A 71,162-nucleotide genomic window follows, 5' to 3' on the forward strand; every position below is an offset into this window, starting at 1 on the left:
TAGTGACATCTAATTTCTTCACATAACTTAAAAAGGGGTTCCAAGTAGTATAGAATTCTTGTGTACAGCCTCGAGTAGAAAAGCGAATTTTCTCTAGCACCAAGTACTGCAAAAGGTCATTAATCCAAATCTTAAAGGTTGGAGGGAATTCATCCTTCCATTTAAGAAGAATCCGTCGCCTGGCAATCAAAGTTCCAAAAGCTACTATATTTTTTGCCCTGCTATTAAGATTAATACCCTGCGGGGTTACACCAAATATTGCACAGATCCCAGAGGGTTTTATCGGTGTTTGTAGGACATCTGATAATGCTCTGAATATTGATGACCAGAAATTATCCAGTTTTAAACAGGACCAAAACATATGCGAGAGGGTGGCGGTTGATTGTTTGCATCGATCACAAATGGGATTGATATTGGAAAATAATTTTGCAAGTCTCACTTTCGACCAGTGGAGGCGATGCACAATCTTAAACTGAATAACCATGTGCCGCAAACAAATGGAAGAGGAATGTATCCTATCTAAAATATTCCCCCAAATCTCCTCAGACATTTCTAAACCTAAATCTTCCTCCCATTGTTTTTTTAGAAATATTAAGGATCTCAAGTTATGTGTATTTATCAGAGAGTAGAGTTTCCCAATTGTTCCCTTACAATTTATCTTAAGCTTCAAGATGGAGTCCAACAGCGTTTCAGGCGGACAGGACGGAAAATAAGTAAATGATGTGGAAATAAAGCTTCGGAGCTGTAGAAATCTAAAGAAGTGGGAGCGAGGAATATTGAATTTCACCACAAGCTGATCAAAGGATGCGAAGGTGCCATCAATAAAAAGATCTTCTACCGCAGCAATTCCTTTTCTGCTCCATTCACAAAAAGCTTTATCCGTGGTCGAAGGTAAAAATTGGTGATTTCTTTTAACAGGTGCATATTTTGAGAGGTCCTTAAGGGAAAAATTTCGCCTAAACTGTTTCCAAATTTTAAGAGAGTGCTTTACAATTGGGTTTGTGGTATATTTTGATGTGGATTCAAAAAAAGGGAATTTTGAACAAAGCAATGAATGTAGAGAGGTATGAAAACAAGAAGAGATTTCCATTTGTAACCATTTTGAGGTAGCGTTATGAGATTGTAATTCCTTCCAGAATAGCATGGCTCTTATGTTGGCAGCCCAATAATAATATTGGAAATTGGGAAGAGATAATCCACCATGTTGACGATGTTGCTGTAAGATATTTTTCCTTATTCTAGGATTTTTATTATTCCATAAAAATCTTGATATCAGTTTATCCACATCTGTAAAGAAGGATTTAGATAAGTATAAAGGGATACACTGAAACACATACAGAAATTTTGGCAATACATTCATTTTGATTGTATTGATTCTCCCTCCCAATGAAAGAGGTAGAAGACCCCAACGCTCCAGATCTTGTTTAAGTTGTGTTAATAATGGTGAGTAATTAGCTTTAAAAATGTCTTTAAATGAGTGTGTTACCCAAATTCCCAAGTATTTAAATTTTTGTGGACTGACTCTGAAAGGAAATGAATTAAGATCAATTAGCTTGGCTTCTGAATTTATTGGCATGATTTCACATTTATGTAGATTAACTTTGTATCCTGATACCTTCCCAAATTCTTCCAGTAAATTCAGGACAATTGGTAGGCTATTTAAAGGATCAGACACGTACAAGAGCATGTCATCAGCATACAGAGACACCTTATTCACTAAATCATATCTTTGTATTCCTCTGAAATTGACTTCACCACGTAATGCCAATGCTAGTGGTTCAATTGCAATCGCAAAAAGAAGGGGTGATAGGGGACAGCCCTGTCGGGTGCCACGATGGAGAGAAAAATAAGGAGAAAGGTTATTGTTTGTACGAACAGCTGCTAAGGGCGATGAATACAAAATGTTTATCCAGGAGATAAATCTTTCACCAAAACCAAATTGTTTGAGGGTAAAAAAGAGATAGTCCCACTCCACCCGATCAAAAGCTTTCTCTGCATCAAGTGACAGTAGTACTTCTGGAACATCAGGTGGAGTGGGATCATAAAGAATATTGAATAAACGCCTGAGATTAGAAAATGAATGACGGCCTTTAATGAAGCCAGTCTGGTCCTCAGCTATAACTGAGGGTAGGACCATCTCCAGACGACCCGCCAACATTTTTGAGAGAATTTTACTGTCTACATTTAACAGCGAAATGGGACGATATGAACTACATTCTAGAGGGTTTTTATCTTGTTTAGGAATGAGAGAGATGACTGCTTGTCGCATAGTCAGAGGGAGAGAGCCAAAAGCAAGCGACTCCTCAAAAACGGCTAGTAGAATAGGAGAAATTTGATCTGCAAATTTTTTGAAGAATTCACAAGGAAATCCATCAGGTCCTGGCGACTTTCCAGTTTGCATGGATTTAATTGCATTTGTGAGTTCTTGTAAAGTAAAAGGTCTGTCCAGTTCCGAAGATTTTCTATGATCAATTACAGGGACATTTATTTTCTGAAAGAATGATTCAAATAAAGCTTGATTGCCAAGAGACTCTGTGTTATACAGATTTGAGTAGAATTGGTGAAAGCATGAGTTAATTTTTGAATGGTCTGTGTGTTTAGTGCCCAGATGATCATTTATTTCTGTAATAGTTCTGTTCGCAGTTTTTTGGTGAAGTTGATGGGCTAAAATTTTTCCTGCTTTTTCACCATATTCATATGCTTTACTTTGTGTCTTATTCAAAAGGTTTTCAACATATCTGGTTGACAAAAGGTTAAATTCTGTTTGAAGGTTTAATCTTAGCTTAAACATATCGTCAGATGGGGTAACTGCAAGTGCTGCGTCTAGTTGGAGGATGTCGTTGGTTAATTGTTCTAATTTCATATTGCAGTGTCTCCTTTGTTGCGTGCGATATGATATGATTTGTCCTCTGAGATATGCTTTCATTGATTCCCACACTGTTGAGGAGGACATTCCTGGGGTCTGATTGTGCTTAAGAAAGAATGATATTTCAGAAGAGATAAATTTAGTAAAACTGTCATCAGAAAGTAGTGAAGTATTAAAGCGCCAGGGACGATAATTATTGTGAGAAACTGGTATGTGTAGAGTCATCAACAAGGGGGCATGGTCTGAAATAACTATGGCTTGATAATCGCATTTTCTCACTAATGAGAGAAGTCGCTTGTCCAAAAAGAGATAATCTATGCGAGAGTATGTCCCATGGACCGGAGAAAAGAAGGAATAACTTCTGGATGTGGGATTTAGAAAACGCCATATGTCAACGACACCATTTGAGCTGAGAAAGAGCTGCAATTGAAGAGCTGAATTGGATGTGGATGCAGCTCGAGAAGAACTGCGATCTAGAGTAGGTGACAGAACACAATTCATATCGCCTCCAAAGATCAAGTGATGCGTGTTCATATTTGGAATCTTGGCAAAAAAATTTAAGAAAAAAGAGCTATCATCCCAATGTGGTGCATATACATTAACCAAAATTATTGGTGTGTTGTACAGTCTGCCTACAACTATTACATAGCGTCCAGAGGAATCTGTTTCTACTGTTGATACTACAAATGGAGTGTTTTTGTTAATAAGAATAGCCACACCCCTAGATTTAGTGTGGAAATTGGAGTGAAATGATTGTCCAATCCAACCTGCTTTAAGTCGAAAATGATCAACAGTTCGAAGGTGTGTTTCCTGGAGAAAAACAATTCCTGCATTTAGTGTTCTTAAATGATTCATTACCTTCTTTCGTTTGATGGGAGTATTTAAGGATTTTACGTTCCAGCTGATAAAATTTACATCCCAACCAGCTGGTTTGTTTGAAAAAACTGCATTAACCGCACTCATATTCAACATGGGGAAATGTTATTGGTGTGTCACTTACGTTTAATTTGAATAGAAATTTGGGAGGACCCTCATAAAGAAAAGTAAAATGTAAATATAAACCAACAAGAAATAAGCAACTTTGAAAATGTGGTACAGTAAAACCCAAACCCTCACCTATCAAAACAAGGTGACTCCCCAACCCTTTACAGAAAAAACTACACATTTAAGTGCTTAAGAGGGGACACTATTACTCCAACAGACAAAACTCTGCTCTACAATATGAACATATTTGTATAAGGCACATTATGTCACAACATGAATTAAAACAATTCCAGCATTAAACATTCAACTTTTTTTTTCCCTCCAAGGGACAGGGAAAAACCTCTCTGGTAATTGAACACGTTGTAAAAGGCAAATATTAACAGTGTTGTTATACCCAAAATCAAGATCAATTGACAATTTCTGTAATAAAGAAAGATAGTAATAACAGCACCGTGTTAGAAAGTCAGTGCAGCATAGGGAACCAGTATTAAATTATTATAAAAAATAACATTTTAAAGTCTGCAATAACATGTCATCACCATACGATTAATTCGCGGAAGCAGTGTGTATTTGTTTGTGTAAATTGACAGTATGAATAACAATGAGTTTATTCAGATACAATATCTGATTTTTTTTTTTTTTTTTTTTTTTTTTTTTTAACTTACTTCAGGTTAAAGTCAGTCGTTAGATGTATCTGGCAGGACCTTTGTTTTCACGTACGCCATGGCTTCCTCCGGGTTTTGGAACCATTTCTCAGTCCCGTTGTGCGTGATTCGGAGCCGCGCCGGGTAAAGCAGCCCGTATTTCACACCATTTCGGCCGCGGAGGAGACGTCTCACCTCTCCGAAAGCGGATCTAGCCTGCACAACGCTCGGGGGGTAATCTGGGAATATGGAGATCTCCGTTCCCTTCCAGCGGAGCGGTCCGGACTCCCTGGCACGTCGGAGGATGTCGGCACAGTCCTGATGATAATGAACCTTCGCGATGATGACGCGGGGTTTGCCGTCCCAACTCCTCGCCTGGAGACCCCGGTGAGATCTGTCAATCAGGATGTCTTTATCCAATTTCAACGCTTCCCTCAGAAGTTTGGTTACTTCTGTGGGTGCGCTGGAGCCGGCGGTCTCGGGGACATTAAGTATGCGGATGTTGGAACGCCTCATCCGTCCCTCCATGTCGAGGCATTTCTCTCTCAGCTTGTTAACTTCCGACTCCATTTTCCCCACTTTGGTCTGCAGAGCCGAAACATCATCTGACTGTGATGAAAGTGCTTGTTCCATGTGCGCCATAGTTGTTTTCATCGCTTCCACCTCCGAGTGCATTGTAGCGGTGTTGCTAGCTAACTCGGTCTTCACTGCCTTCAGCTCGGCTTTGATGGCTTCAAAATCTTCAGTTAGTGCGGCCTTTAATTCTGACCTGAACATCGCAGCAATATCCGTCTTCAGCGATGAGAGGATTTCAGCTTTCAGGTCCGCTGTGTCCATTTGGTCGGCAGATTGTGGTGTGGAGGCTTTGGGAGGCGAGCTCGGTGCTTTGGGGCCTGTTGTCGGAGCGCCTCCAGTGAACTTGTATTTTCGAAGGTTATTGGCCATTAACTCGACTCTGTCTCCTCCTAAAGCGAGATAATGTCTAAAACGTTATAATTATAAACGACTTAGTAAATTTCGCTGGATTAAAGTGCCTTAAAAATATACTTTTGCTTGGTTTTTAGCAGAGCTTGTCTTCCATGCTTCCTACACCATCACCTGCTCACTAGCGCCCCCTAAATACAAGAATATATTTAATGAATAAACTATTTCAAAGCACAACTTTCTTTTTTTTCATACCATCCTCGTCTGGAATTTTTGAAAATACTTTTTAGCCTTTGTATTGTTGTGCATGTTTTTATTTCTTTATTGCAATTGTTCCACAGATTAACTCCTTTTGTGGATATGCAGTGTAGTCTCATATTAGTCCTGACTGGTTGTTTTTTAAAAATGTGTAAACCTCTGAGATTATGTTTACTCTCTCTTAAATGGAAGAACCTTTGAATACTTGGCAACTGATTATTTTTAACCTTGTACATGATTTGGATCGTCTTAAAGTCAACCAGGTCCTGAAATTTTAGGGCTTTTAGTTTGATGAAGAGTGGGTTTGTTGGTTCTCTGTAACTTGATTTAGTGATGATTCTTACTGCTCTTTTCTGTAGAATGAATATTGGTTCAGTATTTGTCTTATATGTGTTTCCCCACACTTCTACACAGTAACTCATATATGGCAGTACAAAGGAACAGTACAAGGTAAAAAGAGATAGTTGATTTAGGTGATATTTAATTTTGTGCAAAATTGCAACAGACTTTGAAATTTTTGACTTAACGTAATCAATATGAGATTTCCAATTTAGTTTTTCATCTATCATCACTCCAAGAAATTTTATTTCTGACACTTGCTCAATTTCTACATCATTGATCATAATTTTAGCATTATTTTGAGTTGGTCGGTTCCCCAAAATCATTTATTTAGTTTTACCAAGGTTCAGTGTGAGTTTGTTTGAATCAAACCAGCACTTTAGTTTTTCAAGTTCACCTTGGACTGTATTCAAAATTTCTTCCAAATTGTCCCCACAGCATAGTAAAGTTGTATCATCAGCAAACAAGATTGTCCTAAGATTGCAAGGGACTTCACAGATATTATTAATATACAGAATAAACAATAGAGGGCCTAACACTGATCCCTGTGGAACTCCACAAGTTATCTTTTTCATTTCAGATTTAAACTCCTGGTTGATTTGCACATACTGATACCTGTTATTTAGATAACTTGTGAGCCAAGTGAGTGGTAGTCCTCTTATTCCATACTTCTGTAATTTTGGTAATCAGTATTTCATGGTTGACTGTGTCAAATGCTTTTTTTAAGTCCAGAAAAACAGCAAGAGAATATTCTTTATTTTCGACAGCAGTAGTTACCTGTTCCACTAAATCAGTGAGAGCCATTGAAGTTGTCCTGTTCTTTCGAAATCCATATTGTTGGTCATAAAGTATGTTGTGTTTCATAATGAAATCATACAGTCTAGAATAAAATATCTTCTCCAGTATTTTAGAGAATTGTGGCAACAGTGATATTGGCCTGTAATTGGATAGTATGTGTTTCTCACCTGATTTGTATATTGGTATAACTTTAGCAATTTTCATTTTGTTTGGAAAGACACCTGTAGCAAGGGACTGATTACAAATGTGAGTAAAGGCTTTAACCACACAGTCTATGATGCTTTTGAGCAGTGACATGTCGATATTGTTACAGTCTGTTGATTTTTTCTCTCAATTCCCTTGGCAATATCAATGATTTCTTTTTCATCAGTGGCTCTTAAAAACATTGCCTCCTTCACATGTATATTGTTACTGGTGATTTCACTTACATTGCTGGGGGTTGATATTTTGTTTGCAAGACTTTGACCAACATCGACGAAAAAGTTGTTAAATTCGTTAGCTATTTCTGTTGTTTTGGTCACACTGTTGTTACTCCCCCTTAAACATGGGACGTCGTATGGACGTCCAGATCATGTCCATATTGCGTCCGTCCGTCCAAGACCAATTATAGACCTATTTTGGACGTCCAAAATAGGTGCGGTATTTGGACGTCTTATTATTACCCAATTTCGACGTCTAGATGACATTGAAGATCTGGACGTCGAAATTAGGACCCAATATCGACGTCTACATGCGGTTGAACATTTGAAAGTCGGGGAAACTTTATGTTCCTTGATTAAAAATGTTTACCATCTGAACGAGATGAGCAATAACGTATTATGTATGAAATGGGTTTTGATGTATTTTATTTTTGTTTTATTTTGAAGGGCGACAGACAGGAAGTTCTGTGTCTGTGTTCACTTATTGGCTGCCATAGTGTATATTAGCTTGACTGAGTGAACCCGGAAGTGGAGGTTTGTCAGATGTGTACGCTTTACTGCGAAAGCCACGGAGCTGGAGACGCTGCTGTCGGGCTAATTAAGTGTTTTTCCCTTGATCGCTGGTCCAGCGGTTGTCGGGGAACCCTGATTCCTGTTTTGTGGACCGACGGTAGTCTGGAGCCACCTTGGACCGGCCGGTCACAGTCCCTTTTGAGGGCCATCAGCACCATAGCATGCTGGCACAGCGGATGGAGGAAGAGTTAGCTGCAGATTCGTCACTGGTCCGGTATTTTGAGTACTGTGAAGTTTTTGCAATAAAATCTGTTTAAAAAGAATTGAATTGTGATCGTTCCTGTACCTGTGAATTTTGGCTTGTCAGGAGGTTGGATGCCGTCTTTATGCATTTGGAGTTAGCATCTGCTGGTGATTGATTCAAATGAAGTAACAGGAAAATAACCTTGGCAAGCATGTCACCTTCTGCAGTGGGACTTTATGCATAGTAAGCAGTATAAATAATAATAATTTACCATTGGAAAAGTGTTTATGTGAATGTTAACCACGCCTTGTATTTCTTTTTCTTTGAGTCTGTTTGTTTCCATTGTCTCTTAAAGATAGAATTATGTCTAATAAAAGAGCCGCCCAAGCGGTTAAATTTAGTTCGTATTTTCATCAAACTGTGAACTTTGGAGAAACACAAAACAAACATTTTTAAAACCACCACTTTATTTCGTGTGTATTGCACTGTATTTCAGGAGAAGTAGTTTTCCGTAAAATAGTGGTCACCCTCCCGTTTACTGTTGAGATACTCAGTAAACTAACAGCTCAACAGGTAAGGCTGAGGATCGCTGAACACTAAGTCGTGAGTTTGAATCTCGTGTGTCACCCATCTGCAATGAAATGCTAAAGTGATTGAAGGAATATGCCTGAAACTCGGAGCGCAAACCTGGTGATTAGATTTTGGTCAGTTTAAATTATATTTTCCCCGCTTTTTTTGGCCCTTGTCTGAAGGTCCTGGTGACGTCGATACCCGACGTCGAAATTACGTAAAAAAAAAAGACGTCATCTGGCGTTACATTCTGCACCTTGTGGGTACCTCCCTGGGACGTCCAACAATGACCTTAAATAGACGTTGATTCAACGTCTTTTTGCTCAGTGGGTCCTGTTGAGGATAAGGTTAGGGTAATTTGGTCCGCCAAAACTTTTTCTTAATATTTTATTCAGAATTTTCCATGTACTTTTTATATTACTTTTATTTTCCTCCAGTAGACTACTATAATAGTTCTGTTTGCCGTTTCTAATAATTCTTGTTCACTTGTTCTTATATATCTTGTATTTTTTGTTCTGCCTCTTGCGTTCTCCTCTTTAAAAAATCTTTATATAGTACATTTTTCATCCTACATGCATTCAGTATTCCTTTAGTTAGCCAAGGCTTTTTACTTGCTTTTTGGTTAATTTTTTTCCTTACCAGAGGACAGTGTTTTTCATAAAGATGAGTTACTGTCAGCACAAACATATTATATGCATTATCAGTGTCATCCACATAAACTTTCCCCCAATCTTGGTTCCTGAGGTCTTTCCTTAAAGAATCAATAGCTTGGTCAGTCTGGTATCTGGTTACTTTGTAGGTAGCAGTGCCTTTTGTTGTTCCTGTGTTGCTTGGGATGATTGCAAACACTGGCAGATGATCACTTGTGTCATTTATCACAAGCCCACTCGTAACCTTTTTATCAATAACATTTGTAAAAATGTTATCAATAAGTGTGGCACTATGTGTTGTTATTCTTGTTGGCCTTGTGATAGTAGGATACAAGCAAATGCTGTACATTGAATTTATGAAATCATTGGTATTTTTTTGTTCCTGTGAGTTTAACAGATCGAAATTAAAGTCCCCACAAACAAATAGCATTTTATTTCTTACTGTTCCATACAGTTCTACCATTTGCTCCTTAAATACATCAACACACGACCCAGGAGTTCTGTAGACACGCTTAATATTATATTTGCAGAATTCTTAGTTTGTATTTCTACTGTGACACATTCCATTACATTATCCACTGTCAGGGACATTTTGTCAACAATTTTACTTGAGTGTTGTTTATCGATATATAAAGCCACACCTCCACCCTTTTTTTGTTTCCTGTTCACATAGTACATCACATATCCTTCAATTTCCACAGGAGCAAGTTGCTCATGATTCAACCATGTCTCTGATACCGCAATTGCAGTAAATTGTTTGTTTAATTGTCTTAAGCAGTTTTTGATTTTTGATAAATTTGAATTTAGACTTCTGCTATTAAAGTGTATATAATTGATATTGCGCCAGATGTTTGTATACTTTTTTCAGATATTTCTTCAGTGTAATACTCACACTGATTCTGTGTGTTGATGTAGAAATTGTTTTCAGGGTCAATATCTATTTCAGCATCATAGTCTTTGTGCTCTGTGAATTTGTAAGTACATAGATTCAGTGATTTAAGTTCAGTCATGTCATGTCCAGGCACTTCAGTTGATAGAATATCACAACTGTGGTAGTTTATCAGAAGTTAAGTGTATCATGTTTTCCCAATGTTTTATTGTTAAATACTTTAATTTGATTATTCCTCTAGTATCTCTCCAACTCTGTGATGTCATTGATGACAAGGACTCTAGCTACTTCTGGTGCACCATTTAGCTTTATGAATACTCTACAGTTGTTTGTCCATGTTGATTGAATTTTGCCTTGTTTTTTCATGACCCTGGTAATGTCAGCATTTTTCTTCGTCAGGTTCTCATTTAGATACACATTAGTTCCTCTCAGTTTTTTTCCTTGTTTTAACAGTGCTGTTTTCTGTTTTCTACTTACAAAACGAATTATAATGGCAGGTGTCATATTTTGTTTCTTTGAGGTAGAGGGTGACAAGCTTCAATATTTTGACTGTCCACTTCTATTCCCTTAGTGTTAAAAAAGTTGATCACCTGCTGTTCAATGGACTCCAGGTCTGGCCCTGTGGGTTCTCCATCAGCTTGAACTGCCCGAGCATATGATTGGGGCTTGGTTTCCAATCCACTGACAATGACGTCATTTATCCGTGTGTACTGTTCAAGATCTGCCACACGGGCCTCCAGAGAGGATATTTTCTTGTCTTTTTCAGCATTTTGCTTCTTTAGTTCTTTTATTTCATTCATAAGGTCCATAATGAGCTTTTGTTGTTTTGATATGTTAGATATCTCCTCGGACATAAAATTGAGAGATTTTTTTTAATATCTTCCACCTCCTCCTCTGTGATTTCATATGCTTTCTTCGGCCCCATCGTGAAGAATTGGTCGAGAAAGTGTGTTCTTATGGGAGCTCACCTTTATTTATTGTGTAACCAGGTCAGTGTGGCTGCTTAGCTCCTCCTGAGAGAAGTGTCTTTAAAAGAAAGACACAACAAGCACGAATTACTACTGTGCATTGTCCATCAGGGACTTTTTTCATAGCAAATAACATCAACCAAATTTCATCGTCATCATAAGAAAGGACATATAAAAAGATTACAGAAATATCAAAAAATCGACAAGACTTGGGAAGTTTGTAGCATTGACAGTACAGGTACCCAACAGAAACGAGAATTATTATTATATCCAGTAAGTCTGTCTGTCACTCTTAGATTTATATTATTGTACTATCTAATTAAGTTACAGTAATATTTTTTATAATTACAAAAAAGGGAAATCATTAATATAATAAAAATATATCAAAATTTACATTCTACTTTCTAGAGGTTTACAGAGAGTAAAATAAAAAAAAACATTTCAGTTAAAACTTCTTACCTCGGAATTATTTGGGGATCTTGTGATTCCGCCAAGCTAATAATGTTATTTATTTGCTCCGTCATCCTGTCTCTTATATCAGTTAATCGTCAGTGAAAAGACCCGGCCATTTCAGCAATACAGCGAAAGAGGCAAAGTGTAAAGTGCACTCTTTCCCAGTATTGGTGCGCAGAAGTGGCTGTGGTTTAATTTCAAATTAAATAGCAATTGGAGCTATTTTTATATAGACATACATATCAAACAAATTAAAAGATATTGAGAACTTGGACCACAGATTATTTGGATTACTGTATTTTCTGAAAGTTTTATTCGCGTTTTTGGAATGCCCAAATTCCGTCAACAACAGTCAATCGACCAATCGACAAGAAGTGACTGACTGTATTTCCGGAAAGTTGGCGCTGAGCGGCTAGTATCATTGTCATCGCTGAACCATTGAAGTCGCTCCAGGACAAGAGAAGTTGTTGCTTTTTAAACATTTTCCATCATCTGACTCTTTCTCTCAGTCTCTGTTGATTTATTTCATCTTCATACTGAACTATTTCTATAAGGAGAAATAGGTAAACAAGGTTGAATTAGAATTACTACTTGTGCCTGTGGTGTTAGCTTAGCTGCTAACTTTTTTGGGTAAAGTGTTTTCTAATATACTTTTACTCGTTATTCCTTGGTTTAGATTTACAACCTTTCCAAGTAACATAAATGGGGAGAAAATAAATGTGATATACAATAGACAAAATTGGACAACATCTCAATAACAACAATCTGTTTCACAATGCATGTTCACACTTGACCATGATCACTAACCCCCTGCAACTCCCTTCACTCTAAAAAGTAACTCAGAGAAGCTTCTAACACCACTTGATTTAATACATGGATCCAAGTGAAAAATTGTAATTAGTTGATTTTGATAAATTTTCTAAGTCTCAAACTTATTTTTTTTTCAAGTTATGAATAAATAAAAATGTTCCTATTTACATCAGCTTAATTTTGCTTGCAATTTGAGCTCAAAATTCATTGTTGATGGGTTTAGAACAAAATTCAAGTTATAACTTAACAAACTTGGCTGGATAATTTAATTTTGTCAAGGTTGACTTCACAATTTTAAGTTCCCTCTCACCACACAACATGCCTGGATGAGTTCGACAGTGGGTTAGCAGGATGAAAAACCTTGATACAAGCAACATTTCATGGCGAGTAAAATTTATTTCTAATAGTTGGAGTAAGGACACCACATCGGCATGGTCAGTGTTGGTCACAGCATAAAGGGAGTGGGCTCTTTGAAGAATTTAACAATGATGATGGTAGTGTCGCAATGAATCATGGGAGTTTGGGATGAGATATTCAAGATTTAAACACTGATTTCCTGATTTATTTCGATGTTCTGATGTTAATAGTGTTATTGATAGTTGTGTTTGGTTGTGTTCTTGTTGTTCAGTTAATATAAATAGTTCAGTTTCGTGTCAAACATGCAATGAGATGTACTGAGCATTTAATCTGCCCCTGCTACTACACTAAAACTTGTAGAGTTTTGTAACCGGAAGTACATCTACCCAGAGATACAGTAGGTGGCGGTATGCACCTAAGTTGTTGGTCGCCACCCGCCATTGTCCCAAGGAAGAAGAATAAGAAAACTTGTAGTGTTCAACAGAACACTTCCCATGCCTCTGGGATTATTAAAGGCCCGTGTCTGCCTGTACAGAATCAGTCCACATTGGCTATGACAGTATTGTATTCCCAAATAATCACAATATTAAGGCTAATCAAAAACTGTCCATTTTAACTACTTAAAATTGGGCAATTTAAGTTATCAACATAAAAATCTTGCATTTATTAGGTAAGCAGTACTTAAAATTATCTTTGACTGAAGACAAAAAAATGAATTCACCCAAAGTAATATAGATTTTTAAGTTGAGTTATCAACTTAAAAAATCTTGCATTTATTAAGTAAGCAGTACTAAAAATGATCTTTGACTGATGACAAAAAATGAATTCGACCAAAGTAATATAGTTTGTTGGATCTATGTAATTTCTAACGAGGTTGCCATAACTTAAAAAGACTAATACAAACTGTTGCGTTGATTTTTTTTGTTGAGTCTAGACATTTCTTTTTAGAGTGTACTTGGAGTACAGTCTTGCGAGTAAACGAGAACATATCGAGGTTTAATGTCCAATTGGAACACTTGCGTACTGGATGACTTCATAATGCAATTATGTTTACATATACATAAATGCGCTGGCACACACGTTGATAAAAATATCTATTTATACATACATATAAAAAGTATTTACAACCAGGGGTGCACATAATATTTTTGTCTTGTTCTCAGGGCAGAACCTTGGGTTGTTGCTTGGTCCTCACATTTTTAAATACATTTTTCCCACGCCTACCTACAGGAACAACAAAATAGAGGGATGCGTGGACAATGTTACATAGCCTGCTTTAATTTCAACTGAAAATAAAGAGAAGCAGTGCAAGAGAATGTCTTGAACCTTGTAACTTTCACAAAATATAATGGTGTTTAAAGTTGTGAAAAATAAAAGTGCTCGTACAGTATCTGCTTTTTATCACTTAAACCAGTCGTTTTCAAAGTGTGAGGCGCGCCTCCCCTGGGGGGCGCCAGAGGGCTTCAGGGGAGGCACAGCAAGCTTTTTGTCCATGTGGGGCTGCCGTACTTCCTTGTGCAGGACGAAACAGAGCAGTCTGAAGTATTGTGCACGACATTTACTCACAACAGCAGAACATTACACCTGAAAAGAAGCTCCGAGTGAGCACCCCCCCCCCCCCCCCCCCCCCCCCCCCCGGTCCGACAGTACGGGTGAGCACTGGCCTATCCGACACACAGATGCGCACCTTGCTATCCCCAAATCTTGGTATGCAAATGAGCGTTACAATGTTTCATCAGGTACGCATTTTTTAATTTGGTAGCGCATGCGCACCAGCGCACCGCTTATGTGCACCCCTGCTTATAACACAATTACTCATTTCTCTTCATGTCATCCATGTAGTAAAATATTAATAAAAATAAATAAATAATATGTTTATAGTGGGGCCAGTGGCGGGAAATATTTGTGGAAGAGAGTCGCTGGCGTGGATTTTGCGAGTAGATACCAGAGAACTAATTAAAAATGCATCAGGCGAGATAAGATATAAGTGATACAAAGAGATAAGTGTAAATATTGTGGCGTTCGACGAGCGGCGGAGACCGCGAAGGAGGACAGTCTGCTCTTTAGTTTCACACAAGCACAGGAGTATATTCACCTTATTCAGGAAGTGCTGCTGGGCGGCGCCATTATGTGTTGCAACTTCCAGTTTGTCGGCTCAGCGCTGTGTTGACAACGAGTTGCCTGCTATGTTGCTCACTTTTATTAAGTCTAAAAGTGACCAGCCTCATCTGCTCCGTCCATGGATGCCACAACGACTTTAAGAAGATGAAGTTTTCGCTTTCTCAAAATTGTTTAGAGCATGGGAAGCCCATATATGAATGCTGCGGGCCAGCATTCAGTCGAGGCGAGTGATAAAGAGACACACAGGCAAGTGGTTTTTGTACTATCTACTACTAGACATTGGACAATATCATTCCTAATCACAGTGAAATAAGCAATAATCAATTGATTGTATCATGTTTTTATATAATCTTAGTTGTGTGAATTAATAAAATCAGCAACATAACAGACTTCAGACTCACATTCTCATGGCTATGTTCTGTACACTGCGTGGTGCATGGCAGTGCTGCTACAGCTACTCTGGCAATTCCTGCTTCCTCAACAAATCTAACTGTCTTCTAGGAGGTAAAACAAAATATATGTCTCCGTTGTGTTTAAAACTCAGGGTTTTAGGTCAATAGTAGCTTGCAACCACCACAGGCTAACATGCTAAGCTATTGAACAGCTGCAGTGCAAGGACTTCATTCATAAATAAAAACCTTACCTCATTCTGAATTTTACAAATTAGTCATTTTCAGAAAATACAGTAGTTACAGTCTCAACTTGTAGCTTTAGCCATAGCTCCCATAGTAATTTAATTGTTCTAAAAATATTGTCAATCGCAAATATTTTCTCATAATCGTAGTTTGTCCTCAGATGCATCAACCAGTGACGTGGCCGGAAGTCCTGTGCCACCTCTCAACCTGCCAGCTGAACCTCCTGCCTGAACCTGGCTGCCTCTGTCTGATCAGGACTATGCTGAAAGCCCTGTCCTGTATCAACCCCTCCAGTGTCATAAAGCCACACAGTGTTCAGGGCCATCAGTGCTGCACATCACTCTCCTACGCCCCAACCGTCTCAGCCTCCTGTACATTGGTCTCCCTCTGGAGTCTTTTAATTTTTTGGCTGATCAGCTGACAAAATATTACATTAACACCTAAAAAAAGATACATCAATTCAGATCACGGTTCCGAAGGGAGTCGTGATTAGAAGTGAGAGACCAAAAAAAGCCAACCTGCGCACATACATAGCAGATGAAAGACACCAGATAAGTTGCTATCAAACTAACGGATCGGTTGTTGCTGCCCTCAATCGGCGCTACACGCCATCACCATTAGTCATCAGCAGAGGAAAAGGGGGGGGAGGAGACGTTGAGAGATGGGGGGGGGGGGGTCATGTGTGCGAGTGTGTGCTCTATCAGTTCATCAGTCTGTGTTTTTATGTGTGTGGTTGGCCCGTCCTCTCTGCGCTCCAGCTGGTGACCTCCGTTGCCATGGGGATGTCCTCCAAAGAAGCAGTCCAGAAAAGGGAGGGTGTGTTGTCGGGTCAGAGTCAGACAGTGGTGGGAGATAGAGAGCGACCTCGTGTCTTTATCTTCTTCCGGGAGATTGTTTGAAATTCCAAGGGGCGCCAGATTCAGTCCGAAGGTTTCTTGGTATCTTGTTTTGGTCGGAAGGAGCCGTTGTGACCTTCCCGTTATCGTTATCGCTGGTTCTCAACTGTTTCAGACAGAAGCTGAGTTGTACCTTCCCGTGGTAGAATCCATCTTGCGCCTCAAATCGTCCATAGTCCCAGCAAAATTGTCCATCCTTCGAAAGAGTTCGCAAACTCGGTCAGCCTCAGCTTTTGCCCGTTGATTTGAAAAGACCGTCCACCCTTGGACGTCTTTTGTGGTGGCGGTCTTCTTAATCCTCCAGAAGATCAGACCACTGACCAGGCCAATCAGCAGCAGACCGATCATCATAAATCCGAAAATGTAGACATCTTCTGCATCCTCGACGCTCAGGTTAGCCAGACAGATGATACTGTAATACTGTAATACTGTAAACTTTAATACTGTAATCAAAATCCTGTCTACTATGTTGTAACTTACCTTTTATATTTGAAGTGTGACACCTAGTAGACTTCAGAGGAGTAAAACATTTTCTGACAGAGTATTTTGTGATGTTTTGTCTCACTGTCTCATTAATGTAGTTACCACAGTGCCAGATCAAGATAGCAGAGGAAATTGTCAGTCAAAAAAAAAAAAAATCAACTGGACACATATCTGAATCATTTATTTCATTGAATTTCAGAAGAAAGGAACAACATCGACAAAAAGATCACTTCAAGCATTCACATTTCATTAACAAATTAAGCACAAACTTACACTAGACTACTGCGAGTAGTGCAGTTGGCATCCAGGAAAGACTGGTGGGCTGCCAGGGAAGTCTGTCTGGCAGCAGGAGACTGCACCAGGGGTGGAGGGGCTAGTTACCCTATCCACATGTTTGTCAAGCACGAAGTTTTGCAGACTCCCTACCTAACTACAAGCAAGACAAAGAAAAGACAGCCCGACGGTCCACCGAGAGGCGGGATGGAAGATGGACCGAACAGGATGGATAACATGGAAACCACCAGAACGTACACCACGAATAAGGAAAGGATCCTAAGACAATGCAGCTGCGGGTGGTCCAAAGTAACAACCTTTCAGGGCTTGCGAATCCATCAAGGGAAAGCAAAATGCTCTAAAAACATCAACTGAGTAGCCAAGCCGAAAGAACAAGGTCAAGTGGCCAAAAGCCACTGAGAAGGCAGAGTGGAGAAGCTTTGACCTTAGTCTCCATACTATCCTCCAGAACTCTCTAAAGGGCAACTCAATCACAAAGTTGAACATCTTTGGAGAGATCATCTACAATGAAGGCAAGGGAAGATTTGGAGAGCTGCAGCAAAGGAAAGTCATTCCAAAACAAAAAGGAAGGCAGGAGAAGGAGATTGTACAGCTTGTTAAGGAATGCCGCCTCCTCCGGAAGGCTTGGAGGCAAGCAGAGGAGGAAGAGAAGGAGGGCCTGGAATGCTTGTGGAACCAGCTGAGGGGAAGACTATCCCAACTAAGGAGAGCTGAGAGGATCAGAAAGCGCAGAAGTCGGAAGGAGAAAGCCAGATCAAGTTTTCTTCGGGACCCATTCAGACACGCCCGCAGTCTGCTAAAGGAAAAGAAGTCCGGGACCTTGCATGCATCCGAGCAGGAATTAGAAAACCACATAAAAGCAGTGATCGGAGATGACCTCCGAGAAAGCCCCCTAGGTCCACCAGGCTATGTCCCTCATCCTCCAGAGCTGTCGTTACCATTCAACACCACATCTCCAAAATGGTCCGAAGTCAACCAGGTGGTAAAGCAAGCAAGAACGGCATCAGCAGCTGGCCCAAATGGTGTTCCTTATAAAGTTTATAGGAACTGTCCCCTTGTCCTCAAGCTACTATGGAAGATGATGTGTGTTACCTGGAAAACAAAGTCCATCCCGCAGGCATGGTGCAGAGCAATCACCATCTTCATCCCAAAGGAGAAAGACTCCTAGAAGATCAATCAATTCATAGGCATTTCTCTTCTGAATGTAGAGGGGAAGATCTTTTTCACAGTGTTGGCAAGGCAGATGACCAGCTATTTCCTCTCTAACAAGTACATCGATACCAGTTGTCAAAAGGCAGGAGTGCCAGGGTTCCGGGGCTGCGTGGAGCACTCAATGATGATTTGGGATCAGATCCAGACAGCGAAGCGCAACAAGTCAGACCTTCATATTCTGTGGTTAGATCTCGAAAATGCATATGGATCTGTTCCCCATCAACTCATCTGGTTTGCCCTCAAGTTCTTCCACATTCCACCATGCATCGAGAGCCTGTTTACCAACTACTTTAACAGCCTCACTGTGTCCTTCACAACCCCACAAGTCACATCTGGATGGCACAAAGTGGAAAAGGGAATAGCAATGGGCTGCGCCATTTCTCCCGTACTATTCACAGCAGCCTTTGAGATCATCCTGATTGGATGGAGACAGTCAGTAAAAGGAGTCAGATCCCCATGGGGGCAGAAGCTTCCAGTCCTCAGGTGCTACATGGATGATGTCACCACACTCCTACAGACAGCAGCATGCACCCACAGACTCCTTAAAAGGCTCGAAGAACTGCTGACATGGGCCTCGATGCAAGTTTCTGGCTCTGGTTATGCAGGAAAGATAAGTTATGGGGAAAAGATGGATCCTAGGTCAGCTGCAGGGGGCAGTAGGGAGACGTCCCTACTGCTGCTCCACCACCCTGAGATGTTCCAGGATTAAAGGAGCGAAACATCGAAGAAGGGTGGCTCCGGCTGACGACCCTGCAGCTGTCCAAATGGCACTGGCGAAAGTGCGTCAAGCAGCAATGCTATGCAGGTTTTTACCTGTCCTCAATTCAGTTCACATCCAAGTGCTTCATATTTGTAATCAGGGCTGACAACAATAAAAGTACATAAGTAAAACTAAAGTTAAATGATTCAGTTACTTATAAAGCAAAAGCATCCACTTTTAAAAGTAGTTTATGAGTAAGAGGTAAATGGTATTTCACAAATTCTCAAATGACAGGACTAAATGAAGATGAGATGAAGTCTAAATTGAGACTTAACTAAATCCATGTAAGCAGACTTGGATGGATCACTCTGGCTAAAGGTGGTCATAACAAAGTAATTTTACTTTAACTCAACTGTTTTTGAGCTAGATTATACTTCAGTAGATTTTCAGGATTGTCCCAACGCCGCATACAAGAGCATCATGGTCTCCACGGCTCTCTGTCACTATCAGCTGTCACCACATCCGTGCTAAATGTGAAGAGGTACTGGCCTGACTTGGGCTAACACTAGCTTAAAAAAACATATAGCCCTGTTGCTGATAAAAAAAAAAAAAAAAGCCGACTTTCCCACCCTGAAGATATTTGTAAGCTTCGGTGCTCTTGTAGTTCCTCAAGGCTGAACCATCCACACCCAGCGTTAGCACAAAATAATTAAAAATATCAACATACATGACTGGAGACCACTTCCACATGTCATCCTCCCACTCTGTTTTAAAAGCCTCGGATGAGGTAGAATTGTTCCATTGGAGCTTTTAAGAGAGATTTTTGTTTTTCCCCACACTATTTTCCTGTTTGTTTACACCACAGTTGTCACTAACTGGAAGTGCAAACACAAAGCGGAAGTCCCGCCTCTAGAGAAATGGGCTGGCCTTAATAAGGTGAATAGTGACAACAACTAACCCACAGTGCGCACTAGCGCCCTCCCCAGTGGCGCGTAGGCTGGGTCCCTCCCCGAAAGATCCCCCTAAGCCACGGTGCACACAAAAATGAAAATAAAGGAACATAAAACGGTGGCAACAGCACACAAACAATAAACAAAACACACCTGTAATAAAAGGAAACGCAAATAAACCACACAGAACACATAAACTGGCCCGAAACAGCCCCAAACTCAGTCCCGCTACCCATGATGCCTTGCGGCGCAACATTGTCCACAGGCAGCTTCTCTCTAGCGGCCCCCATGGCCGCTACACAGCCCCCACCTTAGGAGATAAATGTCCCTGAAACCCTGGAGCCATGTGCAAAAGGGGTCCAGATGCCCTGGACGCCGGCGGCGGCTTGATGAGCAACGTAGACCCTCCGGCGCCAGTCTTGGCCGGAGGTCTGCGTCAACAGTCCTGGGTCTCTTGGTGCCGGCTCCCCCCCAGGGTGGCTCCAAGGGCCGGTACGGAGAGAGCCGACCCCGGTGTAGCACCACCGGGTGCCTGTGGTCAGGCATCCTGACCCGGTACACCACGACGGACAGCCTCTTCACCACCATCGCTGGTCTGCGCCAGTGGTTGGAGAGTGTTGGTGACAAACCCTTTTTTCGAGTGTTGCATTACACCCGCACCTGTTGTCCTTGGGTGAGGGGCTGCCCCCGACACTAGGTGTCGTACGCCCTTTTTTGTTTGAGCCCGGCCTTGTCCTGGGCTCTCCAGGCGAACTCATGCACCGTCCGCAGGCGCTCTCTCGCAAATGCTGGATGTAATCCAGTTCGAGTCCGGCGACTTCAGGGATTTCAGGTTCTGTTGGGGGGCCAAACACAAGGTCCGCAGCTCCCGACCGAACAGCAGGGCGGCCGGCGTGCACTGACTGGAGTCCTGTACCATGGAGCGGTAAGACCACAGGACCAGGGGCAGATGGCAGTCCCAGTCTCACTGGTGGCGGCTCGTAAGGATGGCGAGCTGGGTGGCTAGTGTCCGATTGAAGCGCTCCACTAACCCGTCGCTCTAGGAGTGAAGCGGTGTGGTACAAGTCTTAGTTACCCCCAGCTGCCTCCAGACCTCCGCCATCACCTGGCTCTCGAAGTTCCGCCCCTGGTCGCTGTGGAGCTCCTCCAGCACGCTGAATCTGCAAAACATTTCCTCCACTAACTGCTCGGCGGTTTTGGAGGCACTTTGATCAGGATCCGCGTACGCCTCGGGCCACTTTGTGAAATAGTCCATGGCCACGAGGATGTACCAGTTACCAGTGTCGGTGATGGGGAATGGACCAAGCATGTCCACCCTGACGCGCTCCATGGGGGCCCCCACCAGAACCTGATGTAGTGGCGCTCGAGAGCGTTGGGCTGTGCAGGTGTCGCAGCAGTGGACGTGGAGCTTGACGTCCCGCCGGCAGCCCGGCCAGTAGAATTGAGCCCGGAGCCGGTGCAGTGTTTTGGCAATGCCAGAGTGCCCGGTCCCCACCGCACCATGGAAGATACCCAGGACTGTGGAGCCAGCAGTTGGAGAAGGTCATGTCCTTGACCCGGCGCCTGCCAGCGGCAGTACAGCAGCCCGTCATGGCTCTCGAAGCAGCCCCATGGTTAGTAGTACGCCTTCACCTCGAGCGCACAACCTGCCACTCAGGCCCGCTCAGGCCGCTGACCCGCATCCAGCCAGCTCCGCAGCAGGTTCAGCGTTTCATCTGCCGCCTGGGACGCCTTTAACTCAGCAGCAGAGAGTGAGAGACCGTGGGTGATACTCACCACGTCTGCACTCTGAACTTTGGTTCCCCACTCCCCCAGCCGCTAACAGTAACGGCACTCAGCTGCTGCACAGGGCCACCGGGATAGCGTGTCAGCATTGCTGTGCTGATGCCCCACCCGGTGCTGGATCTCAAAGTCAAACTCCTGGAGGATCTCAATCCAGCGAGCCACCTGGCCCTCCAGGTTCTTGAAGCTCAGCAGCCATGTCAGCGAAGCGTGGTCTGTGCGGAGGAGAAACCGCTGGCCCAGGAGATACGGCCAGAACTGCCACAGAGCCAACACCACCAGCAGCAGCTCTCGTCGGGTTACACAGTAGTTCCGCTCGGTCTGGCTCAGTGCTTTGCTGAAGTAGGCCACGACTTTCTCGGCTTCCCCTTCTCCCTGGGACAGCACCACTCCTACACCGACATTGCTGGAGTCAGTGTCCACGATGAACGGCTCATTTGGAGATGGATACGCCAGGACGGGAGCCTCAGTCAGCGCAGCTTGGAGGGAGTGGAAGGTGGCGGTGCAGCTGTCGTCCCACTGAAATGGCCGGCCCTTGTCAGTCAGACGGTGGAGTGGGCTGGTGATGGTGGCATAGTTTTTCACGAAGCGGCGGTAGGCTTCGGCCTACCTGGTCAACCTACATTGGTTGGCTGTGGCCAGTCCCGGACTGCCCCCACCTTGCTGGGGTTAGTGGCTACACCCCGAGTGCTGATGACGTGCCCCAGGAATTCTGTTTCTCGGCTCAGCAGGCAGCACTTCCTCGGGTGCAATTTCAGCCCGGCTCGGCGGATGCGCTCAAAGACTTCTTTTAAGTTGGCGAGGGCCCTCTCGAAGCTGTCGGCGTGCACCAGCAGGTTGTCGAGATACACCACACAGAACTCACGTGGGACGGCAGCCAGCACTCTCTCCATCAGCCACTCGAAGGTTGCTTGAGCGTTGCAGAGCCTGAATGGCATGACCCGGAACTGCCACATCCCCTGGCCGAAGGTGAACGCGGTTTTTGGTCTTGCTTCGGGGGCAAGCTCCACCTGCCAGTAGCCGCTGTGAAGGTCGAGGGAGCTGAACCAGCTGGAACCGGAGATGTAGTCGAGGGCGTCATCGATATGCAGCAGCGGGTATGAGTCTTTCTTGGTTACGCTGTTGAGACGCTGTTAATCCACACAAAACCACCACCCACCTCCTTTCTTCTTCACCGACATGACCGGCGCAGCCCTAGGGGCTGTCGAAGGGCTCAGCTACTCCAGTGCCGATCATTTCCTGGAGCACTTCCTCTGCAGCCTGCCACTTAGTGAACACGAGCCAGTGGGGGCGTAGTCGGATAGGCGGGGCATCTCCCGTCTCGATGTGGTGTTGGACGAGGGAGGTTCGCCAGCAGTCTTTGGTGTTGGCCGTGAAGATGTCTCGAAACTGCCCCAGAAGCTCTTTCAGCTGCTGCTGTTGGTGCAGAGTTAGCTCGGTGCTGCTACACTGCCACAGTTTGTTGAAACCGCCGAGGCGGTTTCAATGAACTGTGACATCGTAGCAGCGTAACGTAATTGACGACTGCTTCTCAGAGTGGGCGGAGTCGGCGGTTTGCCCCACTCGGCAGTGTTTCTCCCGGTCAGGCTGGAGCGGGAGGAAGTGGGACCCCAGGATAATGCTGCCTCTGGTGACGTCGATCTTGGCTCTCCAGTGGCTCAGCAGGTCCAGACCGATGATGCAGGGGGCCTGGATATTGGTGAGCCAGAATTCGTGTTTAATCTCTCGGTCACCAGCGCGGACGGTCAGCTGCTTCTTCCTCGCCATGTCGATCGTCTCCTCAGAGACGGTCATTACCTTGACATCGGTGGGGGCCCAGTCGGCGGAGGGTCGGTCCACCGTGTCAGGAAGGAAGCCGGGCCGCACTATGGAGATGGTGGACCCAGTGTCGACGAGGGCGTGGCAGTGTTGATCGTTTACGTGACAGGACAGATACAACCCTTTTGTGTGGCTGCACTGTCCCACCAGCGGGCACTGATCTTGGCGAGGGGTTGGAGTGGAGAGCGGCCACCCCCTCATGGCGCCGCTCCTCTCCTGTTTCCCGGAGTGTGACTATTTGGGGCAGGCGCGGGACAGTTTCTTGCGATGTCGCCTGTTTCACCACACCAGTAGCAGCGGTCATTTTCACGGCATCCCCGATGAGTGGTTTGCGGTGAATTCGAAGGCTGTGCTTGGAGGACTGCTTTGGCATCTTCTTCGGTGGTGTCAGCCAGTCGAACACGGGGCAGTGATTTGGTGCCGACCCGCGGTGTGGAGAGGATCGTCTCAGCTCGTTCTGCTTCCCGTAGGGCCTCCACCAGGGTCTGTGGGGTGGCGAGTTGCACATGTTGACACAGCCGCTCGGGTGTGAGTCCTTGCAGGAATGCATGGAGGGCCAATTCCTGCAGCACATTTCCGGAGAAGGTAGGGAAGCCCTGCCGCACATATAGCTGGACGTTGGTGGCAAAGGAGCCCAGGTTTTTCTCCCTCACGGCGGTGGCAGTTATTCAGCTTCTCTCTCTCAGGGGCCTCTGTGCGCCGCGGTCAGGACCCGCTCTTCTCCGGGCGTCAAGTCGAGGAGAACTTGCTGGGCCTTGCCCTCCAAGGCCAGGGCTAGATGCGCGGCGGTGTCTTGGTCACTCCAGTTGTTGTGTGTTGCGGCGACTTGTATCTGCTTGATGAAGAGCTCCAGTGAGCCAGCGCCGTCATACTTCGGCAGCCTTCGCTGCAGCGGTTGGTGGACGAGCTCCCGCATCCACGTGATCGGCACCGTCTTCGGCCATCCTCGCCGCTTCTGGACGGTGCTTTCGCCGACCGCTGGATCCGTCGGGCAGGCTCGGAGTCCTGGACTGCGCGACGATCATTGCTGCTTTCTCTGGGCGTCTTCTCTCTAGAGTTTTCCATGGCTCCATCCCACTTCTGACACCAATGTGGTGTTTTACGAGCGGCGGAGACAGCAAAGGAGGACAGTCTGCTCTTTAGTTTCACACAAGCACAGGAGTTTATTGTGACAACTAATCCACAGTGCACTCATCAAGGCCATGGAAGGAGCTAGTGGTGACGTCAGCCTCGAGTCCATTCAGGGATTCATGCGCCACTCAAGGCGGTTCTTCCAGAGATGTCTCGATAGGGAGAACATGGCCTGTGATTTGGATGAGGCCCTCTGGCCTGACAGAAACTGAAGGCATGATGATGCTTGATCATAATGATTCCTCAACTATGTCCAAAAATAAAACATTTTTGGGTGCATATTGGTGTGCTGTTTTAAGTTTTAATGTTTTTATGAAAAAAATAGGCCACATTGAGTCATTTTTACGAAAGGAGAAATATCTTATTCTCCAGAGTCACTGTCATTCATATGGTGTGTTCCATTTTACAGTAGTGTTTTCAGTTTTTCACTACAATGTGCTGTAAATGCTTGGAAGTGTGTAGCAAAAGCTTACTTGTGTGTGCGCTCAATGAATGGTATGTAAAATACGACTGTGTGTAGCAAATGAAAACGTGAGTTCCATTTTGTGAACACAATGTAGAGATTTGATGGCAAGAGTGTTCTTGCAAAGGGAGTGTCAGGTTTAGCATTTTGTGTGTGCAGTTTTCAGTTTTGTGTGTGCAGTGTTGAGAAATCCGTTATTGTATTGAGAAATGTGTGTTAACAATCGTGAAAAACTGTAACATGATTCAAAGTGTGTTTGTCTTCAGTGTGAGTTTAGTCAGGGTTACATGAGGGACCAACTTCCCTCAGCTCTCATTATTCCAGCACACATCTGCAAACATTCATTGTGTGTTGTTGTGTTTCTGTGGAGGTCAAACTCAGGAGGAATCCAGATGATCCAAACGAGTATTTATTTATCAACTGCAGCCCATGTTTACAACATTTGACACTTTTTTACAGGGAGAATCATCACAAATAACAGCAGGATTATCACATAGTTTACACAGTTTTCTCAGTTTGGATCCTCACAGACGGCTGTTATACTTCGTCCAACAGGTTGTGTTAAACTGGATTATAAAATGTCAACATTAAATTTCCCCTTGAAGAAACCTTGAAGCTGGAGAGGAAAACTAATGTGTTCATGTTGTGACTCTGCAGCTTGAAGACACACAGACTGAAAGATTCCTGCTCATGAAGACATAAAAACACCTGAAAACTCTCCTGATGGAGTCTTGAACCATGAAGGAGCTCTGCCATGAATCAGACTCAGAGGAAACAGGTTGATACTGACTCTGACTGCTCAGTGTTTCCTCTTCTCATCACGGCTTTACTTGTGTTGTTCAAACTGTCAGATGAACGTTTCTTTAGGTACAAACTGCTGCTCAATGAAATCAGAGAATCGTTCACCATGAATCACAGTTAATCTGTCACTTTCGCACCACTTTATTCATTGTTGGTGATGTTTAATGATAAAAACAGATCAGACAGTTTGATTGACAGGACAGATGATCAGAGGAGCAGAGTTTTTACCACCATCATGAAGACCGGGACTGAAGATTGGGAGGAGTTTGTCAGTAAAGCAGCAGCCAGTGAAGGAGTAGATCGGAGCTGCAGCAGCTACATCATAAAAAGAGACCAGACCCTCCTCATAATCCACAAACACCCCCACCTTCTCAGGAACACACTTCAGAGAGAGATCAACATCAGTATCGTTCTCACAACTAAAGTACGCATTTTGATTCTCCAAACCTATTATCCAGAAACCTTCATCAGGTCTCACTGTGATCTTTCCCTTCCTGCTGATGGACTTTTTGCTCACTCCTAAATTCCAGTGAGTCTTTCCTTTAACCTGAACCTCAAAGTAAAATTTACCTGAACAGAAACTCTGTTTTCCTAAAACAAAACTATAATAATTAAATCTCTCTGGGTTGTCTGGCAGCTTCTTCCTCACATCATCAGGACTCACTTGTTTTCCATCATCAGACAGGATGAGTCTAGGATGAGCTGCATCAGGATCAAGAGTCACATCCACTGCAAACTGCTGCTTCCTCTTCAGATCAGCCTCAAACAGCTTCTTCATCTCGTTGCTGAGAGTCTCCTCCAGCTGAGCCACAGCTCTCACCACAGTCCCCTCATATGATGATGGACGGACGCTGACCTCTGTCCAGTCCTTGGTGGGTGGAGCAGCTTTCAGGGAGGAGAAGCCTTGGAGGAGGTGGAGGTGGTCTTCAGAGAGGAAGAGCTGCTTCACCTCTGAGCTCCTCTTCATCAGCTCACTGATCTCCTCTTCCAGATCTCTGATGAGACCTTCAGCCTGTTTCTCTCTGGCTTCCTCTTCCTCCTCCATCCTCTCCATCAGCTGCTTCAGGCCTCTCTCAACACACTCCTTCAGAGCAGTGAACACCTCAACACGTTGTGCTTTCTCTCTGTCTGCAGCAGCTTTACTCATCTTCACACACTCTCTGATCTCCTTGATCTTCACTCGTCTCTCCTGGATCATCTGCTGCATCTCAGCCTCTGTCTTCCTCAGCTCCTTCTTCTTTCCTTCACATTCTTCACTCAGAGGAACAAACTCGTGAGTCTTGTGCTCTAAAACAGTGCACATCATGCAGACACATGTCTGCTCTCTCTGACAGAACAGCTCCAGAGGTTTATGGTGCTTCAGACACATCCTGCCTTCCAGGTTCTCCACAGGCTCCATCAGCTGATGTTTCTTCAGGACTGACACTGTCAGATGAGGCTCCAGATGAGTCTGACAGTAGGAGACCAGGCACACCAGGCAGGACTTGAGGGCCTTCACTTTGGTTCCAGTGCAGACGTCACAGGGAACTTCTCCTGGTTTGGCAGCTTGTTGCTCTGAGCTGTTGCTGGCTTTGAGTTCAGCTTCATGTCTGAACTGAGAAACAATGTCAGAGAGCAATTTGTTGACTTTCAGCTGAGGTTCATTTGAGAAAACCTCTTTACACAGGGGACAGTCACAGATGGCCTTGCTGTTCCAGTGCTGAGTGATGCACTCGTTGCAGAAGTTGTGTCCACATGGTGTGGAGACTGGATCAGTGAACACTTCCAGACAGATGGAGCACAGAAACTGGTCTTCAGAGAGCAGATTGCTGGCAGCAGACATCTTCACACACTGAGGACAACATTGATTGAAGAAACTGTTAAATATTTCAAAAGGTGAACAATTCCACTGTTTTCTGTCACTTTATCTGACTGGTGTCAATCACTGATCTCTACACATACTGGATGGTACATTAATGCCAGATTGGGGACTGAAGCTGTACTCATTGTTCACTTTGTTGAAGATCAATTCAGTTTTAAGTGTATTGTGCCAAATACAATGCCCTGTTCCCTGTCAAGATCGCTTGTCTGTTAAAGAACCTTTTGGTCGAGTTGTAAACAAGTAAATGAGTGCAAGGTTTTGCTATGAAAATGAGTAAACCGTCATTACATGCATTTTATAACATATTTATAACGGGTTTGATTTTGCAGCTGTAACGATCTGGATGACCTTTGTCCTCGATGACTGCAGCAATCATGTGGTATCTAGTGCGTCCTGGACTGTAGAAACCAGATCTAATAAAATTTGTGAGAAAGGAATCTGAAGGGTTTTCTTCAATTCTAAGGTAATTTCTTCAAATAATCATTAGAAAAATTATTCTCTCTGCTCATTTACTATATTTTGCACATCATTGTCATGTGATATTCTCAGCTGAAACACTTCTTGTCACACATAGTTGTAAAAAAAACAACCCTGAAACGTGGGCCTGTTTGGACAAAAGAGGATGTTTCTTCACCTTCTTCATCAGTTTCCTGAGAGTCAGTATCAGTGTGATCAGCTGTACTCACCAGGATTAGAGTCAGTGTCTGAGAACGTCCAGAACGTCAGGTTAGATTTCTTCACAGAGAAACACAGAGACGTGTCTGAACTGCAGCTCTGACTTGAACTTTGACTTTCACTTCCGCAGTGTGACGTTAGATTTCCAGTGTCTCCTCCCTCACCTGCAGCTCGATTAGTCAGCATTTGTTTACTCTTAGTGTCTCTCATTTTGCAGCTCAGAGAACCCTTTCAAAAACGTGAACTCTCCCAATAGTTATGTCATGTCATGGCATATGTTATGTGTTTTTGGACATGCAGAAGAACTACAGTAAGGCCCAATCCCATTTCTCTTTCTAGCCCTCCCCCTTGGTCCTATCCCTTGCCCCAACCCCTTTGAAACGGAGTGCTAAGGGGTAGGGCGAAAGTAAACCCCTCCAAATTGGGACACCCCTTTGACAATCGCATATGTCATCAGTAGTCGCCGCTGCCGATTTTGTAAGCAGATGCTACAATTGTTTGCCGAAGAAGAATGTTTTTCTTACATTTTAAAACTTTGCTCATTGAGAAAATACTTACATTTATGAACTTCTTTCGTTGCGGATGCCGCCATCTTGCCGATCTTGCAAGGCTTTCCAGTTGCGGCCGCTGGCAAGGGGCGGTGGCGGGAGCGTTTGTTTTGTCCACCTACACCGCGAGTGGCGGGCGGGGTTAGTTCACTTCTGCATTGGTGGAAGCGCTCGTTTCCACACCCACACTCACACCGCCACTCGCGGTGTAGGCGGACAAAACAAGTACTCCCGCAGCCGCCCCAAGCCGCCGGCCGCCACTGGCTCATACCCCTCCGTTTGAACATTTTATTTAGAAGGATTTCCAATTTAAATTTAAAGCACTAACAAAGACACAAACAGCACTAGGAAAACATAAAATAGAATGCATGAAAAACAAACGCATATCATTGACAAACAAGTGAAATAAGAAAACAAACAAAAAATAATAATAAAAATAAGAAGGGGGGGGGGGCAAAAATCGCCAAAGTATTTACTTCTCCACTGTACAGTTGTCCATCTTACCGAGAGGGTATATAAGTGAGGTAGGTGGGCAAAGAGTGTCATTAATCGTTCATGTGCTCAAACACAGGACTCCATATTCTGGAGAACTTCAAGATGTTACCGGAGAGTTCGTATCTCAGTCTTTCCAAATGTAAAATACTCATGAGTTCCCTCAACCAGGTCTTAAACTTAGGAGCGACATCAGACTTCCATAGTTTTAGGATACATCTCTTAGCAATTGTCATGCAAAGGGTCAGAGCAGTACATACATTACAATCAAGGTTTTTCAACATGTTAGAATATACTAACCAAGCACTTTCGTGGTCGGGTGTTAAAGCAATATTAAAAACAGTTGAAAACCATTGAAAGATGAGACACCAAAAGTTCTGTATTTTCAAACAAGACCAGAAGAGATGTGTCAGAGTACCTTCTCATGCATTACACCTATTACATAATGGGGAAAAATTAGGGAAGATTTTATGTAATTTGGTCTTAGAATAATGTAACCGATGAACTACCTTATATTGGATCAACTGGAGTCGAGCATTTATAGAGCAAGACTTGATGTTTTTTAGTACTTCGTTCCATGTTTTGTCTTCGATCTCAATGTCCAGTTCACCTTCCCAGGCTTGTTTCATTTTAATAGCAGATGAGTCTAGCGTAGTTGAGAAATAGGAGACCAGCTCTGAGATCAGGCGTCTTGCTTTGGGGGGTCCCAGAAGGGATCTGAACAGTGGACTGTTTTCAGATGGTAATTTAAATGACTTAGTAACCTGTCGGACATAGTGTCTTAATTGTAAATATCTAAAGAACTGAGTTTTTGAAAGGGAGAATTTGGATTGTAGTTGTTCAAAAGAGCCTAACTGCTCATCAACATAAAGGTCTTTTAAGACAATACCCATACAGCTCCATTCTATAAGGGCAGTGTCTGTGAGAGAAGGCAAAAAAAGCATGATTCTGCCAGATTGGAGCCTGTACTGAAGTGTTTGGAAACACAAAACGTTTTCTAATTTGACTCCAAATCCTCAGTATTCAATATGATGAAATGATCCCTCCTGTAGAACCTGGGGGGCCTAGGGGGTGAGAAAAGAAGAGCGGGAAGAGACGTTTTGTGGGTTAAGCCTTTTTCAATGGCGAGCCAAGGGCGCAGAATGACTCCATCCCCTCTCTCGTAGTAGTAGTGCAGAAAACATGGAAGACCCAAGCCCCCACAGTCTCTTGGTTTCTGAAGATGACTTTTAGCAGTTCTATGTGGTTTGTATCCCCATATGAAAGGCAAGATAAGGGAATCCAGAAGCTTAAAAAATGACTTAGGAATGAAAACAGGAATGTTCTGAAATAAGTATGAAAATCTTGGCAGCATGACCATCTTGACAGTATTTACACGTCCGATCAAGGACAAAGGCAGTGTTCTCCATTTTTCTATGTTTTCCTTAAGTTTGTTCAATTTTTCTGTGAAATTCAGTTTAAAAAGGGCACCTGGATTTTTTTAAAATTTTAATTCCCAGATATTTCACATCAGAGGTTATTTTAAAGGGTGTAGTTGTCAGGAATAGTTGGTCCAGGTCATTACCTATAGATACAAGCTCACTCTTCTGCCAATTAATAGTGTAACCGGAAACCTCTCCAAAGGAGTTGATAAGTTGGAGTAAATATGAGATTGATTGTTCAGGGTCTGACACAAAAAGGGCAATATTGTCTGCATATAAAGAGATTTTATGATCAACTCCACCTAGCGTGACAGGTTTAATGAAGGCGTGCTACCTGATGCTAATTGCCAAAGGTTCAAAGGCTCGTGCGAAGAGAAGCGGCGAGAGGGGGCACCCCTGCCGCGTCCCCCTCTGCAAAGTGAAGGCAGGTGACCTATCTGCGTTAGTCAGAACAGATGCTGTGGGATGGGCATATAGCATGTGTATCCAAGAAATAAAAGACAGACCCAAACCAAATTTCTCCAGAACCCTAAAAAGATACCGCCATTCTACCTGGTCGAAAGCCTTCTCCGCGTCCAGAAACAGGATGGCTTGCTTAGAGCTTTTGTCAAAAGAATAATACAAATGTCAATTGCACGTCTAACATTAAAGGGGCAAAGCGAAGTTTTAAATATAAAATTATCAATTATTCACACCCACACACGTTTTCACCTTTGCCTGATGGGCAGCAAGAGCTATTTCTGCAAGATCGCAGTCACTCCTATTGTCCTGTGCAGGGCACTGAAGGCAATATGAATGATTCGGGTACGACTCGCTCTGAGCTTGACGTAATGCATGCTCCCACTGGCCTGATTGAGTTAAGTTTCGTTTTGTCTGCCATTACTCCACCAGATGCTTAGCAGCAACAACTGAGCAGTACTGAGGATGGAGCTTCCATAAAGTAAGAAAAGACCGGCTTTTAGCACTGCCGCAACTCCAGCACAGACCCCACCAGGCAAAAGAAACTTAAATTTTACTCGAGCGCTACTAAAAGAGCGAGGAAGGAGTTCCCCTCTTCTGTGCACGTACATGGGCTGCAGTTAAGCCCAAGGCCTGCAGGGGTCGGTGTTTCGCATAAAACGAGCAAACTGCATAATGCACCTTTAAAGAAAGAAAATCGATTAGGGGTGAAGCCTGTCTGGTGAATAATGGGTTCTATGCACTCATTTAGCCTTTTTGCGAGTATTTTAGTATGTATCTTAAAATCTAGGTTGAGCATAGAAATTGGACGGAATGATGAGTGAAATATTCGCATCATATAAGGTTGGAGGGAGTTTCTCATATTCTATCGAGTGGGAAAACATTCTGTGTGGAATTGGAGTTATATGATTTGCAAATTTCTTATAAAATTCTATTCCGAAACCATCTGGTCCCGGGCTTTTCCCATTTTGCATCGATCTGATAGAGTTCAGTATTTCTGTTGGGGATATTTCCGCATTAAGGGCTTCACGTGAGGTGTCATCCAGTCTTGGTAAATTTAGGTTTCTCAACCAGTTATCTACATCACCTGTGGCTTTGGATCTGTAAAGCTCTTCATAATAATCTTTAAAGCGACAGTTTATCAATTTAGGGTCTGTTAAGATTGTTCCAGTGTGAGATTTTATTTTGTGGATTGCTCTGTTAGCCTGTTGACCCCTGAGCTGGCAAGTTAAAATTGTATGAGGTTTGTCACCAAGTTCCAATTATTGCTTCCTAAGTCGCAGAAGCTGGTCACAAACCTGTCGTGATAAGATTGTATTATATTCTTATTTTAAATTAAGAATATTCTGCAGTGTCTGGGAATTGCCGGTGCTTCTGTATGATAATTCTAATTGTGAGATCTCAGAGTCAATTTCATTTAAACGAATCTTGTTTGACTTTTTCAAAGCTGCCTCATAGGCGATAATATCACCTCTCATCACAGCTTTAAACGTTTCCCACAAGGTTGAATCCGAGATGTCCGAGGTGTCATTATTCTCAAGATATTGTGTCATTTTTATGGACATCTGTTTGCAAACATTTTCTTCTACTAATTGTAATGTATTGTGACTAGTTCGCTTTTGCTCATAGGCTTCCGTAGCCACAGCGTATTATGTCTGAGTGAGGCCGCCGTACGCAGCGCGCGCGAGTCGTCAATAAAGCCAGCGCTCCCAAGTTTCATACAAGCCGACCTCTGTCGTTTTTATTTACTACATCAGAACATTACACTAATAGAGATGGGCGGAAATGTCACGAGGAGCCCGGTCTAGATTCATTGAAATTAAGGGTTATGGAAGTTGGGCATGGTCAGAGATCAAAATGTTATAGTATTTGGTACTTGTAACATTTGTTATAAGTTTAGCATCCAGAAGAAAAAAATCTATGCCGGAATATGATTTATGTTTATTTGAAAAAAAAAAGAATATTCTCTCTGTCGGATGGTGGAACCGCCATATGTCAACTAGATTAGTGGAAGCAATAAGAGTATTCAAGACTGTTGAAGCATTAGAGGGGTTACATATTTTACTAGCTGACCTGTCCAGATGCATATCAAGTATTACATTATGGTCCCCAGCGACTATTAAATTTGTGTTTGAAAGATTAGGTAGCTTCTCAAATATTTTTCAGAAAAATCCTGGGTCATCAGTGTTTGGCCCGTAAATGTTCAGCAGTGATACATGAAGAGAATAAAGGTGGCTGGTTACAATGATGTATCGGCCATTCGGGTAACATATTGTTGAAAGGTGTTTAAAAGGTATATTTCTCCTGATAATGATAGCAACACCTCGGGCTTTGCTAGAAAATGTGGATTGATATATTTTGTCTGCCCAGCTACAACGCAGGCGCTTCTGCTCAGATGGTCTAATATGAGTCTCTTGAAGGAACATCATGTCTGCGGCTGAAGACTTAAGATGTGCAAAAACCTTAGCACGTTTAATTGAATGACCTAGACCGCGAACATTCCAGCTGACCAGGTCGATACCCTCACCTTTACCTCTAGACGTCATAAGGAGACGAAAAGTGTGTTACATGGACAGCAGCATTGAGATGCCCCAAGGGAGAAAAGAAAAACAGAAAAAAAAAAAATAAATAAAAAAACACATAAAGTGAACTTACATTTAACCACCCCAAACTCCTACTTTCTCAAACAAAGCAGGGTAAAGTCTCCTAACATGCAGTCCTCGGAGGTCCTATACTAGTTAATACCTAACCAGTAATCTTGCTAGATAGCAAACAAGGAAATAACAAAAGTATGGCCTTCCCTCCAATAAGTGGGCATAAACATTCTAACATTTCAGCAACAAAAATTAAAGAGACCCCAGGTGTTGATATAAGAAGATGTGAGGCAGATTGGGTACATTGATTTAAAAAAAAAAAAAAAAAAAAAAAAAAAACATATTTGGATCAAATGTTACTCAATAGTGAGGGATCAGGCCCTAAATTAAAATGGTCTGGGAAAGGAAGAGCACATTGTTAAGAAACAAACAACTTTTAACAGTGTTCCTGTAATTAACGTTACCTCACAGCAGTCTGTCCATGCCTCAGCGGGTCACAGGTAATGTTAGTCAATATGTTTTGCTGCCAACTTTATCCAGCACAAGTCACACAGTCCCGTGCAAAGCCATTAGCTCTCCTCAGCAGCCCTGTAGCTGAGCAGAAAGCGATCGGCATCTTCTGGGGTGTTGAAGGTCTTATTAATGTCGGTGCCTTTGGAGACTCGCAGGCGCGCCGGGTAGAGGAATCCCGTGCACATCCCGGTGTCATTAAATTTTTTCCTCACCTCCTCAAATGGCTGGCGCTGTTTCATTATCTCCGCAGGAAAATCGGGGTACAGGTGTATCTTTCTGCCGTCATAGGTCAGAGGAGCGTTCTCCCGTGCCAGTCGCAGAATTTTTTCCTTCACCCGAAAGTTGTGAATCATGACACGGGAACGCGCTCCGGCGTCAGGTGGCTGTCCCAGTCTGTGTGCTCTGTCGACTTCTGTCGGGGTGGGGAAGTGAGCCGAGCCCAGCAAATCACGTAGAAAGTTGGCAATAAAGTCAGCAGGGTTGTTACCCTCCAATCTTTCTGGCAAACCCACCACTTTTATATTCTGACGCCAAGAACGCGTCTCGAGATCGATGATCTTGTGTTGGAGTAACTTATGTTGGCCTAATATACTTTAGAGGCTGCAATGTTATTTTGGGTGCTCTTACACTGAAGGATACAAACCGGAAGTTCTGCATTAAACGGCCTGGTGCTCAGTGTGAGCTTTAGCCGGTCAACGTTACCGATGTGTGGTGTGTTTTTCCTCCGTGAAATGTGCGTGTTTTCACGGTATTCCTGCCCTAAAGATGAGTCGACCAACAACTTATGATTCTCCTCCAGCTGCAGACAGCGTTGTTGTAGCTGCGTCAGTCTAGCATCATGGCCACTACTCGCCGCCTCCGTAGCGGTAATCCGAGCCTCACGTTCGGTCAAGGTGGCCTGCACAGTTTGTAGGGATGCCTCCAAGTTGTTGAATCGATCCTCCATCTTTTTACTTATATCATTTATAGCCGCAAGGATAGTAGCTGTATCCGCATTTACCTCGGCCACTGGTAGAGTTAGCTCTGAGGCATCCTCCTTGATGTTAGCGGGAGCATTGGCCTCTCGCACCAGGTTTGCTGTGGGTGTTTTCTTGGCGTTAGCCTGCTGTCTCAGTTCCCTCCTGGTCGCCATGAGTGCACAGAAGGAAAATGGGTATGATACCCGGGTACACGTAGCTGAGAAATGTTGTATTGCTTGAGTATTAATATATTGGACGGGAGCTCAAAAAAGTGCGTCTACACCATAGTATGCGCTCTAGCGCCCCCCATACCCCTCCGTTTGGAGTGTGCCTCGGGAGAATCATTTGGAGGGGTGAATAGCCCTTCCTTAAATCCACACAGATATTTTTCACTTGATGCAAACTTGTTTTGAATGTGGGATTCTTGCTCCTCAGACTGGGTGAAACACTTAATGTTGTGATGCTGCATGCAGCTGAATAAATGTAAACAAGAATTTTGGTCTGCTGTTCTTTGTTCACTCTCCTATCAAAGGATGCACAGTAAGAATTTAGGTTTCAGCAACCAAATGCAACACCGTGTTTAAGATATTGAGTGGCCACGGAGCTTTTTGTGATGAAACACATTCCATTCCTCATTATTTGCCATATTGAACTCGGCCGAATTATCAGAAAAATCAGGACTAAAAGGCTGGTATAAGGCACAAACTGAAATAAGGAGCGCTAATATGACAAAAATGAAAGTGAAACTTAAATCACGTGTTTTTGACGGCGCAAAGTGTCGGCCCGCTGGGCATTATTCAGGAGCTGAAATGTCCGAGTTGCATATGTCAGCTGATTGGTCTCAGTGATGGTGCTGGTATGGATAGTTAGCAGTGCTGTGTTTACATCTTCCAGTAGAGATTCCGGTGGTACTTTTTTCTTAGCCTTGGCAAGCAGGAGGTTGTTGAGTTCCATCAGGATGTCATGATCTTCTCTCTCAGGTCAGCAGCTCTCGTGTTAAACTCTGTTATTGGCCACCCAATCTCGTATGACCTGTCGCCTGTCCCCTTGATGTAGCATCTTGTACCGTGGGTGAGGTGTTGGGGCTTGGTGCCCATTCCTGTTGCACCTCTTCAATCTCCAACTGTGAGAGCAAGTTCCTCCTGCAGATTTTCGAGCACTGACTTAGTAGCTGTTTCAGACTTAGCTTTGGAAGAAACAGTGCCCTGCTTTGACTTTAGGATGATGTTCAGTCTCCCTCACAGAGCTCACTTGGGATTCAGAGTTCATCCTGAAACCAACCTGTTCCTTCAGCTTCATCATCACAGGGGGGCAAAATCTTAGCTCACATCTCCATCTCCAGCTCTCCTTCAGCCCTGAGCCTTCAGATGTGTTTGGCGATGAGATGAATGAGGAGCAACAAAGGGACGAAAAGGTAAGATTCTCTTTATTTCATTCATGTTTGGATGTGTTTTGACTGTGTTGGCACTGTCGTGGAGTTTTATTTAAAAAGTAGCCTAGGCCAGTCACGGTGCAAAAAACCCCACAAACATATATTCCAGAAAAAACGTAAAATCTTCAAGTATATCCATTCTTGGTTCTTGAAGTCTTCCATCGTAGTTCTCCTCAGAAAAATCAGGCAGAGTCAGAGTCAGAATGCAAAAGGACTTTATTCCCAAAAACACCTCCTGGCAGTCAGGTTGACCAAAGAACTGACGCCCCGATCGCTCTCCGCTCCATCTATTTATACTATTTCTTGGGAGTTTGTCAACTCTCAATGGACTCTTCGTCAAGACACAATTGCCCCCCCCCCCCCCCCCCCCCCCCCCTACAAAGGTCAAGGTCCGTGACCCCTTGGGAGGCCCTCTCAGCCTCCATCAAGTCTCCATCAAGTCTCCATCAAGTCTTCCCAAATGCCAGGTGTTGTGCAACAAATCATAGTGTCACATTTCTTGTCCAATGAGCCTCATTTGCACCAGAGGCAGACAGAGAGACAATTGACCTAAAGTCTTAACTTAAAAAAAACAAACTGTCCAGCTGCCAAGAGGCTGCCGTAAAAATGAAATATGGCAGGCTGGCGAACAGAAAAAGGATACATGTCTTTTCTACACCTGTGTCTACTAGCACACTATAACTAACAGAGACATGCATTACATGAACAATAGTAAATAACATAATATAATAAGCATGATGTAAAGAATATTATAAAATTATTCTACAGCACCTGGAAAAATGTATTTTGGAAGGTGGAGCTAGTTTGACATGTCACATGGTCAGCATCACTTTTTAAAATGTTTGTTTCTTTCACAGTTTGGGGGACTTTATTGTTGTTTTATTTTTCTGTGGTATGACTTGAACAAAGCCAAATCAGCAGATAGATAGATAGATAGATAGATAGATAGATAGATAGATAGATAGATAGATCTTCATTTATACACACACTTCAATCCTGTGACAGATCACTTCTGCTTTTCTTCATAATCATTATAATCCAAAATGCAGAATCTCAAAGCATGTGAATATTTCTTAAGATCAGGTGTTTTGAACTGGAAGTCATATCTGTCACACTGGTGATCTTAATGATGCTTTGAATCTTTAGTGTGTGAACATAAATGACTAAACTTCTGACTCCTCAATGTTGTTTTAATATTTATAGAATATAGGGCTGTTTTAATCCAGATAGCAGATAAATTATGATTTTTACACACTCAATAATGAATGAATGAATGAACAGGAAGCGAACTCTGTCCGGAAACGAGCCATATAAGGCTGTGTTGTCATGTTGCCAGGCAACGGTGGAACGCTCAGACTCACTTCACCTCCCTGTACTTTCTCCTCAGAAAATGGCTTTCAACAAGATTAAACCTTCACTGTACGACCAAATAACAGAGCTTCAGAGAAAAATCCAGCTCCTCGGTAAGTCAGACTCGCTGATGATTAATTTATAATCACTCAGTGGAACAAATTTAAATAGTATTCAGACCGACGAGTCCTCGGATTGTTGGTGCAATGTTTGATTGTGTCCACCAGAGGGCGGCAGAAACGCGCATTATGAGAGCTCCCGGTCCATCATAGAGAAGAACAGCGAGGCCCTCCGCCAGCTGCGGCAGGAGAACAAGAGGCTGTACAGGGAACTGGCCGATGTCAATGCAGTGAGTGAAGCCACACACAGCTTCATCTTCTCTCTTCTGCCTCGCTTTGTCCTCACTCACTCATCTCCAGCAGAGGCCTCCTGCTCGGCTGCTTGCAGGCTGAAAGCAGTTTGTTTTGTCCTCAGGGTGACGAGCATGTCATCAGAGCAGCTTTTCACAACCGAGGCCTGGAGAAACACGCCTTCCGCAACATGTCAGAAGAGGTGAGAGGAGCAACGACTCAGTGTTTATTTCAATGGAAAGTGTGACGGTCAGCCTGGATTGCAGTGTGGACTGACCTGATGACCTCCAGGTGGCCTGACAGGGTCAGGATGACTAAAGAATAATTAGATTCACATAGACATGTTTGATTCCAGCTGGAATAAGTACAGTACTCTGCAAAGGTTTGGGATATTTCGCTTTCAGGGGAATTTAAGGAAAATGTAAAAAGTTCATGCTGTTGACAAGAGGACTTAAACTTAACTTCTAAACGGCCACCTATTCTGAGCTGATGTGTCCCAGAGGTCAGAGTTCACAGTTCAAATACACAATCTATTTTTATTGAGCAGACAGAAGAGCCCGTTTCCCTTCCTCCTGGTCTGTCTGATATGTTCAGGAAGCCCTCACAACACTGGAGCAGAGGAGGCTGTCGGAGACGAAGCAGCTCAACGCTCTGAAGCACAAAACCAAGACTTACCAGCGCCGCCTGGAGGAGCTGAAGGAGGAGTACGAGAGGCTGAAACCAGAGGCTGGAGCAGTGTGTCCTGATGCTCGGAGGAACGAGGAGGATGCCATGGTGCATGTTTTACCAATCTTTCCATTGAAATTACTCATATATATATATATTTTACTTTTACTGAAAGTTGTAACATTTCTGTCACTGCTGCTTTTCCTCAGAACCGGTGGACTCTTGAAAACAGGCTGGAGAAAACTCAGCTAAAGTGCAAAGAGGGTGAGAACATCATGGCCAACTACCTGAAACTGAAAAGCCACCTGCAGGTTTGTCCAGCACACATTATGATTGATTCTTTCTGTCCAGTTTGTCTTCACACTGAAACCCTGGATGTCCAGTGCGCTGATGGACTGTGTTACTGTAACCAGTGGTAGCGCTGCACAACCACATCTAGGACTATATTACTGGACTATGGTCAACTAAGATCAAACTACATAAGAAGGGAAACAGAATATGCCTGAAATCAATCTCACACTTTAATTCAGTGAATCCAAGTAATCTAACTTTTTTCATCGTCTCCCTCCTCCTTCAGGATGAGAGCCTGACTTTCCAGGGCCAGTTAGACAGCCTGAAAGAAGAAATCCTGAAGCACAGAGAGGAACTTCAGGGCATGCAGCTCATTTACAAGGAGGCAAAGGTCGCGAAAGAAGAGTTCAAGGTGACCTGCGACCCGGTCTGCACAGCAGCCGACAGCACGCATGTCCCCAGTGGAGTCACATGGAGAAGCATCACTGTTCAGCGGCGTGTTTCTAAAGCCTCTTTCCTCGCTGTCTTTGTGTTCCTTCTCATTGTTCCTCCTCCAGGCAGAGATGCAGCGACTGGAGGAGCGGCTCCACAGGGAGCGCAAGGAACGAGAGCGAGTCGTCGCAAGTTACAGAAGAAACTTTGAGGAGTGCAAAGCCGAGGCTGAAAAGAATGAGCGGAGGGTGAGACGCTGGCTGACCCAAGATGTGTCTTTCTACTGGATTCTCATGCACTGGTTGAGGAGTTTCACATCCAAATGAAGTGTTTGCTGTGAAGAGTCAGCCGTCTGAATTATCAATAGCTTGTTGAATTTCACTGCACCACAGAGCGTCAGATCACATCTATCCATGGCTTCATTTTCAAAGCCCTTCCACCTCCACCATGATATCTTGAACTGCTTTTGCACAGCGCCGTGCATGCGGAGAAGTGTCAGTCTCTGTGATCTGCAGGCTCAGAGAACTGCGATGCAGCCGGATGAAGTGAGCAGCGAGGCCCAGCGCAGCGCCACCAGGATGGAGGCTGAAGAGGAGAAAGCCATTTCCACCTTTGAAGAGGTCTACAGGAATGTGAAGGAGGCCACTGGAGCCACAAATGTACAGGTGAGCGCTTGAAGAAGAAACAGACACTTCAGCTGAGTGTGAGAGAAACACACTGCATCAGTTCATATGCAGACAACCTGAAGATGGAGGGATTTCTGTGGGTTTGTTCTCATGTTTTAGGAGATAGTGGAGCGATTCACTTCTCAAAGGGACACATATCAACACCTGGAGGAAGTGAAAGTGGAAAACGAGGCAGTCCTGCTGCAGCTGAAGGAGCAGAAAAAGCTCCTGAGCCAACAGCTTGACAATCTGAAGTACTGTGGGGAGGCCAGACTGTCCAGGTGAGACCCTGGTCCAGTGGACGTTCATCAATGCAGATGATCAGTCCAGACTTTTCCCATGATGCATGCAGCTGCCGAGCTCGATGACAAACCGCCAGCCGTTCTCTGTGGTTTGATCAGCGAGCGACGGACGCTGGAGGAGAGCGAGCAGCAGCTGCAGGCTCAGCAGCAGAAGAGCAAACCGGCCAAAGAGAATCTGGACCGGCTGATTAAAACTCTGGGCGCCGCCCGGGCTGGAGTCGAGCACCTGGCAGAAAAACTCCAACACATCTCAGCGGTAAAAGAATCAACATTTAATGATTATAAACTATGTCCTTTACCTCAAGTCCTTTTTCTTTGATCGATATTCAAAAATGTCCACGTCCAACTGGATTGGTCCTGGTCCAGAGTGAAGACCCAGATGCTGACGTTCAGCCACACTCGGAGGAGATGGTGGTGGAGCTTCTGAAGCAGTGTCAGCTGAAGCTCCAGGCCATGAGCACGGAGCTGGAAGAGACCGACCTGGCTGCCGTCATGAAGGAGATGGAGGAAGAGGCGGTGAGAGGAACGCTTCGCATCCTGTCCACCAGCTGCCTCCACATCAGTCAAATTTCAGTTCACATTCCACAGTTCAACAGATGAACTCAGACTCTGTTTATTTGATTCTCAAAAGATTAAAAGAAATAAACTTTGTACGAAACATAATGATTTTAGGGATTAACATAAGAAACAGTCAGTGAGTGTTTCCACTGTGCTGCTTCATGTTGCAGTTCCTGGTCAGGATGGAGGGGAAACTCCCAGAGTACAACACCCGGATCAAACTGCCCGGGGATCAAACACAGGAACTCTTTGATGACGGTGAGTCCAGCAGCCGTCCCTCGGCTGGCTGCAGAGCCTCCGTGTTCTCTCAATCCCTCTTTGTCTCACTGCGTCACAGAGGATGAACGTGAAGAGGACGAGGCCGACGTCGTCTCTCGGGAGGCCCTGAAGCGTCAGTCTCAGCTGATAATCGACTCCAACCCCAAGAAGAAGCCCTGGAAGAAGAAGAAGGGCAAGTTTTGAGCCCACAGACCTGAACATGAATGTGAAATGAATCCTGTGAACCAAAAAGCTCCGTCAGCCTTTAATGGACTGATGACCAAGAACATGGAACGAGCCTTCATTTTCCTTCACTTTTAGCTTTTATCTCCATTTTAAATTTTTAATTGTCTGAACAACCTGAGCCTCTAATGACATGATTTGTCACTAGATGTGAAAATGTTCAGATTTATGGCTTGGATGATGCGTTGTTGTGTTTCTTCTGGGGTCACTTGTCACATTTAATGGCACAAAAACTGATCAATAAAGCTGATGTCAGTAATCACTTGATCTTTTTTACCTGACGGATGAACCAGTCGGTGAAGAGAGGACTGTGCTGCACAGGAATAATCACAATCAAGGGACCAAACAGACAACACTTAGAAACAATTGCAATTCCCCCAACTGAGCAAGCATAACATAAATACATTTTAAAAATTATCACCATCCTTATTTGGTTACATCCACCACCAGGCACGTGCACGACAGTCTTGTTCAGTACGAGCCGTAAAGCATGTGGAAAAGACCTGATTAATTATAGATGGAATTTATACTTCATCGAGCAGGAACTAGAACAGAATGCCTGACTGGTGCGACTGACATGACAAACTTCAATAAATAAAACCACAAAAGTAGTAATATGAAAATGATGTTTTCAGGTTGCCACGAGGTTATGGAGCATGCAATGTGCCAGAATGAAATAAATTAATTAATGTACCAATAAATCATTTAAATTCATCATCAATTAATTTAAATTAGAATGAAATTCTTAAATATTTAATTACATCTGTTATTAATTAAGGAAATACCAAATAATTTATTGTAAAGGAACATTATCATTCCATTATTTAATTACTTCATCATGGTCCGGTGTTGCACTGGTTCAGGAATTGATTTCCTCTGTAACTCAGTGGGCGGAGCTTTACTCCTCTACATCAAGTCAAGACAGATCTCATCCTGGTTAAAAAAAAGATAAAGCACAAAGTAAAGACGTAAACACACTCTGGCCTTCATTTGTCAAACGATCATACGGCGGCTTTCCGTGTTTGACCTCAGTGGGCGGGGCCAAGTTCGTGTTTGTCCTGATGAGTAAAAGCACGGGTTGGACATCCATCTGCTGTCATTCTTGACAAAACCTGCACAGTCTCCTGATATGATGGCAGAGCATCAGTTCCAGAAACTCCTGGAAGCTCGTCATGTGAGAGCTCCCGGGCCGGCTGAACCTCAGGGACTGACGCAGCGCCTCCATGAAGACTCGGGTCTGTTCCAGTCCATCCATCGTCGTCTTTAACCTGAATAGAGGATGCTGTCCTCCATCGAGTGATTCCTTTCAGTTCTGAGACCATGAAAGTTCCAAGCAGAGCAAGAGTCTTTCAGAGATTTCACAGACTTCACTGAATTAATGGGAGGAAGATCCGGTGCAGTGCCAGCAGATGGATTTCATGGTGTGGTTCAGCTCCCTGATGGTCCAGTGAAGTGAAGATCTGATAGAAGAGGTCCAGGATAAGTTTGTTTGGTTTTGACAGCAGAGTTTCAGTTTCACATAGATGTGAATGGTTTATATGCCAGTGTTTTGTCTTATTTGCTTGTGTGACGAGTTTTGACACAAACAGCAAAGTTTTGCAAAATATGTTGAAGCAAAAGGCAGGATAGCAGTCAGGAAACTGGTTGAAGTGTGTTGTGGTTCCTCTCTGTGGCCAGCAGAGGTCAGCATAACATGAAACATCAGGAGTGTTGAAGAAGAGAACCTCCTGTTTTCCTTCATGGTAAATCTCCATTTGAAGAAGATCCCACAAGTTCTGGATGGTTTGAAGTCAGATGAGGAAGAACTGAGTCATTTTCTGTCATCTTTACAATCTGAACGAGTAGCAATGTGGTGGAGGACTTTGATATTTTGATAGAGCATCGTCCTGTGTAAAAATCATGGCGTTCTTCAGAGATGAAGGCTTTTTTTCTGGACCACTGCTTGAAGAAAGTGTCCTCTAAAAACAGAAAATAGTTCTGGGAGATGATTTTAAATTCATCTCCAACCAGCTCATGTAGAATGATACCTGCTCATACCAGGAGCCCAGCTCCACCTTGCTGGAGCTTTGTGTCCATTATTGATCAGCCATTGGCCCACCATCTGGTTAATCAAGAGTCTCTCTCATTTCATCACTCCATAAAACCTTTGAAAAGTCTGTCTTTGAATATTTCTAGGCTCAGTCTTGATGTTTCAACTCACGTCTCCATTTATTTATTGATACAACTTTTGACTTTTCAGTCAATCAAATCTCATGTGTGGCCCGTGTTGCCTGAAGAATAGAGTCTGGCTGATAATCATGCACACCTTGATAAATGGTGTTAATCTGCTTCAGACACACTCCTTCGTTTCACAAATTCACATCACCCGATGAGCTCAAATGCAACAGTCACTCATGCTATGAGTGTGTTTTTTCACCACTTTATTAAATATTACGTGAGGCACAAACATTGTATCGATATAGAAACAATTACAGATCAAACCAACTCGTTGATCCATTGTTATTAGACTTCTAGAGTTGTTCACTGTCTACACTGACTCCTTCAATACAGAGTTGTCATTTCTGAAACCTTTGAATGCCTCACTGATCTGATTTGCTTCAGATTGGATTTTTTACAAAAATCTTCATGTTTCAGAAAATCTCCACAGGAGTCAAAATATGAGAGTCCTTCATTTGGAATAAACACAAATATGACAAACGTCTGATTGGAGGTCTGCTTTGAGGTCCAGCTCCCGATGCAGCTGAGCCACCTCCGTGGCGAGCTCCTGCTCGGACTTCGGTCTCTTACCCGGCGGTCGGGTCCCCGTCGAGGTTTCCCTGCGACGTTTAGACCGCCGTGGTTGAGGGGCAGGGAGCTGCCCCGGCGAGGAGGACTCCTGGCTTCCTCCAGCCGCTGCAGACACCTATGCCAGACGAGCAGCTCGCTGGGCATAAGGCATGAAGCTTGAGGTGAACATGGCCAAGGCACCGTGGACAGAGGTCGTGGCCATCATCCGCCTGCAAGGGGACCCCACAGTAAGTAAGTAAGTAAAGTTTGTTTATATAGCACCTTTCACAGACAAAAAGCCACAAAGTGCTTCACAGTATACACAGGCCACACAATGGTGGCAGCCGTCCATCACCAGGCACCCGGCTTGCCACCTGAAGTCAAACCAGAATATGATGGGTTGTGGGAAGAGGGCGTACGCCGCCTGCACAACCCACCGTGAACACCAGGCACGAAGCGCACAAACTCCCAGCCAGAGGAGGGAACAGCCACCAGGCGGCCCCACTCGGTTTTGCCGCGGCACAGCTCGAGTGCTCCCACTGCTGACAGCGGCGCTACCCGTCAGAAACAGCCGGGCTGAGAGCCGTCGTCCCGACCAGCAGGCAACACACGCCACAACTGGCAACGCAGTCACGGCGTGGCGCACAGCGCCGCTTCCCCAAGCCCGCAGCACAGCCCCAGCGCTCACGGAGCGGCAGCGGTGTGCATGCGGCAGAGGAGAGCTCTCCGGCTGGTCCTCCAACTCATCTATGTCCACAAAGACAGAAACAGCAACCTTACCGTGACGGCGATTGCACAGATCCTCCTCACCGAGGAGACAAGGCGCCTGCTGGTCGCCGAGGCGTAGATGGAAGAGGTTAACCCAATTGCAGCCTTTGGAGGGCGTCCGCAGCTCCGATCAACAGGGTCACAAGGCTCCCAGCAACCGAGCAAAAGTATGCTGAAAAAAGGCACGTCCCAACTCTTCAAGCCTCGAACTAACGCAAGAAGAAAACAGGAGCCGATTCCGGGTCAGGGAACCGGTATTTATACGGTTCCGGGGTTACCCGGGGAGTCACGAGTGACGTGTGTTGGTATACATACTCGAACTACGCATGCGCGAAGGCAACATTCCAGTGCTTTCAGCACCGCCTCTGGCGGTCAAAAAGCAGAGCAACTCTGTGGTCTTTGGTGATCTTTCATGTTCAACGTGATTAAATTTTTTCTGGAGCTTCTGCTGGTGAGAACTGATTTATTTGAATGAGGAAATACAGAATGTCCAGCACTGAAGAAAAGTGTGGGACTTGACATTATTCAAAGTGTGTTTGTCTTCAGTGTCAGTGTAGTCAGGGTTACATCCACGAGAGGGAACAACTTCCCTCAGCTCTCATGATTCCAGCACACAGCTGCAAACATTCAGTGTGTGTTGTTGTGTTTCTGTGGAGGTCAAACTCAGGAGGAGTCCAGGTGATCCAAAGGAGTTTTTATTCATCAACTGAAGCCCATGTTTACAACATTCAGCACTTTTTACAGGTAGAATCATCACAAATGACTAGGATTATTACATAGTTTACACAGTTTTCAGTTTGGATCCTCACAGACAGCTGTTATACTTCTTCCAGCAGGTTGTGTTAAACTGGATTATAACATCTCAACATTAAAATTCCCCTTGAAGAAACCTTGAAGCTGGAGAGGAAAACTAATGTGATCATGTTGTGACTCTGCAGCTTGAAGACACACAGACTGAAAGATTCCTGCTCATGAAGACATAAAAACACGAAAACTCTCCTGATGGAGTCTTCAACCATGAAGGAGCTCTGCCATGAATCAGACTCAGAGGAAACAGGTTGATACTGACTCTGACTGCTCAGTGTTTCCTCTTCTCATCACAGCTTTACTTGTGTTGTTCAAACTGTCAGATGAACGTTTCTTTAGGTACAAACTGCTGCTCAATGAAATCAGAGAATCGTTCACCATGAATCACAGTTAATCTGTCACTTTCTCACCACTTTATTCATTGTTGGTGATGTTTAATGATAAAAACAGATCAGACAGTTTGATTGACAGAACAGATGATCAGAGGAGCAGAGTTTTCACCACCATCATTATTACAGGGATCGAAGATTGGGAGGAGTTTGTCAGTAAAGCAGCAGCCAGTGAAGGAGTAGATCAGAGCTGCAACATCTACATTATAAAAAGAGACTAGACCCTCCTCATAATCCACAAACACCCCCACCTTCTCAGGAGCAGACTTCAGAGAGAGATCAACATCAGCATGGTTCTCACAAGCGAAGCAGATAATTCCATTTATCAAACCCATTATCCATAAACCTTCTTCAGGACTGATCTCTCCCTTCCTGTTGATGGACTCTTTGCTCACTCCGAAATTCCAGGCAGTCTTTCCTTTAACCTGAACCTCAAAGTAAAATTTACCTGACGAGAAACTCTGTTTTCCGAAAACAAAACTACAATAATCAAATCTCTCTGGGTTGTCTGGAAGCTTCTTCCTCACATCACCAAGACTCACTTCTTTTCCATCATCAGACAGGATGAGATGAGGATTTGCTGTATCAGGATCAAGAGTCACATCCACTGCAAACTGCTGCTTCCTCTTCAGATCAGCCTCAAACAGCTTCTTCATCTCTTTGCTGAGAGTCTCCTCCAGCTGAGCCACAGCTCTCACCACAGTCCCCTCATATGATGATGGACGGACGCTGACCTGTGTCCAGTCCTTGGTGGGTGGAGCAGCTTTCAGGGAGGAGAAGCCTTGGAGGAGGTGGAGGTGGTCTTCAGAGAGGAAGAGCTGCTCCACCTCTGAGCTCCTCTTCATCAGCTCACAGATCTCCTCTTCCAGATCTCTGATGAGACCTTCAGCCTGTTTCTCTCTGGCTTCCTCTTCCTCCTCCATCCTCTCCATCAGCTGCTTCAGGCCTCTCTCAACACACTCCTTCAGAGCAGTGAACACCTCAACACCTTCTGCTTTCTCTCTGTCTGCAGCAGCTTTACTCCTCTTCACACACTCTCTGATCTCCTTGATCTTCACTCGTCTCTTCTGGATCATCTGCTGCATCTCAGCCTCTGTCTTCCTCAGCTCCTTCTTCTTTCGTTTAGCTTCTTCACTCAGAGGAACAACCTTGTGTTTCTTGTGCTCTAAAACAGAGCACATCATGCAGACACATGTCTGCTCTCTCTGACAGAACAGCTCCAGAGGTTTATGGTGCTTCAGACACATCCTGCCTTCCAGGTTCTCCACAGGCTCCATCAGCTGATGTTTCTTCAGGACTGACACTGTCAGATGAGGCTCCAGATGAGTCTGACAGTAGGAGACCAGGCACACCAGGCAGGACTTGAGGGCCTTCACTTTGGTTCCAGTGCAGACGTCACAGGGAACTTCTCCTGGTTTGGCAGCTTGTTGCTCTGAGCTGCTGCTGGCTTTGAGTTCAGCTTCACGTCTGAACTGAGAAACAATCTCAGAGATGAAAGTGTTGACGTTGAGTTCAGGTCTTGTTCTGAACTGTTTTTTACACAGGGGACAGTCACAGATGACCTTGGTGTTCCAGTGCTGAGTGATGCACTGGTTGCAGAAGTTGTGTCCACATGGTGTGGAGACTGGATCAGTGAACACTTCCAGACAGATGGAGCACAGAAACTGATCTTCAGAGAGCAGATTGCTGGCAGCAGACATCTTCACACACTGAGGACAAAAGACAGAGAGTGAACACAACAGAAACAACACAACAGACAGTAATCTCACTCAGGATAAAGATGTTGATAAATGTCCACAGAAACAGAAAAGCTGGACGGAGAGAGACATAAATCATTCACGACTTTGTAAATAAAACCTAAAAACATCAGAGAAGGATACATAAGAAAAAAACAATGAGCAGAGGAAATAATATCACAAACCTTTAATGTTTTAAAAGCTTATCAGGTCATTAAACTAAACAATAAAGAGCGATGGCCCCAGCCAGATCCCAGAAGGCTGCACTGTGAACCCAGGAGCCATGTAGAAATACAAACAGCCCTCCTTCTTCAGCACTTCCACTGTTTGACACTTTCCTTGATGTTGATCAGATTTTCTCTGATCTGTGGCTGGGAGTGTTGCTGCCCCCTGCTGGTCACTTCTGGCTCTCAGTGTTGGGCTCTGATTTCTGCTTGGACTTAAACAGTGCGCCCCCAGTGGACACAAGAGGAAAAACACTCCTCTTTTTTGAGCGAGAAATTATTATTTACACTTTACAACGTTATCTAAAGGGCCGGTTTTGGCCCCAAGGCCGCAGGTTATACAACCCAGCGTGTTCTATAAATACTTTAAGTCTATTTTAAAGTTTATTCCGGTCATTTTGACAGATGCTGAATCACTTGAGTTCATTTGAGCTGCCAAACTTTCACTTTCGATTTCATTCGAGCTCCGCTACACAAACACATTTAATCAGTAACAGCAGGATTTCCTGTAATTCCATCTCTCTGTGTTTTACTCGGACTGATAAACACCTGTTCAAACCCTCCAGAAGCTCATTTTCTCTGGACTTTCTGCTTTTCCCTGGCAGCTGCTGGACTCTGACTGCAGTGTTCTTGTTGAAAGTCAGTGTGAATGAGAGCAGCTGGACTCACCAGGATTTGATGGACTGCAGGTGAACTCAGGAGAAAGACGCTGAAACACAAACTCTGAGGTTTGTCTGAAGAACTTCTGTTTGATGTGAGGAAGGAGACGAAGGACCTCCTCTTTCCACAGTGACCCCTCCTTCCTTCCTCTCACTGCTCTGCAACTTTTTCATTTCCTGGCTCTGAGCTTTCACTGGAGACTCTTTTCTTTCAGTCACAGCAGATTAATGGGAAGTTTTAATATTTCATAAGGACAGAAAATAAAGTCAACCTCCTGCCTCCTTTCATAAAAAGGGTTTGATTCATTGTGGAAACAAGACTTTCCTCACTTCGTCTTTTCTTCTGGTTTGTTTAAGGATTGTTTGCGTTTTGGGGAAATGTTTCAGTCTCAGTGTTAAAGCTGATCTGAATAAAATCCAAAAGAGAGTTTTTGATTTGAGAAACTCAACCCATCCTGGCTAAGACACAAACAATCAAACTAACTGAAAGCTCAATAAAAACTGTTGTTTTCTTGTGAAATTTCATGAATGCAAAATTAAAGACTGTCTATGCAGGAAAACTTTCTGCTTTGTTCCCTTTTTGAAACAAACTGTTCTGATATACAGAGCAGTGACAGAGCTGAAATAGTGATGTTCTTGTTTTCAACCACTGAAGCTGCTGAGGATTGTGGAGAGGAGCTCAGTAAAAAGTCCTGAGCAGGAAACATCCTGTGCAGAAATGAGGAGATGTGGACACAAAGTGAACCATGAAAGAGTTCCTCTCTGCAGAGGAAGACCTCAGAGAAGCTTCATGGATGGAGTGAAGGAGGACATGGAGGTGGTTGGTGAAGCAGTGGTGGAGGCAGGGGAGCAGGGAGGTGGAGGCAGACGATCGACTGCGGTGACCTCTGAAGAGAAGCTGAATGAAGAAAACGATTCACAGTTTCAAAGAGAAATGACTGTGGCAGCTTTATTTTTCAGCAAGCATTAAAGGAACATAGTGATTGGTGGAGTGGGTCATCTCCTAACTGGGAAGTTGTTCGTTTGATTTCCCATCTTGCCCTGTCTGTATGTGGAAGTGTTCTTGACCTATTTACTGAACCCCAAACTAACTGTTCCCAGTGAATGGATCGAGCGCCTTCATGGCAGACGCCTCCGCTGGTGTGTGAATGTCATGAACAGTGTGAAGCAGGTGTGCCCAACCAGTCAATTGTGATCGACCGGTCGATCGCGAAGCGTCTCCAGGTAGACCGCGAGGTGGAAGGGAAACGGAGGGGGGGAAAAAAAAAAGTTTGTGCATTTGTGTATGGGAATTTCTTGTCACCTGACTCAGCGGTGGTGTCAACATGGCGGAGACTTCAGCGAAACGGGAGGAGGATTACTTTTCGTTTTATGCCGTTCGAATCCTGTGTGTTTGATCTGCACAAAAACGGTGGCATTGGCAAAGAAGGGTAATTTGGAGCGACATTACCAGTCGATGCACGCCAAAACGTATGAGAAGGATTTCCTTCCAAAATCGGCGATACGCGCTACACAACTGGAGAAACTGAAGAAACAGCTCGCTGGAAGGCAGGGATCTTTTACGAAACACCTTACACAGTCTCAGGCCACGACTGCTGCTTCTTTCCGGGTGAGTCACGTCCTGGCTAAACACAAGAAGCTGTTCAGCGACGGCGAGGCGTCGAAGGAAGGCTTTCTGGAGGCTGCGGACAGCCTATTTGCCGACTTTAAAAATAAAGCCGAAATTGTGAATGCGATCCAAAGTGTGCAAATGTCTCGCAATACCACAAGTGTGCAAATGTCTCACAATACCACTACACGGCGATGTGAAGTTATGGCTGCGGATATGAAGGAGCAACTCAGGAAGGATATTGAAGCTTGTGAATGTTATTCTTTGCAATTTGACGAGTCGAAAGATATGGTGGATGTGGCGCAGTTCTCTTTCAAACCTCCCTCGGTATCTCACTATGGGAAACGCCCCCTGGCGTGACCGATCATGGAAGCTCCAATGACACCACGTCTGTCATATGACAGACCAATTATCTCGAGATGCATGGGGCAGCCCGCCCCCCTTATAAGCAACCCCCGCGTTGCACCCACCATTCTCGCTTTCTTCCACGTGAAGATCATCGCTTGGCTTCTCAGCGTCCTGACTTTGGATTTTCATTTAACTGCTCTTCTGACGCGCCGTCAAAGTAGTCACCGAGCGTGAATTTCCAACTCAGGATTCACTTCGCTGCTTTCGTCATGAGAGAGTGCGTTTTTTGGCTTTAGTTTGACCGTCGAGGTATGGCTACCGCTATGGCTGTAGCGGTAGCGGTATCGCTTCCTCGGCTAGCGGCAAGGGAAAGGACGTCGAGTCCCATCCCTGCCCGGCCTCTTGCGGTTTCACCTTTTCAAAGAGAGACCCACGTCCTCTCTGCATCGCCTGTATGGGAGTGCAGCATGCCCAGGCTTCACTCGCAGACGACTCGGAGGACGATAACCTGGACCTCCTTAACGACAACAATGAGGAGGATGACGAGGACGCAATCCTCCCACCAACTCTGGCATCCGGACCCAGCAGCTCCGTTAGCGGAGGAATCCAACCCCCCTCTTCACCCTCGGAGGTCGACCTGCATGAGGTGTGTAAACGGGCAACATCACGGCTGGGTATAGACTGGCCCGCGTCGCCGGATGACAAGGGCGAGGAGAGGGATGGCAAAATTCTGCCGTTTCACCCGGTGTCAAAGAAGAAGGTCATGCCCGTCGTCCCAGCATGCATGAAGGAGATGAAGCGGTTTTGGGATAAACCGTTTCGCCACAGAGTCCCCGTCAAGGGTTACTCCGGCCTGGAAGTGGCTAACAGCCGGGAGTGGGGCCTCGGAGATCCCCCGGTAGTGGAGCAGGCAGTGGCTTCTCCTCCACCCCAGCCACCGGTCCGTGCTCACTGCAGCGGGCCCCAGCCTCCTGGGGAAAATGGCGCGCTTCTCAGCCTCCATGTTTCAAAAGATGTACAAATCAGCAGCCCAGTCAGTGAACAACTTAAATGTTGTCACCCGGCTGACAGCCTACTAGAATGAACTTTTCCAGGAGATGGGGGTCCTCTTGGATAAAGGCTCCCCAAGTCCCAAAATATGGGAGGAGATGTGTGTGGTCACGGACCTCATCCTCCGTGTCTCCAGGGGTGCGGTCCAGGGCTGCGGCCGTGTTATGGGGCTCGCCGTGGCAGGAGAGAGAGCGCTCTGGCTGAATCTCTCCAGCCTGTCGGACCAGGAGAAACAGGTCATTATTGATGCTCCCTTTGACCCGTCAAGGGCGAAGGGCTTATTCGGCGAGGCTGTCACGGCCATGCAGCAGACCAGTGACCTGAGGAAGAAGCAGGGAGAAGCCTTTGATCTCTGCCTTCCTTGCAAGGTTGCCTCTCGCCCCACACCGCCACTCCGCCAGGGATTCGCGGCTGCGGCGAGAGCGCGCAGCAGCAGATATAAGGAACCCAGACCACGCATGTCTGAGCAGCCAGCGTCTCACCAGCGCGGAGCTCAGCATCATAAACACGGGCCCAAAAAGTCCTTTGCCGCTGTAGCTGCCGCTCCAGGTACCGATCTGAACCGCCCGTCCCGCCCCCCGGACGGGAAGAAAAAAAACCATCGGCCTAGGTGTCGTGGTTCGCGAACACAGAGGCTCAGCAGTCAGCACTCACAGAGATCCCTGCTCTGAGTCCCTCCGGAACAGGTCACGTTTCCCTCTCCTCCCAAGAAACGGAGGATGGATGTGCTGGACCAATGTTCCGATCAGCGCTGTGTAACGGCCCCGTTTGGTCATCCCGTTCACAGACTGAATTATGCACTCGTTCCCCCAGTGCACAGTTTCGTTTCCCCCCTTCGTCGCCCCACGGGGACAGTTCGAAGGGAAGTGTAAAAAAGTGCAATGTTCACACTAAGCACTTCTCCTGGTTTTTCAATAAAAAACAAGCTGTCGCAGCCAGGCTCAGTCATAAAGTCGAGGGCGCAGCGAACACAAAACAAAAAGAAAAATCAAGAAGTGCAGGACAGTCTGTCTCCCCCAGAGGGCGCAGCTGCTCCATTGTTGAGCCTCAGGCCACCGGGCCCTCTCGCTGTCAAAGCAGAGGAGTGGCGGGCATGCGCAGTGAACCCCAAAACGCCTGAGAAAAAAATTTATCTAAATATCCAAAAAAATCCAAATATTGACCCCAGATGGTGTTGCTTTAACTCCCAGTAACACTGTGAGGAACCTGGGAGTGATCTTTGACCAAGACTTATCCTTTAATTCCCACATTAAACAGGTCTGCAGGACTTCCTTCTTCCACCTGCGTAATATTTCCAAAATCAGGAACATGCTGACTCAAAGCGATGCTGAGAAATTAATCCATGCATTTGTTACCTCCAGAGTAGAGTACTGTAATTCCTTGTTATCAGGGGCCCCCAATAACTGCCTAAAAAGTCTCCAACTCGTTCAAAATGCTTCAGCAAGAGAGATCATATCACCCCAATATTAGCTTCCCTTCACTGGCTTCCTGTTAAATCTAGAATTGAATTCAAAATCCTCCTCTTAACCTATAAAGCCCTGAACAACCAGGCCCCATCATATCTTAAACAGCTATTAGTCCCATACTGTCCCAGGAGAACACTTCGTTCTCAGAGTGCTGGTCTGTTGGAGGTTCCTAGGTTCTCAAAAAGTAGAACAGGAGGTAGAGCCTTGAGCTATCAGGCTCCTGTTATGTGGAACCAGCTCTCAGTGTCTGTAAGGGAGGCTGACACAGTCTCGGTTTTTAAGACGAGGCTTAAGACCTTTCTATTCAATAAAGCTTACAGTTAGGGGTTTCGCCTGCTCGCTTTCTCTCTCTCTCTCTCTCTCTCTCTCTCTCTCTCTCTCTCTCTCTCTCTCTCTCGGTGCATGCTGGGAGTGGGCGGCGGCGGGAGTGTGTGAGAGCGTGGTGTTGTCGTGTGGCGTTTAGCTTGTTTTTTCTGTTTGTTTAAGTTATTAATGTTCACTTTCACTGTAGTTTATTAATCACAGAGCACATTTATTAGTTTATATCGTTTATTTGTGTTCTTGGTGGGTTTTGCGTTCTTTTTGGGGGAGGTCTGGCTGCAACCATGACCAACCTCAGGCAGCTCACCTGCAAACACGGGGTCCGGGTTGTGGCCCAGTTCCCCTGCAGCGTGGAGGACGTGGCCCTGGCTGTGGGGGAGAAAGTGGGCTACGATAACGTCAAGTCGGTCGTGAGGATGAACAACGCTGTGGTGATCTTCCTGGACCAGGTGGAGCAGGCCAATGCTGTGGTGGAGTCGGGCATTACCGTCGTGGACAAGTTCGTCTCGGTCCAGCCGCTGTCTCAGCTGGCTGTTCGGGTCGTCCTGTCCAACGTCCCTCCGTCCTGCCAGATGAGCTTCTGATCCAGATTTGGAAAGGTGGTGTCCTCGGTGAAGGACATCCTGTCTGGATGTAAGTCTCAGCTGCTGAAGAATGCCGTGTGCCACAGAAGACACGTATTTATGATACTCAAAAACCGAAACGAGGAGCTGAATCTCAGGTTCCGCGTGAGAGTAAAGGATTATGATTACGTGGTTTTCGCGAGTTCAGCTGGCATGAAGTGTTTCGGCTGTGGACAGGAGGGACACACCATCAGGGGCTGTCCAGCTGCGTCTGCTCCGTCTGGTTCAGTGGAGTCCGGCTCTGCTGAGTCCGGCTCAGCGGAGGCGGGCCCGGCGGGGTCAGGTTCCGCGGGACCTGGCGCTGCCGGCCCGGCTGCAGCCACCCCAGCCCCGGCGCCGCGGGCCAACGCCTGGGGGGTCCCCCCACCCGCAGCGGCTCCACGCTCTGGGCTCCTGGGGGACGCGGCGGCCCCGGCTCAGTCCGAGCAGCCGACTGCGGCTCCTCGGACTTTCCCGAGGAGGCGATCTGTCGTGGCCCCACAGGAGAGCACCGAGCACGGGGTGAGTATTGTAAATACTCACCCCGGGGAGAGGGGTGAGGAGAGGGGAGAGGAGAGCGAGTCTGCCGGGTGGAGGGACATCGACACTAATGTAAACAACACTGTGGAGGTGGAGGGGAAAATAGAGAAAAAACAGGAAAAAAAAAGTGGGTGAGGGAGGGGAGGAGAAGCAAGGTGAGGTGGAGGAACGGGTGGAGCGGGATCAGAGTGAGACAGTGGTGGAGGAGGAACAGGTGGAGGAGGGACAGGTGGAGGAGGATCAGGGGGAGAAAGTAGTGGAGGAACAGGTGGAGGAGGAGCAGGTGGAAAGGGAGAAGGGAGGAGAAGCAGGCAGGAATGCCTCTTGGGCTGAACAGGTGGAGGAGGCAGAGATGGAGGAGGACAGAGTGGACAGGGTAAAACCAGGTAAAAGAAAGAAAAAAGGCAACAATGCAGATGCAAAGAAAAGCTGTGTGGAGGGGCGAGTGTCAGACAGTGACACTGAGTGTGTGTCAGACAGTGACAGTGAGTGTGTGTCAGACAGCAGCGATATTTCTTTTAGCAGCTCACAGAGAAACAGGTCACCATACAGCTCAGACAAAATAAAAATTTTCTTACACCAGACCAAAAACCAGCACAGAGTGAAGGTGGGGGATCATTTCCCTGATTTGAATGGTTTTATTTTATCGGCCAGGCTCCATATGAGCAACAGACAGGAGTCTGGCCTCACTGACCAAGAATGCTATCGTTTAAAAAAACTGGTGCCAAAAGCCAAAAAACAATTAAATAATGAAGGTGGCAGCCAAGTGTTTTTTTAATTAATTTATTTGTTCTTATCCTGGTTTTAGACATCTCATTTATCATTTAATACATCATTTAAACATAAATGGAGCCAGAGATCTGAGGAAAAGACAGTCCGTTTATGAGACAGCCACACTTAAGATCGACGTCCTGTTCCTTCAGGAAACGCATAGTGATTTTAGCATTGAAGCTGAATGGAGGAGGGAATGGAGGGGGGAGGCCATCTTAAGCCACCTTACTCCTCTCAGTGGAGGAGTGGGCCTCCTCTTCTCCAGGGCTTTTAACCCCGACTCACTGAAGGTCCAGCATTGTGTACAGGGGAGGCTACTTTTAGTTAAAGCTCAGTTCCACCACTTTAAACTTGTATTTATGAACATTTATGCTCCAACAGCCGGTGCAGAGACGAAGCAGTTTTTCCTCAAACTGACTGAAGTGGTAAGTGGGTGTGGGTCGGAGGACTATTTGTTTGTGGGTGGGGATTTTAACTACACGGAAGACGCGACTTCAGATCGCAACCATGCAGAGCCTCATCCAGCCTCTCAGCACGTCTTAAAGCAGCTGGTCCACTCTCAGGGCATTGTGGACGTTTGGAGAAGGATCATCCTGACTGTCGGCAGTACACCTGGTCCCACTGTAGAGAGAGCAGGGTCTCCTCAGCCAGGCTGGATCGTATTTATTGTCTTAAGCATCATTTTAATGTTTTTAGAAGGTGTGATATTTTACCTGTTGGTTTTGCTGATCATTGTTTACTTTTAAGCAGTATTTTTATCAGGGATGTCAGGCCAGGGAGCGCTTACTGGCATTTTAACTCTGTTTTAACCTTTGATAGAAGTTTTAGGGAGGCTTTAGTGTTTTTTTGGCAGGGTTTTAGACAGAGGAAGGGAGAGTTCAGCAGTCTTAGGTGCTTTCATACCTACTAGTCCGCTAGAGTGGTTCGGCTTGGACATGAATTATTCATAAACGTCGCAGCTGTCAACTAGTTCGGTTCACATTCACACCACTTGTTTTTGCAGATGAACTATCCACTATGACCCTCCTGCCTCTTGGTGGCGCTGTTCACACAATAGTGTGTTTTGGGTGACGGAAGTGAACCCTGATTGGCCAGCATGTGTGACGTGATGTGCTGCGCGGCTTGCTACGGAAGCCTCCGCCGACCAAAAAGCCTTCTCCACAACAGAGCGGACAGGACCGAGGCTGGTCAACGTTCACACCAGCAGCGGACCGCGCCGAGACCGCACCGAGACCGCCTCCTCGAGGAGGTCTCGGTGCGGTTCTTTGTCCCGGACCAAAACTAACTGGTCTGCTTTCACACCAGCGCGTACGAACCGAACCTGCAGGAGTTTGGGTCTCTAGTCCGCTTCAAGCGGACCAAATGCTGTTGGTGTGAAAGCACCCTAGGCAGTGGTGGGACCACGGTAAGACGCAGATCAAACTCCTGTGTCAGCAGCACACCCTCAATGTCACAAGTGATATCACCAGATCTATGAAGGATCTAGAGACCAAGATAATGGAACTGGAGCATTTAAGTGAGTCCACGGGAAAACGAGGTGACTTTGAAAACCTCAAAAGGAAAAAAAAAATGGCTTTAGCCGACCTGCTGAACGTTAAAGTGCAGGGCGCACTGGTTCGGTCCCGGTACCAGACCATCACAAGGATGGATGCTCCCTCTAGCTTCTTCTTTAGCCTGGAGAAAAAGGCCGGACAGGGGAGAGTGATCCACGCACTGCTCTCAGACACGGGGGAGGAGATCACCGAACCATGCCAGATACGGAGGACGGCGGTGGGCTTCTACTCCTCCCTGTATGGGAGTGAGTTCACGGAGGAGCAGGAGCTCCTGGAGGGGTTCCTGAGGGGACTGCCTCGTGTCTCCGAGGAGACCAACACTGAACTGGAGGCCTGCCTGGACATGCAGGAGCTGCGGGCAGCACTGCAGGCGATGCCAACGGGCAGGTCTCCTGGGATCAACGGTCTCACCGCCGAGTTCTACAAGGCGTTCTGGGACATCCTGGGTAGGGATGTCCTGGACGTATACAAAGAGTGTCTGGCCTCTGGTTCCTTGCCAGTGTCCTGCAGGAGAGCAGTTCTCACTCTGCTCCCCAAGAAGGGGAACCTGCAGGACATCAAGAACTGGCGCCCCGTGTCCTTGCTCTGTGTGGATTACAAACTCCTGTCCAAGGTCTTGGCCTCCAGGCTGGGGAGGGCTATGGAGCAGGTCATCCACCGGGATCAGACCTACTGTGTCCCCGGCAGGTCCATGGTGGACAACGTCCACCTGATTCGGGACGTTTTGGAAGTCTCTAGTTCTTTGGACATCGATGCTGGTCTGATTTCAGTAGACCAGGAAAAGGCTTTTGACCGAGTTGAACACAGCTTCCTTTGGAGGGTCATGGAAAGTTTTGGGTTCGTCGCTGGTTTCATAGCTAAGATCCAGGTGCTGTACAGGGACATTGAGAGTGTGCTGAAGATCAACGGCAGTCTGTGTGCTCCTTTTAGGGTGTGTAGAGGTGTCAGGCAGGGCTGTGCTCTGTCTGGGATGCTCTATGCACTCTCCCTGGACCCCCTCCTCTCTAAGCTACGTTCCAGTCTGCAGGGTCTGCTTTTACCGGGTTTTAGTAAAAGCATGATTTTGTCGGCCTATGCAGACGATCTTATTGTTTTTATAAGGAATCAAGGGGATGTAGATATTTTAGTTAATATTGTTAAAGATTTTAATGTGGCAACCGCAGCAAGGGTCAACTGGGGGAAGAGCGAGGCCCTTGCTGTCGGCAGGTGGCATGGCGGTCTTCCAGTTCTTCCCCAAAATTTAACATGGAGGAGGGAGGGCCTCAAATATCTGGGCATTTATGTCGGTAAGGAACATTTTGTTCAGAACTGGGAGACCGTCTTGGAGAAGGTTGAGGCTAAGCTCTCCAAGTGGAGGTGGCTCCTCCCAAAAATGTCACTTCGGGGCAGAGTCTTGGTTTTGAATAACCTGGTTCCTCCCAGTTGTGGCATCAACTCACCAGTGCAGACCCTCCTCCAGGTCTCCTGGCTCAAATTCAAAAGAAAATGATCAATTTCTTCTGGGATGGTCTGCAGTGGGTGCCACAGGGGGTGCTGTTTTTAGACAGAGAGGAGGGGGGCCAGGGCCTGGTCCACTTGGCCAGCCGGACCGCCACTTTTAGACTCCAGTTCCTGCAGAGGTACCTCGCAGGACCGGCGGATCTGGTGTGGAGAGGCGTGGCCAGCTGCATCCTGAGGCGTGCCAATAAGTTGGGGTTGGATAATGTTCTGTTTTTGACTGATCCCAAATTTCTAAATCTCAAGGGGCTGCCTCTATTTTACCAGAGTTTATTTAAATGCTAGGCCTTATTTTCACGCAGATGGTGCCTGAAAGCCGACTCTCTGGTCTGGCTGTTGAAAGAACCCCTGATCCACGGATCCAGACTGGACATCAGCGGAGCCTCGACCCCTGGCCTGACCGGAAGGCTGATCCAGTCTGGGACCCTCACCGTGGGTCAGCTTGTGGATGCTGTGGGGCTGGACCTGAATGACGCCCAGGCTCTGGGCTCGCTGCTGGGGATGCAGTCCATCCGGGTGTCCCAGGGGCTCCTGGAGAAGTGGAGGAGTGCACTGATGCCCAGAGACAGGAGCCTGCTGAGGAGATACAGCCAAGGAGAACTCTCCCCGGATGCTGATGACCCCTTCCCCGAGGTCCTGCTGAGCCTGGAGCTGGGGGATCTGTCCGGCCCCCTCCTGAAACCACACAGCCCGAGAGACTATCCTTACACAAGGCAGACAAAAAGATTTTTTACAGGAACTGTGTGAAGAGCATCCACAAGGGTGGACTGAGCAGCAGGCCCCCCACTGTGTGGTCACAAAGACTGGGACAGGCTGGTCCTGGACCCAGCCCACAGTGGAGGATTTTATACAAGCCCCCCTGCAGAAAACGGACTGGAGACCTCCAGTGGAGAATTTTACATGGTGCCATCGCCTCCAATGCCTTTATCTCTGTCCTCAACCCTGCTGTTTTAAACACATGCCCCTTTTGCCATCAGAGAGAGACTGTCTACCACATTTTTACCGAGTGTAAGAGGCTCACAGGCTTGTTCACTCTTTTAACGGCGGTTTTTAGTCTTTTTAGTGTTGCTTTTACTGAGAGAACTTTTATCATGGGAGCTGGCTACAGACAAAAAGAAAAAAACAAGTGGCAGCTCCTCAATTTTATCTCAGGAGAAGCCAAGATGGCGATTTATGTCAGCAGGAGGAACAAGGTTGAGGGCAGAGAAGGACAGGACGTCAGAGAAGTGTGGCAGGTCAATGTCAAATCCAGACTCTGGCTCGAATACCGTTTTTTTAAACAAAACAATGATTTAAACGCTTTTAAAGAGGACTGGTGTTTTAAGGACATTCTGTGCTGTTTGGACAACAATGAACTTCATTTTGCACATTTTTTAATTTGAAGATATGAATGGTTTTGAAGAGTCTGACACACACTGTATCACTGTAAACTGTGTAAATAAAAGTGTGGTTTAAAAATCAAAATCTCTCTCTCTCCCTCTCTCTCTCTCTCTCTCTGTCTCTCTCTCGTACATGTATCCATATATACACACAGCATGGTGCTGTCCATGGTGCTGAAACAACATCAACACCTTTTCCCAAAAATATCGACTCATGAGTAAAAATATGAGTGTCTTTTGTTTGAAATAAAGACACAAAGATGACAAACTTCATGTTGGAAGTCTGATTAAAACACAGACATGTACATCACAGACGTGGTGTTTAAGTAAAACTGGATTTCTGGACAAAAAACAAAGCAACTCTGTATTCTTTTGTAGTGTTTGATGTCCAGTGTGTGTGGAGTGTTTGAGAAGTGTAAATGGGAATGTGTGAGACAACACTGCCTCATGATGAACTGATATAATTTCATTTGCTGATGAAAAAGTATGTATTTGACCGTGGAAATACAAAAGCTCCAGCTTTGAAACAGAACGACCGAACATGACCTAACATGATTCAAAGTGTGTTTGTCGTCAGTGTCAGTATAGTCAAGGTTACATCCATGAGAGGGAACAATTCCCTCAGCTCTCACGATTTCAGAACACAGCTGCAAACATTGAGTGTGTTGTTGTGTTTCTGTGGAGGTCAAACTCAGGAGGAATCCAGGTGATCCAAAGGAGTTTTTATTCATCAACTACAGCCCATGTTTACAACATTCAGCACTTTTTACAGGTAGAGTCACCACAAATGACATTAAGATTGTCACATAGTTTACAGTTTTCTCAGTTTGGATCCTCACAGACAGCTGTTATACTTCTTCCAACAGACTGTGTGAAACTGGATAATAAAATATCAACATTAAGTTTCCCCTTGAAGAAACCTTGAAACTGGAGAGAAAAACTCATGTGTTCATGCAGTGCTGTTTTCGTCAATGATGACAACGAAAATATTTTGTCAACGCCCCTTTTTTCCGTGACTAAAACGAGACGTGACGAGCTAAAAAATCTCTTTCAAGACAGAAATGTGTTTTCGTTAACGAGACGAGACGAGACGAAAATGTCAGTAAATAAATTAAAACAAACGCGATTCTCCCAGCTTGTTCACGCAGATTGGCTGCTTTACTCTGAAAATATCAGCAATTCACGAGCTGATTCCTGTTTGACCACGCCTGCACTGCATGCACTGGCGCACGAGAAAGCGTGGCAGCAACTTCCGAACAGGGGCTCGGCGGGAGGAAAAGACACGGTGATTTATGGATGTATTTAAATCAGAATCCAGCAGAAAATAAAACAGAATGCCTTGTGGGACACGGAGGATCTAATCAAACTGTTTGACTGTTCTTACTGTGAAACTGCAATGGGAGCTCAACATTGATTAGTGAAGATTTTTTCCCCAAGTACCTAATAACTTCTTACTTTTTCTTTTTTTCTTTTTTTTTTTTTTTAAATAATTCAGGTGTTGTCTTATTTTGAAGAAATGTATTTTCACTTTTGTGTAAAATTTGTATAGAGAAAATTCAGGTAAGGAATACTTACAAAGTTTATCAAACTCAAGTTATGTTTGTCATTTCAGTTTTGAAGACTTCCAGGTGTTTCATACCATCAAGTGTACCCAAGGAATTAATTTTGTTTATTTCAGTTGTTTTAATGGTAGTATTTTCCTAATAGCCATCTTGATATTGGTTTTATCGCTCCTCAAAAAGAATAACAGGCAGTTACTCTTATCAGTTCAAATCAGTAACATAGAAACATAACAGACCAGTTTTACAAAAGATCTCAGCCTTTATATCAGTATGGACATTATAAAAGTAGCTTGAAAGTATCAGCAAAACTCCTATTAGTCCTCTCATTCTGTCTGGCAGAGCTCAAGCACTGCATTGAGTTTGCAAAGTATCAAACTAGTCCAGTGAATTATTTGATATTCAAAGGCGTCAGTGTGTTATGTTGTTTTTGTGCCATTCAAGTATATTTTATTATGTTTGTTTTGTTTACAATTTCCTTTGTCTTTTTCCTTTAAAGGCTTTTTTTATGACTAAAACTGGACTAAAACCCATTTGGTTTTCATCGACTAAAACTAGACGAAATCTATGAAGTGTAGAAATGACTAAAATGTGACTAAAACTATTAAGCATTTTGTCCAAAAGACTAAGACTAAAACTAAATCAAAATAGGCTGCCAAAAACAACACTGTGTTCATGTTGTGACTCTGCAGCTTGAAGACACACAGACTGAAAGATTCCTGCTCATGAAGACATAAAAACACAAGAAAACTCTCCTGATGGAGTCTTCAACCATGAAGGAGCTCTGCCATGAATCAGACTCAGAGGAAACAGGTTGATTCTGACTCTGACTGCTCAGTGTTTCCTCTTCTCATCACAGCTTTACTTGTGTTGTTCAAACTGTCAGATGAACGTTTCTTTAGGTACAAACTGCTGCTCAATGAAATCAGAGAATCGTTCACCATGAATCAGTTAATCTGTCACTTTCTCACCACTTTATTCATTGTTGGTGATGTTCAACAGAGTTGGGGTCCATTACTCAATAAAGTGAAGAGTTACCGTTACTCGTTACTTTTGAAAAAAGTAGTGCCTTACACTACTTGATTACTCCATGGAAATAGTAAAGAAGTTACACTACTCGTTACTGCATAGTGCTCCGCCGAGCTGTGCACCGGTATATCCTTCCGCGGAGCACTGCACATGCGCAGGTCTGTGTGTATCAAAACGTCATTTAAACTTATTGAAAAGAAAACACGTCTTTTAAAATGTTTTATAACCATTCGGATTTACTTCACGTGCTAATACGACAACCCCCTGGACCACTGGAAAGAGTATTTTGTCCATTTTCGTAGTCCAGCTCTGATTGACTTCCAGCTAAGCTTCGAGCTAAGCTAACTATGATGCCAACAGCTGGAAACCAGCCGGACCAGAGACACAAGGTATGAGCTTGTCTAACTTTGTCAATGGGTTAGGGAAAGGGCGTGGGTCCCTAATCTTCGCAGTGTTCCTTTAAAAGGGGCATTTACAGTAGGAGGGAGTGCAGTGTTGTCAGTAGGGCACAAATTTATATAAGGCAACCAATTTTACTTTCACGGTTCCATCAGCCCTGACCCGGAAGAGATAGCGAGTAGTTGCTCGTATGGTCACCGTTCCATCTACTGGTGGTAATAAAAAGAACTCCGCTTAAATAATAATATTTTGGCTGCTCGATTTGCAGTCATTGTAAAAGTAACGATTGTAGCGTTTCATTTGTAACGCTAGTTTAACTATCAATCTAGAAGGAGTAGTGCCGTTACACTACTCGTTCCCATCAAAAGTAATTTAACTACTTGTAACGTTCGTTACTTGTCGTTACATACCCAACTCTGATGTTTAATGATAAAAACAGATCAGACAGTTTGATTGACAGGACAGATGATCAGAGGAGCAGAGTTTTTACCACCATCATGAAGACCGGGACAGAAGAATGGGAGGAGTTTGTCAGTGAAGCAGTAGCCAGTGAAGGAGTAGATCGGAGCTGCAGCAGCTACATCATAAAAATAGACCAGACCCTCCTCATAATCCACAAACACCCCCACCTTCTCAGGAACACACTTCAGAGAGAGATCAACATCAGTATGGTTCTCGCAGCTAAAGTACTTGTTTTGATTTTCCAAACCGATTATCCATAAACCTTCATCAGGGCTCAGTCTGATCTCTCCCTTCCTGTTGATGGACTCGTTGCTCACTCCTAAAATCCATTCAGTCTTTCCTTTAACCTGAACCTCAAAGTAAAATTTACCTGAAGAGAAACTCTGTTTTCCTAAAACATTCACACAGTAATTAAATCTCTCTGGGTTGTCTGGAAGCTTCTTCCTCACATCACCATGACTCACTTGTTTTCCATCATCAGACAGGATGAGATCAGGATGAGCTGTATCAGGATCAAGAGTCACATCCATTGCAAACTGCTGCTTCCTCTTCAGATCAGCCTCAAACAGCTTCTTGATCTCAGCCTCAACCAGCTTCTTCTTCATCTCTTTGCTGAGAGTCTCCTCCAGCTGAGCCACAGCTCTCACCACAGTCCCCTCATATGATGATGGACGGACGCTGACCTCTGTCCAGTCCTTGGTGGGTGGAGCAGCTTTCAAGGAGGAGAAGTCTTGGAGGAGGTGGAGGTGGTCTTCAGAGAGGAAGAGTTGCTTCACCTCTGAGCTCCTCTTTATCAGCTCACAGATCTCCTCTTCCAGATCTCTGATGAGACCTTCAGCCTGTTTCTCTCTGGCTTCCTCTTCCTCCTCCATCCTCTCCATCAGCTGCTTCAGGCCTCTCTCAACACACTCCTTCAGAGCAGTGAACACCTCAACACCTTCTGCTTTCTCTCTGTCTGCAGCAGCTTTACTCCTCTTCACACACTCTCTGATCTCCTTGATCTTCACTCGTCTCTCCTGGATCATCTGCTGCATCTCAGCCTCTGTCTTCCTCAGCTCCTTCTTCTTTCGTTTAGCTTCTTCACTCAGAGGAACAACCTTGTGTTTCCTGTGCTCTAAAACAGAGCACATCATGCAGACACATGTCTGCTCTCTCTGACAGAACAGCTCCAGAGGTTTATGGTGCTTCAGACACATCCTGCCTTCCAGGTTCTCCACAGGCTCCATCAGCTGATGTTTCTTCAGGACTGACACTGTCAGATGAGGCTCCAGATGAGTCTGACAGTAGGAGACCAGGCACACCAGGCAGGACTTGAGGGCCTTCACTTTGGTTCCAGTGCAGACGTCACAGGGAACTTCTCCTGGTTTGGCAGCTTGTTGCTCTGAGCTGCTGCTGGCTTTGAGTTCAGCTTCACGTCTGAACTGAGAAACCATCTCAGAGATGAAAGTGTTGACGTTGAGTTCAGGTCTTGTTCTGAACTGTTTTTTACACAGGGGACAGTCACAGATGCTGTTGGTGTTCCAGTGCTGAGTGATGCACTGGTTGCAGAAGTTGTGTCCACATGGTGTCGAGACTGGATCAGTGAACACTTCCAGACAGATGGAGCACAGAAACTGGTCTTCAGAGAGCAGATTGCTGGCAGCAGACATCTTCACACACTGAGGACAAAAGACAGAGAGTGAACACAACAGAAACAACACAACAGACAGTCATCTCACTCAGGATAAAGATGATGATATATGTCCACAGAAACAGAATAACTGGACTGAGAGAGACGTAAATCACACTGAAGACACTGTTAACAGAAAAGTATATCAGAGATGAACGAATAAAAGAAAAAAAAACAATTAGCAGAGGAAACAATAACACACACTTTTGATGTTTTAAAAGCTCATCAGGTCATTAAAGGGCAACTCTGGTTTTTTGACACCTGGACCTTATTTATAGGTGTGTCATGCTCATATACTCACTCAGACAAACACCGTGCAGCTCGGAGTCCTTCAGAAGTTATTTAGATCCAACCGATTAAGCCGCACTTACCGAGGGCAGCTGGATCAGCTGACCCACCTGAAGACGGTAGACGAGCTGACTTTATGACAACACTGGCTGGACTGGATGGATGAAAAATTATAGCCGAAATGAGCGATTTATTTATGCAGAGATTATGTCCAGCGCTAAAGCTCCATTGCCGTGGCCCTCGGTAAGTGTGGCTAAATCAGTTGGATCTAAATAACTTCTGAAGAACTCCGAGCTTCACAATGTTTGTCTGAGTGAGTATATGAGCATGCACACACCTATAAATAAGGTACAGGTGTCAAAAAACCGGACTTGCCCTTTAAACTAAACAATAAAGAGCGATGGGCCCAGCCAGATCCCAGAAGGCTCCACTGTGAACCCAGGAGCCATGTAGAAATACTAACAGCCCTCCTTCTTCAGCACTTTCACCGTTTGACACTTTTCTTGACGTTTTAATTCATCTCTGATCTGTGGCTGGGAGTGTTGCTGCCCCCTGCTGGTCACTTCTGGCCCTGATTTCTGCTTGAACAGTGCGCCCCCAGTGGACACATGAGGAAAAATACTTTGTGAGAAATTATTATTTACACTTTACAAGGTTATCTAAAGTGCCGGTTTTGGCCCGAAGGCCGCAGGTTATACAACCCAGCGTGTTCTATAAATACTTTAAGTCTATTTTAAAGTTTATTCCGGTCATTTTGACAGTTGCTGAATCACTTGAGTTCATTTGAGCTGCCAAACTTTCACTTTCGATTTCATTCGAGCTCCGCAACACAAACACATTTAATCAGTAACAGCAGGATTTCCTGTAATTCCATCTCTCTGTGTTTTACTCGGACTGATAAACACCTGTTCAAACCCTCCAGAAGCTCATTTTCTCTGGACTTTCTGCTTTTCCCTGGCAGCTGCTGGACTCTGACTGCAGTGTTCTTGTTGAAAGTCAGTGTGAATGAGAGCAGCTGGACTCACCAGGATTTGATGGACTGCAGGTGAACTCAGGAGAAAGACGCTGAAACACAAACTCTGAGGTTTGTCTGAAGAACTTCTGTTTGATGTGACCCCTCCTTCCTTCCTCTCACTGCTCTACAACTTTTTCATTTCCTGGCTCTGAGCTTTCACTGGAGACTCTTTACTTTCAGTCTCAGCAGAAAGGAGCACAGCGCAGTTTGCTCGTTTTATGCGAAACACCGACCCCTGCAGGCCTTGGGCTTAACTGCAGTCCATGTACGTGCACAAAAGAGGGGAACTCCTTCCTCGCTCTTTTAGTAGCGCTCGAGTAAAATTTAAGTTTCTTTTGCCTGGTGGGGTCTGTGCTGGAGTTGTGGCAGTGCTAGAAGCTGGTCTTTTCTTACTTTATGGAAGGTCCATCCTCAGTACTGCTCAGTTGTTGCTGCGAAGCACCTGGCGGAGTAATGGCGGACAAAGCTAAAACTAGCTCAGTGAAGCTGACCCCCACCCACAAAAAAAATCGAAACAAACCCTCTAAGTGCTTAGTGCTTCGTTTGTGCAGATTTGTGCCAAAATGAACCAGACTGGTCGGGATGGGGGTTAAGTGATGACATCCCTGAGCAAAAATATAACTTGTAATATCCCCGAAACTAAAGCAGCACAAATGAAAATTTCAACTGCACAAATCAGCACAAACGAAGCACTAAAAATGTAGACCGGTCAGATTCATTTTGGAGCAAGCTGGGGGGATGGTGAACTCTGAATGACCTAAAAAATAATCTTAAATATCTCAGAAACAAAAGCAGCACAAACGAAAATTTCAACTGCACAAATCTGCACAAACGAAGCACTAACCACTCAGAGGGTTTGTTTCGATTTTTTTTGTGGGTGGGGGGTCAGCTTCACTGAGCTTATAGACCTTTCCGAATATCTGGGCATTTCCGAGGTTACCCACAATGCAACGGGCTTTCCTCGGTGAAAACAAGTCTTAGCGGTAGCTTTGTGACAGCTGTAAACGTTTTCTAGAAATCATGCGCCCAAAAGTTGTTGTGCGGTTAGATGTTCCAACCACAACATGGAGAAGGCATTGTCTTTTCACATCTTTCCCATGTACCCAGATCGTCTGAGAAAGTAGTTAAACGCTATGAAGAGAGTGGAACCGGACGGATCGGAGTGGACGCCAGCAGCCCTCTGTGGTGAACACTTCTTAAGTGATAAGAATTGTTTTTGAGAAAGATAAAACCTGTTGCTTTGTTCCCAACATGTTTCTGACTTAGCGCCAGCCCTCTGTTGTCAGTTTACTAAGTTATTAATACCGTAATGCCGTCAAAGTTTGCCAGTTTAGAGAAATGCCAGTGGTGTCGGAGGACTGAAAACTGGCGAACGAGTGGTGTTTTATTTTCAAATAACTTTGGGTGGGTGTATTTTTGTGTCTGCGTTTTACAACACACATTTTATTATGACATTGATATCGGGAACCCCCTTCATGAGGGGCAAATTAAAGAGAGTCCGAGACGCATCACTCTTATCTTCAAATTCTCAGACGCAAATGACTTCAAAACTGCACACATTGTCACACATTGTTAGCGTTATCAACCGTATTTAAATACAGCTCCCGACACCTTTTCACCTTTTCTATGTTGTGCTGCTGTAACCTTGCAATTTCCCCCTGCGGGACAAATAAAGGACTTTCAATTCAATTCAATTCAATTCAATGTCAAGGTATGAATAACACATCAGTCTGACTGTAGGGACTATGCATTGTCATCTAGCCTTATTTATTCATTTTCTTTCTGTTTTCAGGGAGACCCAGCAAAGATCCTACACATCACTTCATTCCCTCCATCTTCAAGCATACCCAAACTGATCCCAAGTCATCAGAGTCAAAACTCCCGAGATTTGCTGCTGCCAAAAAGAGAATATATCTCATCCCAACGCCAAGTCTGTCCAAAAAGAGGGCACTTCAAAGGTGCATTAAGGAGTTTTACAACCTTAAAAATACTTATTTTTCACCATAAATATGTTACACATTTTTAATGATGTGTACAATGTGCCCTGACATATTCATTACAAGTACCTCTAACAGCGCTAAATCGTCACTTGAAAGTTGCAGTGCCGGTCCAGCACCAGAGTTTTTTTGGGGAGAATTTGAAAGGAATGACATCATGCACGCTCCGGCTGGTTAGGTTTAGGTTAGAGTACGGTGGAAGAGGTCGCATCACAAATGTCAAATGCATCAGTATTCTCAGTTCTGGGTGCGACGAGCTCATTTTGGCAGATCTCCCTGTACCACAATTCTGCTATGCTAACCACATTCAGCACTTGTATTGGTCCTGCGAACATGTTCCTGCGAATACCGTTCGGAATCAGCTCTGCCAGTGAGGTATTCCAGCGCTCCATGGAGCAGATCTTTGCTGGGTACCCATGCGCAATCATTGTGGACGACATACTCATTGGAGGTAAGGACATCGAGGAACACGACGCAAACCTGAAAAAAGTACTCAACAGAGCCAGAGAAGTCAAGGTGAGACTCAACCCCCTCAAATGCAGGTTCAGGCTTACCCAGGTCAGTTACGTTGGTCATGTCTTCACTGCTCAGGGTTTAAAAGCAGACCCATCCAAAACCAAAGCAATCAGCAATATGCCAGTCAAGTCAAGTCAGCTTTATTTATAGAGCACATTTACAAACGGCTTAGCCGCATCAAAGTGCTTCACATAGTGCAAAAAGACATTAAAAATGCATAAAATTCATAAAAAGAATCAGAAAAGCAAACTCAGACCTAATTGAAGGCCAGCGAAAAGAGGTGCGTCTTCAAGTGAGATTTGAAAATCCCTACGGACTCGGCTGCTCGGATGTGGGGGGGAAGGGAGTTCCAGAGTCGAGGGGCCGCTATAGAAAACGCTCTGTCTCCCCTAGTTTTCAACCTCGACCTGGGGATGACAAGAAGGCGCTGGTCAGCCGACCGTAGCGCTCTGGTCGGGGTGAAAGGGAGGAGAAGATCAGCCAGGTATGGTGGGGCAAGGTGGTGCAGAGATTTAAAAACTGTTAAGAGAATTTTAAAATCAATGCGGTAGCGGATGGGGAGCCAGTGGAGGGAAGCAAGAACCGGAGTAATGTGATTGTGTTTGCTAGTGCAGGTGAGGAGTCGAGCCACTGCCAACTGACGTTCCAGCCCTGCAGAGATTTCTCGGCATGGTCAACTATCTTGGAAAATTTATCCCCAACTACAGTGAAATCACAGCTCCACTGCGACAACTCACCCACAAAGACACCGAGTGGTCATGGCACAAGCAGCAACAACGTGCTTTTGACACTCTAAAAGAGCAAATGTCAAACCCTCCAGTACTGTCATACTATGATGTCTGCAAACCTGTCACACTCACTTGTGATGCTTCACAAGATGGACTTGGTGCAGCATGCCTACAGGAAGGAAAACCCGTCGCCCATGCCTCACGCACCCTCACAGATACAGAGACTCGGTGTGCACAGATAGAGAAAGAGCTATTAGCAGTTGTGTTTGCTTGCTCAAAGTTCCATGATTACGTCTATGGCAAACCGATCACCATCGAGACTGACCACCAGCCTCTTGTCACAATCGTAAAAAAGCCCATCCATGCAGCACCAGCTAGACTGAAACGAATGATGCTAAGGCTTCAAAAGTACAGCATTACACTTGTTTACAAGAGTGGAAAACAAATGCACTTGGCTGACACATTGTCCAGAGCTCCCAGAAACACTACAACTCAACTCGCAGACGAAGTGGATGATTTTGATGTCATGTCAGTGTGTTATGTGTCATCTGCTCGTCTGCAGGAATTACGAGAGCACACTGCTACTGATCCGGTTCTTCAGATGGTCTGCAGTACCATCAAGCATGGCTGGCCTAACAAACTGCACAATGTTCCACATGTGGTACGTCCCTACGTTCCTTTCAGAGACGAACTCACTATTGAGGATGGCATTGTTATGAAAGGACAGAAAACTGTGATCCCATCAAGCTTGCTAAAGACATACACAAGCATACTACACAGGGGCCTCCCAGGTGCAGAAGCCACAAAACGAAGAGCGAGGAGCATTGTGTTTTGGCCACAAATGGCTAAAGACATTGAAGAGGAAGTGCAGGCGTGTTCAGTGTGTCACAACACGAAACCACATCAACAGAAAGAACCGCTTCATTTGCACCCTGTTCCAGAGCTGCCCTGGTCAACACTGGCTGCTGACATCT

The 71,162-nt window shown here is 45.0% G+C and overlaps 3 protein-coding genes across 4 annotated transcripts; 1 reads left to right on the forward strand and 2 right to left on the reverse strand.

Moving 5' to 3' along the window:
* Positions 1 to 25,741: 25,741 nt before the first annotated feature.
* LOC115399713 (E3 ubiquitin-protein ligase TRIM39-like) lies at positions 25,742 to 49,599 on the reverse strand. Of its 2 annotated transcripts, none has more exons than XM_030107246.1 (2): positions 49,401 to 49,599; positions 25,742 to 27,803 (listed from the first exon to the last, which is right to left on the reverse strand). In XM_030107246.1, the coding sequence occupies exon 2, from the start codon at positions 27,792 to 27,794 to the stop codon at positions 26,151 to 26,153; it is 1,644 nt and encodes a 547-aa protein (XP_029963106.1). In that variant the 5' UTR covers positions 27,795 to 27,803; positions 49,401 to 49,599; the 3' UTR covers positions 25,742 to 26,150. The 2 variants fall into 2 exon arrangements, with proteins under 2 accessions (XP_029963106.1, XP_029963107.1); XM_030107247.1 differs by lacking the exon at positions 25,742 to 27,803 and adding an exon at positions 46,274 to 48,480.
* On the forward strand, positions 36,879 to 42,002 carry odad3 (outer dynein arm docking complex subunit 3). Its single transcript, XM_030106485.1, has 14 exons — positions 36,879 to 36,908; positions 38,314 to 38,389; positions 38,504 to 38,625; positions 38,751 to 38,828; positions 39,221 to 39,400; positions 39,502 to 39,603; positions 39,870 to 39,995; positions 40,141 to 40,263; positions 40,531 to 40,680; positions 40,801 to 40,961; positions 41,082 to 41,238; positions 41,349 to 41,498; positions 41,711 to 41,798; positions 41,878 to 42,002. The coding sequence occupies exons 1-14, from the start codon at positions 36,879 to 36,881 to the stop codon at positions 42,000 to 42,002; spliced, it is 1,668 nt and encodes a 555-aa protein (XP_029962345.1).
* A 12,901-nt stretch (positions 49,600 to 62,500) lies between the features above and the next one.
* On the reverse strand, positions 62,501 to 67,109 carry LOC115399867 (E3 ubiquitin-protein ligase TRIM39-like). The gene is made up of 3 exons (XM_030107517.1): positions 66,958 to 67,109; positions 63,935 to 65,633; positions 62,501 to 63,078 (listed from the first exon to the last, which is right to left on the reverse strand). The coding sequence occupies exon 2, from the start codon at positions 65,622 to 65,624 to the stop codon at positions 63,954 to 63,956; it is 1,671 nt and encodes a 556-aa protein (XP_029963377.1). The 5' UTR covers positions 65,625 to 65,633; positions 66,958 to 67,109; the 3' UTR covers positions 62,501 to 63,078; positions 63,935 to 63,953.
* Between the last annotated feature and the right edge of the window lie 4,053 nt (positions 67,110 to 71,162).

Source organism: Salarias fasciatus, chromosome 13, assembly GCF_902148845.1.
Source record: "Salarias fasciatus chromosome 13, fSalaFa1.1, whole genome shotgun sequence".
Lineage (NCBI taxonomy): Eukaryota > Metazoa > Chordata > Actinopteri > Blenniiformes > Blenniidae > Salarias > Salarias fasciatus.

Excerpts from the sequence above, each read along its gene's own strand:
- LOC115399867 (XM_030107517.1), bottom strand. The coding sequence starts at position 65,624 with ATGTCTGCTGCCAGCAATCTGCTCTCTGAAGACCAGTTTCTGTGCTCC.
- LOC115399713 (XM_030107246.1), bottom strand. The coding sequence starts at position 27,794 with ATGTCTGCTGCCAGCAATCTGCTCTCTGAAGACCAGTTTCTGTGCTCC.
- odad3 (XM_030106485.1), top strand. The coding sequence starts at position 36,879 with ATGAATGAGGAGCAACAAAGGGACGAAAAG. Across the intron at positions 38,829-39,220 it reads TCCGCAACATGTCAGAAGAG|GAAGCCCTCACAACACTGGA; the intron begins GTGAGAGGAGCA and ends TGATATGTTCAG. Across the intron at positions 41,499-41,710 it reads AGGAGATGGAGGAAGAGGCG|TTCCTGGTCAGGATGGAGGG; the intron begins GTGAGAGGAACG and ends TTCATGTTGCAG.